The following is a 70767-nucleotide window of genomic DNA, read 5'->3' as shown; positions in this document are numbered from 1 at the left end:
AGAAGTGTTTGACAAAAACTAGATCAAAGAATCAATATGTTGTTTCATTGATTGCTGCTTGATGCATGGGTAACAGAGAAGACTCAAAGTTGTGCCAACTTGCACCCATGGGTTCCTTCTACCAATTTATAGTTCCAAGAGCTGTTTATTTTATAGTAGCATCGTAGTATTTCTCTTTACCTTAACAGGACAAACACATTTTACTTGCATCCTGCTTCACATTGTGTACTTCATTTCTTACGTTTACCAAATTCTTTCTTTTATTTTGGTATACAAGTGCTCATCCCTATGCTTTGTAATGGCAGGTTCTAATATTTTTGTCAACTTGGGAAAAAAGGCTTTTGAGTTATGACAATAAAGCTTTATGGAGTGGTCAAATTTCAAAAGGGATGGTGCTTCTTTTGTCCATTATGTAAACGGGTTTTCTCATTGAAAATGAAGAATGTACGATTTCACAATATTGTACAGTTTTGTTCCTTAGTGGGCGTAAACATTATGAAGTGTTAAAGCCTGAACCACGTTGAAGTATTTTCTCGGTGTTATGATCCTTTTAGTATTCCTGTAATAATTGCACAAATAATACAAACAATGATGTTGGGCATACGCCCGTTGCAGAGCACGGGCTCAGGCCATCTAGTACTATCTAATAAATTACTGCAGCACACAGTTGGCCGTCAACATGCCTGTTTCTGCTGTGTGCTTATTCAAAATGGTTTGATGTCATGCTGTGATGTTTCTGCTCAAGCACATGAGTCCGTCTCCGTTTGCGTGCTTATGTAACATGCCTGATTAGGCTAATGAAGATATTTCGGACCCACCTTTTGTGTATCCATTTGACATGTGTGAGTAACCAGTGGGCCCCACTTGACATTTTTATGTTACAAGCCCGTGTGCAACTTTCTGTGGCTATCAAGTGTCTTACTTGACCCCACCTGACTTGTTTTCTCTTCATTTGAAGCATTTAATTTCTCAAATCAAATTGAACTCAAACTACCATTTATCTAGCATACATATTGCAGCTTGTCGTTTAATGTGATGAAAAAGTTAATAATTCCTCATTTGCAACATCATATGCTTATTATTTCTTAAGTAAGAAATAATATCAACTTCTTAGTCAAGCTGTAATTTATTCTCTAAACATCAACGTTAACGAATATGCATTAATAACTATTAAGAGTGTAGAACTCAGAGTTAAAAACGGTATCAGATAATACTGAAATATCTGTGTCAATATGGAAAATCTAAATTTCTGAAGAAGTTTTAATTATGAATATATATACAAAATACAAATTTCAAAAGCTTGGTATAACGTTCTCTTGGACTTGGGCCCTTGCCTGGCACGGGATCTTCTTACTATATGTAAAGAAGTGTGAAGATCCATTTCCAAAGAGAAAAACAAAGCCCAGAAATTTTTACTGCCAAGGCCGAAAACAAATGAAATCATAAGAGGAAACTTTCACTTTTGTTCCAGGTGATTTCGTTTTTCTTCACAGCCTCCTCCCCAGCTTTGCCCAAATTTCATTTTGGCCCCGCTGTATTTTCTTTCTCTAGCTGATGTGATACTTTTTATCTATCAAAAGATAATTAACAATATCCACAGATGTAAACTAGTCATTAAAGAAAATCTGAAGTCATATTTTTCCACCCCAACCTGAAGCCATTTCATGGTAGTTTAATATCTTTAAAGTTTGGAGTTCCGGTAACTATTATATATATAAAACCTATTGATAAATATCAAATAACAGGGGATGTAGCTCAGATGGTAGAGCGCTCGCTTAGCATGCGAGAGGTACGGGGATCGATACCCCGCATCTCCACGTTATATTACGTACATACATACAACTCGGTATGTTTCCTTTTTTTGCCATTCTTTAATTGTTTCATTTTGTTTTTAGAAATGAAAACGGTTATATGTTTTTTTGAATTTATGTTATTGTGTAAGTTTTTATGACATAGAGGTATAGAACTTGTCCTTTTTACATTTGAATGAATTTCAAATCAACATTGCGAATAAGATATTGCAAAATTTGAAGTAAAGCGCATAAGTTAAGAAATTAAAATATTATAAACAAAAAAAGACGTAATGGGAAAATTGATAATTAAAGGGCAAAATAAGCGGCGTGTGATATATTAGGGGAAAATAATTATAATTTAAAGTTGAAATTCGATGTTTCTGGTGAACTTGGTGGAGAAGAATATTTTTCATCTCTCCTTACACTACATTATTTTGTATTTGTAAGTATGTTTTATAAAATATTTTGGATCATATTAAATTTAAATATATTAGTCCGAATAAATAAATGAGTTAATATAATTAAATTGATTATTTAAGTTCAAAATTCACTTTTAATTTAGTTTATCTCAATATGTTATTCATTTTTTTGCGCGGATTGCCCTTCTTTTGGAGTGGTCTTTAAATTTTCTTTCTCATTTGTGGTTTTAAATTATCTATATGCGAGTCTTTAATTTTTGCCCTTTGCGTTGCAACCACGAGCGTTCACGCAATCATGAGGTTTTGGGTTCGAACCCCCGCTTAAATTAAAAAAAAAAATGCAAGGTAAAATTTAAGGCGTGTATAGGCCGTATCTGATATTAAGGAATTACCAAAGTTATGCCGTACCCGCATACTCTCATAAGTACAGACGAGTCCGACCTTTGGTAATTCTTAGTTTATCTCAATATGTTATTTAACCATATTTATGGACAAACTTTTAATGGGACCCGGACAGTAAATCATAACAAACCAATAAAAGAGTGGATATCACTAAATGTATCTTAATGCATATTCGAAAATGTTGCAAATGTACGTATCGCACTTACCAAGTTGCAAATCAATAAATATAAAAACAATATCACCTTTTACGAATCAATAGAATCATGCTTCATGTCAAAATGACATCTAGACAATTTGAATTAGTTATGTTATTTTGAGATGCTTAAAGAAAAAAGTTTATAATTCTCTATCCAAATTAAAACAAATAGAATAAATTAAAATCGGAAAAAGAAAATAATCAAACCATCAATAAACGAATCAATTTGATTAGATATGGAATTAGATGTAACATTTTCTCTATCCAAATTAAAACAAATAGAATAAATTAAAATCGGAAAAAGAAAATAATCAAACCATACCCAATTTGATTAGATATGGTTGATGTAACATTTTCAGAAACCGAATATCGAAAATACCAAACCGAAATGTCAAAATTGTGGTAAACCGACTAATAAACACCCCTACCTAGCTCGTGAGAATGGTTGAGCCCCACAATCAGTAGCTTCATGGTCCATAGCTATTTAAACTCTTAATTAGGGATATATTTAACATTATACAATACCACCCTTGGCAAAATATAGAGTTTAAATTCTACATAGTGTTAGTATAAAAGGAAGAATCCAAATATACTGCTGAACTTCTTGCATAGTTGAGCTTTGTCATCTGTTAATATATGAAGTTATGTATGTTCCTGCTGTTTCAATATTGGTCAAAATATGTTATTATTATTAATTACAGAAGCTTTTCAACATATGGGCTTTTTTCATAAGGAAAAGAGGATCACATATCTGTATAATTTCGCAAAGTTCAGAAGCAAATCTGGACCATTTAGCTTTTAAGCCTTCTAAAACAAGATCACGTTGAAGAACTTTTCCAAACCTTTTGGGTCTCAATCCCGCTAAGTCCAGAAACATGATACCAAGTTGTACGAAGCATTAAAACACGAAATAGAGTACAAATACTCAAAACCGCGGTTTGGGTTACATTTTTTAGTCATTAACTCTTTCTTTATGTCTTAAAGTTTTGACATTGAAAGCAACATGGTAATTGCCAAATTACCCTCCACAGTTACCAGTCCGTTATTTGGTTTTGTTTCCGTTAGTAAATAGATTAAAAACACACAAATTAATCAATTGAAGATTACTGTGTCTAATCGTATATCATAAAGACGGAAATATGAATAACACAATAACACAAGGACTTAAAATGATATTTATCATATTTAAAAGTTATAACCGACCGACCAATGCACCCCTCTTACCAGGGGCGGAGTCAAGAAGGGCTGAGAGGGTTCGAACTCCCTTCGGCGAAAAATTAAATTGTTTATACATGGTTAAAATAATTTTCTATGTATATATAGTAGATGTTGAACCCTTTTAGCTTCTTCGTGTGTTTACTTTTTCATATTTTGAACCATCTTAATGGAGATCGTACCTCCGCCACTACCCCTTACCCGGCCCTTGAAAATACTTAGGGCCCACTATTAGTAACTTCATGGTCCATAGCTATTTAAACTCTTAATAAGGTAGTAGTATTATACTACCGTGGGCAAAATATTGACTTGTATAAATATAGAGTTTAATATCTATACAAAGATAGAGCAAAGAGATGCATTATGTGGTTACTTGAAAAGTAACTACATATATTGCCCATAATTAGTAACTTAAAAATAACAGGAACCTTGTTACAACATATTATTATACTCAAAAAATGTACTAAAATTTATCAGCGCTGTATATCTTCATCCGTTATAGTATGCCAACAGTGGTGAAAATAAATTAATAGGAACTTTTTGCTTCTGAAAAGGCAAAGTACTTAAACTAATAAGCAAAGTACTTAAACTAATAAGCAAATCCAGATTGCATAATTGCAGCAATTGCTGGCAAAGGGTCAGAGCTCAAACAGGTTGACCTTATATATTGTGGCGGAGCCACAATTTTAGCTATGAGTTCGGCAGAATTCAGTAACCAAAAAGAATTGTGGTTCAGAACCCATAAATTAGAAATCCTGGCTCTGCCTATAAGGCTCACATATTAGTGTTTCATGATACAGATAATGGTATGTGTTACACTGAAGAAAAGCATGTCAACTTTATGTAATAACGGAACTACACATTAAAAAAAGAAATCTTGAACAAGTCAATTTGAGTTTTTTCTTTGATTAACTCACAAGTTTCTTCACATGTGATTGCTAATACACAATTAAGTCTATTGCACATGTGCATAGCTTTCTCATTATAATTTGCTTTCCGGAAGTACACTCTAATTCTAGTAACTTCATAGTCAATCTCCCAAACTGCTTTCCTTAATCAACTTCACAAGCAAAAGAGTAGATCTATACTTAGAAAGCAAAACAGTATTGGCCTATTGGGGGATTTTCTCCTTAACCAACAAAATCTTCTGTACTAAAAAATACCTCATTCCATCACCAATTTGCCATCAACAAAAGTCACTGGAAAAAAAATTTGCCTTCCTTGCAGTAAATATCGATGGTGAATGTCACAGGAACGTATATCACTAAGGGTGTATATAAATTAGTTCGTCTTCTTTGCATTCTCTTATCTCTATATCCATCACATTTCTGGATGTAGAAGGCAATACATCACAGCACTGTCTTCTTGGTGTTAGCAACTGCAGAATATGTCATTAGACCAAATGTTTCAGAAGATTAAAAGATAGAATGGTATTTAAAGCGGGAAAATTAAGAATTTCAACATATACAGTCAGACCTCTTTATAACAGTCATCCTCTATAACAACATTTCACTATAACAATCATGTTTTATGTGGAACCGATCTTTCATGTTATGTTATATTATATGTTCTTTATAACAAGATTCCCTATAGCAGGCAAAAAATATCGGAACAAACGACGCTGTTATAGAGAGGTTTGATTGTATATAGGATTGATTAATTTAATTAATAAGCTCGAGAGAAACAATACCTGTTTTCTGTCAAGGTCTAACTTGTGTGAGGTTACTATTATCTCTTCTAGTTTTCTAGGTGACACCATGGTGATAGTGCAATTCTCAGGTGTTTTCTTCTTGTAAATAGTCTTGATTTTCCCATCAATTCCAGAGGACACATTATGTAAGAAATAAACAAGCTGTCTTTTGCACGGATCACGTTCATATGGCCTTGTATCAAAGTCATAATGTCTAGCCAAATCACTCGTCTGCCACGGAATATAACTCTCTTGTACGCGCAGAGCATCCGGTAAAAACAAGTTGTAGCTGAAAACTTGAACAGCATATCCCCAAGAAACCGACACTGTCCAAGTAAACCAACGATCGTAACATACTGTTTGTTGCAAAATTCGATGGGGATCGAATTTTGCAGCATTGTATAAATGCTCCAAAGCTTTCATTTTTGTCATATGGGGGAATATGGCATCATTCATCTCCATGTGATGCAGAGATACCAAAGGTCTAATTGTATGTGCAGCCAATACTCCAAACATATTTCCTCTTACATCCAGCTGGTATTTCAAATTCCAGAAAAAAGAAAATCAAAAGTTTATGTCACTTACATTTTAGCATCTCAAAAATTCAATTTCCTAAAGGTATCTTCAGAGGGACAGAGCGTGCTCTAAGCTTAATGGAACGAGTTTAACTTCTATACACTGACATAGTATAATTTCTTTACTCAATCAGGTAAAGTAGAGCTACAATAGCAAGTACTCCCACCGTTTAATCCAAGGAGGAACTCGACTCGAGGTTTAGGAATTTTTTATTTTATTTTTTTTGAAATTTGCAGTCTTAATACCTACCATGATATTTCTATGACTATTAAAACATGTCATTAAAATCAAAACTTATGGAGTACTTAACTTATTTCAGATATATCATTTTTTGACTCAACTATTAAGTGCCCATAAAATGGAACAGAGGAAGTAACTATTTATATCGTCTAATATGGTAACACAAACATAGTGTAAGTAACATGTTAAAACAGGTTAAATTAGACTCAAAATAAATAGCTACGATAGCCTGTTTGATCAAACTTTCAAAATTCAATCATTCCGAAAAATACTTTTTGACAAAAATGCTTTCTGAAAAAGTACATTTGGAGAGTAACAGTTCGTCTATGGTTAATCAATTTAAAAAATACTTATGCCAATATTGTAACAGTAACTTTTACTTGACCAATGCTTCAAAAGTGCTTTCGGAGAAAAGTCACTTTTTAGCTTATGCTATTCTATTAAAAAGCACTTTTATTTTTCCTAAAAGCTTAGCCAAAACACATCAATTTTTAAGAATAAGCATTTTTTGGTAAAAACAAACACTTTTAACTTCCAAGAAGCTTAGCCAAACATGCTATAAGTCTGAAACATTAAATAACTTAAATATGAAGACTATAAGTCTGAAACATTAAATAACTTAAATATGAAGAAAAAGGGTACCTGATGGAAACCGGGTTCATGGGTTAAGCCAACACCAAGTTCAGCCAAACATGAATGAATCCTAGCATCACTACCAAAAAGGTGAGGATACCTTTCAATACATGCATCAAACACTTTGCCAAGAACTTTAGCCAATGGATAACTTATAGCAATACCAGCACCACCAAAAGCCATCTCATAAGAAAAAGCCTTATTCATCAAAAAATGTTCAGAATTCGACCCTATATAATACCATAAACCATGATCATATTTAGACAACGTCTTAATCAAATTCTCCGTGAAAAAAACCGTGTCATCGTCACCAAAAACATACCACCTCACATTCGAATGATTTAAAGCGACGGTCTCAGTAACGACACGTGCCACACGAATCGCTGAGGGGGTCCCACCGCGAAACGTGTACTTAAATCGTGACGTGTCACCTGAAATGCAAATAGGAGGCAATGTATCGTTTGCATCATTTGTGTAATTTGGTGGCATTTTTTCAAGAAAAACACAACCTCTCATTTTTCGTCCCGGTTTCCACCACATCTTGACTAATTCTTTACGAGCGGACCATGCCCGCTCGTTAGATGCAATTCCAAACACAATATGTTCAAGATTTGTGTCTGATAATAATGATGACGATGATGATGAATCATTTTGGAGTGAAACTGATGTATGGAGTAATTTGTCGTCATTAGGACCAGAAAAGTTGAAACTAAGGAGGTAAATTATAAGAAGGAAAGAAATGATCATAATAAGATTTTTAACGCCATTTGAACATTGGGTTTTGTTGTTAGGATATACTTTAGGAGAGTGCATTTTTTTTTTGTTTTTTTTGTTTGTGTGTGTGTGTGTGTGTTTTTGTTATGGAAAATGGAAGGAAGAAAGAAGATGCTTGGGTTGGATTTACTATTTTTGGTGTTATGAATGTAAGTGGAGATGTGACAGATTTTGGAGGCAGAGCCATTCTTATTAGCGGAAAATTCGCCCAAAGCAAAGTTGGACATTTGACTTTTCTATGTTTGTCCACGTGTTATAGACTACGATACAAGGAATTATGTATGCACTAAAAACAAAAAGAAAGTATGATGACAACTGAGGAATATGTGAAAAGATTAAAAATTGTGTGCTACTATTAAGTAGAGGCTTCAAATTTGAGTTAAAATTGAAGAAAACTCTTCAATAGAAAGCATTAATGTCCTGATTCAAATTACCCCTGGTCATAATGACACCCGACTATGCCTAAATCAGGTGAATCAAGTATGAATGAATCAAAAATGAAATACGCAGAAGCAATAATTAAGTTTAACATACTGTACAAGGAATTGTGTATGCATTAAAAACAAAATAGAATATAATGCTACGCAACCGATCAATAGGTGAAAAGATCGAAATTTCTCTGCTTTTAATTAAAGGTTTTGAATTCCAATGTATCTTGAATTTTTTTTTTCAATAGAGTGCACTAAACTCCATATTAATTTACTCGATGTGAATTGAAATTAATAAGTCAATGAACTTTCGATGCTAGATGGTAAAGAAAAAAATAGTCTTTTTTTTTTTTTTTAACTTTATGTGACATAATTTGAAGTGGAAGGGTCAAATTAGTTAATTTCATTGTGAATTCGGACATTAATTTTTTGTATTTTTAAATAAAATTACACACTTCAACAATTCCAAATAACAACTCCCTCCGTCCCAATTTATGTGGTACCATTTAATTTGGCATGGAATTTAAGAAAGAAAGAAAGATTTTTAAAATGTGTAATCCAAAATAAACCTTATATAAATATGTGGCTGTAAATTATCCCATAAAGTTAAATTATTTCTAAATGAAAAAGTAACTTTTTTTGAGACAGATAAAAAAAATAGTGTCACATAAATTGAAACAGATGGAGTAATATACAGAAGAGGCTAGAAGCACACAGGAGTGAGGAGTCCATCGACATGTTTGCTTGCACACAGAAGGTGACATTTCTGTGGATATTATTGAACGCTTGTGGACCCATCTTTTTACTTTGCCTGACAATTCCATTTGTCGTTACTAATAATTGTGTGTCTAATTGCTTTTCCTTTTTTGTTTTATTCATACTTAAGTATTACTTGTCCTTTTTTGTGGCCAAAAACATTTTGTACCTAGACCATTCCATTCACCGTGTCTTAAATAATTAGAGTGAGAATAATAAAACTTTTTTTCATTCATGAAGACCATACACAGAATACTCCATTGCTCAAGTTGTATGATTTTCATCTTTACAATTAGCACTACATAATTGAAATTAGTAGGTCTCAAAATGGCTAAATTTACTACTCTTTGAATAGCAAAAATAAAACCTTAAAACATAGATCATATATAAAAAAAAAAAAGAAATCACATTATATAAAGTTTTTTAATTTATCTTTCTCCGGATGAAATGACATTTCAAATTTTCGTTTTTCATCTTAATTGATTGAAATTGTGTATCGTTAAGATTATTCTTAGTTCAGCTGAACAAAATATAAAATTATTAAGTAAAACAAAAATCACACAAGACTACTAAAATATCATAAATGAAGTTCTATGTTGTAGTTGGGGCCGTGCTGGCACCGGCACGAACCTGTAGTACTTAAAATATGCTTGCAAAAGCATTGCGAAAGACTCCGATGATTTATTAAATAAAATAATTGTCATGAAGTGAACATTTGGAATAGATTATGACATAATGTTTAGTTTTCGTCTTTTCGTACTCCCTCTGTTTCATAATAAGTGGTATTTTAGATTTTTTATTTTGTTTCAAAATAAGTGGTATTTTAAGATTTGTTGATCTTGTTCTTCCAAACTGACCCTTATTTATAATCAAGAATCATTAAGAGCTTATTTGGCTTAGCTGATTTAAAATAGTTGATAAGCATTAAGTGTTGATAAGCCTTTTTAAGTGTTGAAGCTGATTTGATAAATAAGCAGTTACGCGTTTGGATAAAAGTGTTGAAACTGACAATAAGCTGCTGAAGTGTTTGGCAAAAAAAGTGTTGATAAGCATTTTTCTGTTAAAATGACTTAAATACCCTTAAAGCTTTTACACTAAAAAGAACATTATTTTTACAAATTTTTAAATTCCAAATTAATTCAAATACTCAATAATTTATGCCTCATTTTTTTTATACAAAGTTGATTGGATAAAATTATTTCTTATGAATATAAATTATTTTATGATAAGCTAAATTACAATCATAAGCTATAATAAAACAGTTAATAATTATGCTAACGTTCGTTAGTATAACATACACAAATAGTACACAAAATATTTGAATAGAAGAAACACAGATGCAATTAATGAAGTTCTATTTGTTGCTACTTAAATTAAAACATTCAATTATTATAAATATCCTGACCAATTCGGTTGCTTTTAATGGAGAAGAACTTCAGATTCTCATATGTTTTTAACGTTGGTAGAAGAGAGCTATTGGGTTTTAAAGACGTAGTGTGAGGAAATGACGTGATGGAGAGGGTTAGGAATTTATTAGAGTAAGGGTATTTCAGGGATTACGAAATAATATTAAGAATAGAATAGTAAAAGTCTTGGTCAAACTAAAAGTGCTTATAAGCTCAAAAATAATAAGTTGGGGGAGACCAACTTATGGCTTATGGCTTATTTTTGGCTTATAAGCACTTTTATCTTTACCAAATGCGGAGATAAGCCGAAAAGTGCTTATAAGGTTGTTTGACCAGCTTATAAGCTTAGCCAAACACCCTCTAAGTAGTTTTTTTTTTTTTTTTCTAGACATTAATTAAGGGTGTGTTAGTAAAAACAATCATAATTTTGTAGGAATGAGTAATTTTTTAAGGGGTGTGCATAAGCTAAAAACATCACTTATTATGGAACGGAGGGAGTATTAATTTTTCGGATAGAAAACGAGCTGTCTAGGCGGTGGATCTGAGTGAAAGAAGCTGAAACTAACTGCAATTTCAAGGAAAGAAAAGCAACAAATATTTCCATTAATAAATAAATAAATGACTAATTAAGAAAGTCTGTGCACGATTGAAGATTAAGAAAAGCTGCGTGGTGTGTGCTAATTACGTAAACTTAGCAGTCAGGTTTACTTTTCACAATTAAGCTTATAAACAAAAGGAAAAGATCTCGAGATTGGCACTTTGGTTTTTTTTTTTTTTTCCCCAACATAAACTTATGTTCTCTCATATAAAAAATAAGTGTCCACTTAGCTTTTTTCGCACTCCTTTAGAAAATACTAACTCTTAAAATAAAATAAGCATTTTGATTAAACTACCCCGACCACAATTAAATACCCTCTCCATCCCAAAATAAGTGCCACCTTAATAAAATAAATTTATCCCATAATAAGTGTCACTTTAAGAGTTCAAGATAAAAATTGGCAAGTGTTTTTAAATATGTTTTTAGCATTAAAGAAGTAGTCATCTTGAGTATTGTTCAATTCTAAAAAAAAATCTAATAAATAGAGGTAATATAGTAAACTCCACATTGCACTTATTGATTTCTTAATGAGTGTAATTTTGCTAAGGTGACACTTATTTTGGGACGGAGGAGTACTACATAGTAATTAATATAGTTTCTTGATTGCACAAAAACTCATTTATCTAAATAGGGGTAAATTTGAAAGAAAAAAATTAATTCCTTCTTAATTATGTAAGTGGAGTAGAGGACACTTATTTTGAACTAAAATAAAAAGGCTAAGTGGACACTTATTATAAACCGGAGTCAGTATCATGATTTACCATATTACACTCACCTTTTTATTGTAATTTAATTATAACAATTATATTGATCTACTTCCTATTAATAAAAATTATAACCTTGCTGTTTACTCTTCCTAATGTTGCTCTTTTGATTAATTTATTGTAATGAACTTCTTATACAAATAATTCGTTTAAAATTAAAAGAGTATAACCACAGGCGTGTTAAAGTGCTCCTGTTTTTTCTCTTCAGATGGACGTAATTGTTCTTTTCCTACTTTTGTTCAGCCTTCTCTTTAATCTTCAAGTTTGAAAAGTAATACCCTTGGTGTAAATGTTTGAAAAGTTCAATTTTGGAGATGAAGCCTCATCCGTTTATCTTTATGTTTGGTAATTGAAATTTCTACTCTGTGGTGATTTTTTGGAGATAGTAACTCAAAAGGTCACCCAACTGTGAGTAATTACTTACGAAAGTCATGTTTTTTTATTTTTATTGTAACAACAAGATTATCAAATTTTGCCTATATCACTTCAAAAGTCACCGTATTAATATTTGGTCAATAAAATATGATATTTAGTCCACATAAACTTTTTTTTTCTCAGTTCACATGGCAATAAATCACGACTCGATCAAGCCCATAACCCAAATTAACCCTATAATTTCTCAGTTGAGATTTCAAAGCGAGTGTATAAGAAACTAAAATAGGAAAAGATACCTTTTTAAAACAAATAAGTCAGCATCTTGACTATCGAACATTAGATGAAAAAACTAAAAACATATACGAAATGATACCTTCTTTAGCCAAACAAGCCAAAATCTTGACTATTAGAACAAATGGGATGAAAAGTCACTCATATAATTTGCTCCTATTCCCTACTCAATATATTTTTAGTAAATTGTAATTGGCTTTTAATAAAAATTAATAGAAGATTCACATAAAGAGGGAATGGAATATAGAAATAAAAAGTTACTCACATTTAATATTTAAATCAGAATGACAAATGTATGATGTGTTTCATTCTTCTTACATAGTTTAAATCTAAATATCAAATATGAGAATATGAATACTCCGAAATCCATAATAAGAATTCATTATCGACACAAGAAACTTACAAAAACAATGATAACTATATCTCAATTTCAAATAAATCAATTATATTAATCCTCACTTATAAGTGAAAAAATGAACTAATGTTATCGTAAAAAAAGATATGAATTAATGGTGTTTCATAAGGGTTAAAAAATCAGCTATATTAATCCTCATGATTTTGTCCAAGTGAATAGGCTTAATTTGGATAATGGGTTTGGGCCGGATCGGGTTGTGGTTTATTGCCATGTGGATTGAAGAAAAAAAAAAGTTCATGTGGGACTAAATAAAACGTCATGTCATATTTTGTTGGTCAACTATTAAATGGGTAACTTTTGAAGTGATATAGGCAAAGTTAAATGACCTTGCTGACGAAAAAAAAAACATGACTTTGATAGGTAATTATTCATAGTTTGGTGATCTTCTGAGTTACTATCTCGATTTTCTTGGTAATTCGAATTATTATTTGGTAATGATTAGACTATGATGAGAGACCACACGGAAGTAAAGTTAGAGATGGCGTGAGGGATTACTTCTTTTCGTTTATCTCTTTTTCTTTTACACAAATAGAAATTCTCTCATAGATTACGTGAAAGATTTGAAGAACATATTTATCAAAATATATTAATCGAAAGAGTGAAATGTTAGGAAGGGCAAATCAATTTGGTTAAATAACGAAAATTGTTATAAGTGAACCAAAGTAAAAAAATGGTAAGCATTTACAAACTACAATGGAAATTAATATGACTCAGAGGGGCTCTAAAATTTTATTCCTACCTAAACAAAAATAAAAGAATAAAAGTACTAGTTGTTAATTAACTTGTAAACCTTAGAGCTTGAGTTACACAAAAGGAAGCTGTAGCAAAATATACGACCTCCTATATTTGTTAAGTTAGTCAAATAAACTTAATTATAACAATTTTTTCTTCTCCAACATAATCTTAGGGTTTGGTAATGAAATGCCCAAAATTTAAAGGTTGTAAATAGCATGATATATATGCATGATAAGCATTATGCATATATATATATATGTACGATGCTTTTAACCAAACCTATACGCATCCATGTGGGGCCCAAGGCGAAACTACTAAATCAAAATATCTTTAGGTCCCAAAAATTGCAATACTCCAACTCTTCATTTTTACTTATCCACAATTGATCTTTTACTTCACATAAAAAATAAAAAGTGCATAATTTACCGTAATATCCATGTGAATTGATGTATAGTCTCTATGGACGTGGAAAATGATTTGGTGAGTGAATAGTTAATACTAAGTGTAAACCATGAAAAAGATTATTTTTCTCTTGATAAGCTAACTTGGATAAATAGAAGTGAAAATTTATTTTTAATATAACGGACAAGTAAAAGTGAACGGAAAGATAGTAATTAAATGTGGGGCTTAATATATATTAGACTACATTGGAGTTTGTAGAGGAAAAAAAAAATCTTAAAAAGAAAAGAAGACTGTCGACTTTCATATTGATTGTGATTGAAAATGATTTCGACTTTCATATTGATTGTGATTGAAAATGATTTCTTATAAAATAATTAGTATTAACAACTTTGCATCGTAAAAATCAGAAAAATATATGAATTTTTCCTAAAAAATATTTAAGGCATCTTATTAAAGTTTAGCTTTAAACCAGCAATTTTATTGAGTCGCCCGTGCTTATATGTCTTAGACGGATCTTCCGTCACAAATATATCAAACTCAGGGACGCAGTCATTATTGCGTCAATTTTTATTTTTTTACAACGAGCAAATATGTGATGGCCAAGAATTTGTCACAAATCCGCCACTAAGTCAAATATGTGACGGTACAATTTTTTTTTCTTGTAGTGATTGTGCGACTCTGTTATGCAAGTACTAAAGTGTCTATTGTGTTTAGGGATGTACATGGATCGAGTTAGTTCGGATTTTTTAAACACCCAATCAGACCAATTGTGTCGGGTTTTTAAATTTATACACCAAACCAAACTAATAAAATTTGGGTTTTTAATCCTGGGGTTTTCTCAGGTTATTCGGTTTTCTGGGATTTTTTGGGTTTTTTTTCTTTCGGAATAGTCTTGATACAAAACATGTAACTTTTACTTCAAATATTTCTTTAGTCCTAGTAAGATACAACTATATAATTAAGGTGTTTCTTAAGAAAATAACACTAAATGTGAGAAGAGTGATGACATTGTATTAAAATATTCAACAAAAGCTAATAAAATCGGTTAAAATAAATAGCTAATTAACAAGTCATAAAGAAAATGACCATAATCTAAAAATACTAATAGCCTGTTTGGCCAAGCTTCTAAAAACAGCTTATTTTAAAAAGTATTTTTTGAAAAGTACTTTTGGCTAAAAGCAGTTTGTGTTTGGCCAATTAATTTAAAAAGTACTTTTGAGCGAGCAATTAGTGTTTGGTCGAAACTTTTAAAAAGTCTTCTATGTGTATTTTTCTCAAAAGTAATTTTCAAAAAAGTGATTTTGGGCAAAAAATATTTTTTTAGCACGAAAAATTGTTTCTATTCCAAAAGCTTATTTTCTCCAAAAGCTTGGCTAAACACCTCACTTTTTTTAAAATAAGCACTTATTGAAAAAATAAGTACTTTTGCGGGAAAAATAAGCTTGGCCAAACAGGCTATAAGTCATGCTAAAATAAGTACGGCTAATAAGTATTAATTACCTGACAAAGAAAAAAATTTAAGTTATGCATTTTCACTCTCTAAATTAATTATGCAAAACTAAAGAATAGATATCCAACATATCCAACATTATTGTCATTCCTAGTGGTAAATTGAATTTCTTTTGTTAGCATTAGTGTTGAGTTGGTTTTGGTTTGGACTTTATTTGAGTTACTTATTGACATTCAAAATTCTAAGTTCAAGCTTGAATAATATGATAATAGATAAAAAAATTAAGAAATATTTATAAATTACATTACAAATAAATATGTTTATGTATAAAATATTTTAAAAATTGAATACATGTAATATCGGGTTGGTTTGGTTCGGTTCGGTTTGACTTTTTTTAGTTAAAACCAAACCAAACCAATTATGATCAGTTTTTTTTTTTCAACACCAAACCAAGTCAAACCAAACCATTAGTAGGGTTTTTTTTTCTCATTTTGACTCGGTTTATCAGTTTGGTGCGATTTGTCGGTTTACTTTGTACACCTCTAATTGTGTTTTACTTCGTAGCTTATCTAATATAACCAAAGTGTTTCAGATCAAACTGCAAAAAGCAGATTGATAAGCTTCCAGATAACAGTTATACAATATGAGGACCAGATTTACAACTATTGATTTCGGAACACCTTATCATGTGTTCAAGTGCTTAATTGAAATAAGTCTTAATTTGAGTGTCTAAATAAAATTTATTAGCAAGTTTAAGGGGATGCTGATGTATTAACAATTAATAAGCCAAGTTTTTTACTTGCTTGTTCATTACAGAGTCCACAGTGAAAAATGTGCTTGTCCAATGCAAGGCGCCCAGATATAAGATATACCATTGATATATACTCCAATTATCTGATCCTCAATAATTTGATCTGATTATATGACCAATTAGTCTAATATGGATGGTGCAATTAGCACATAAAGAAGATAAATGAGATAATGTTACTCAAGCTTCACAGAAGTCATAAATTCAAACCAGGGAATTTAAAATTACTGGAATTTCACCATTTCGAATTTGAATTTAGGACCTAAAGCAATTTATGAACCTCCTTTTGTCACAACATAAATAATTTTCTTATATCAAATGGATTCAATAATCTATATTTCGTCAAAAAAATTATTTGTCTTGCTTGCAGAGTACTTGAGCCTAGCTATTCCCTGCTTGGGAGGGTTAGTTCATATCCTGGGCAGACCAAAATGCACTAGTATTAATTAGGTATTTAGGTGTAACACTATGGTGAACCAAATGTGGTAAATATAGATAAAGGGAGCTTGTCTGAAAATTCTACAATCTCAAGGATATTCAATGCGGATTAGCTGTAAACTGAAAATAGTGGGATAGAAAAGGATATATATTGGCAGTACAAACTAGCTAGTTGATATATATTAAAGTTTAGTTGTTATTGTTGGACTTATATATAAAAAGTTTGGCTGGGGATAAATGTGAATTTTAGAGAATCTCCAACTTTTAAAAATCCTTATTATTTACCAGTTTTAGGAATGAAATGTTTCTGAAAACAAAATGAATATAAATGATCATATAGCTAAGCCATTATTGGACCATATGTTTTGGTTTAAAAAATTGAAGAAATATTTAGAGATTATTATAAATTAGTTGTTTGTTTATCATTGACCCATTATTTCAATTTCAAACTGTAAAAGTTTCACGGGTTACTCTATTTGGTCGCTCCCATTTAATCAGTACCCACTTTTTCGAAAAGTTTAGTTGGTTTCCGAATTATAAGTAATTTCAGACAAAATTGCTTCTTCTCATCCTCGTCCTCGTTATTGTACAATACTCCTTACAACAATAAGAACATACCCAGTGTAATTAACCGCCGGAGGTCCCGGGAAGGATAGGATGTCTGTGAATTTTAGGAGGTACCTGTTATAAATATCCTTGATCAATTTATATGTGACTCTTTCACTTTTTAGTCGATCCTCTTTCTATATTTAGCAATAATTTAACTCTAAAGTTGTCATTTGGCTTATTTTAAACCACAAGGTTCAAAAGTCTTCCTTTCTTTCTTAAATTTCGTGTCCAGTCAAACATCCATTATAAATTAGGACAGAGGGAGTAATATTGCTCGAACTTATAGCATTGAAGTATGATATTTGTTGTTGGAAAAGTTTGAAATCAATGACATATCACCTTGTTGCAAAATGAATTTGTTGGATTTGTTGTTGTTTTGCCCGATTGATGATTTGGTTTGTTCTTTATGATATATGAACCTTATGTTTCAAATTGAGCTCATTTGAAGTAGATTTGGTGTTGAATTTCAAGAAAAAAATTGTTGAAATTCTAAGAACAATTTGGTTCTAAGCAAAAATTTGTTCACTTGAACTTCATGCAAAAATGCTTGAAGTGCAGCCAAATATATGCCCTAGCTCATGCCGAAATATCTGAAGTGCAGATTTGTATGAAGGTTGTCCTTGCCAAGGTCAAAATTTCAGTAAAAAAATGACTGAAGTTAGGTCTTGCCTAGGCCACCACTTCAATAAAACAGTACCTAAGTTTGGCCTTGTCAAGGCCACAACTTCAGTCAAAATTGTCCGAAGTTGGCTTGACAAGACCATACTTAAGGCAAAAAATATCCGAAGTTTTCCAAACTCCATAAATGAAATTTTGCAACTTCAGTCCCGTATATCTGAGTGGTTTGAAAGTGGTATATTTGCCCCAAAAAAAAAGTGTTCAACTTCGAGTACAGCTTAAACAACTACCCCAAAATCGAGTATTTGTGCACTTCACCCATTCAACCTTGAAATATAGAATTTGAAGTTTGAAATTGGACATGGTCAAAATATATTAGAAGTAATTTTCCCTTTCATTAGATACTTGTGGCGGACGCAGCACTTTTATTTATTAGAGGCAACAGCCACATACACCATCCAATTTGACTCCTTGATCAAGCTCCTCCGCAGTGACTCGAAAATAAACCCCTATAACCCCAATTCTTATGTTGCATACTCATATTATTGGTACTTTAACGGAATGCCAATCCCTAAACCTAACCTTCAGGAAAAGATGGCTCATAGCTTCCTGGATACTTCGAGCCCTTCTCAGTGTTTGATCTTTCATACGTTGCTACATATGCAAAAATCCTGTGATTTAGTCGAGGTGCACGCCAGTTGAGCTAGACACCAACTTTACTAATAACGAAAAGTTGCTAAAGTATTTGCTCTACGTTCCATTTTTTTTTTCCTTGTAAACATATCATGCAATGCACAAGTAAAAACTAACTTATCCAGTTGATTATGAAAATTATTTTATGCATTTCTGCCAACTAGACATAAGTCAGTTATCAGTTAGCTCAAATGCATAATCTAGCATAATTTTTTTGAAAAGGCCAAGCAGGATATTCGTCCTCCTTCATTGTCCAAAACTCCAAATACCTGTAAGTGTTCATTACAGTACTCCAACTTTGGAGGGAAGTAAAAACATTTAATGAAGGTTGATCTTGCATTTTGAATAGTTTATAAGAACAAGGTAATCTTTTTAATCAAGATTTTTATTTAGTGAACTATATATGGGATTAAACTGCATAGGCATAAGCTTCTACTATGAAATTTATTATGGGTAGATTAATCCTATTGTTAATTGGCTGAGCTACTTATACTCTTTATCATAGAATTGGACTCAATTAGTAGAATTGCTTTTACTATTTCCTCTTTCCTTAGTTCAATTTAGTATCTGCCTGTTAGTAAAACTTCTGATGCATACAGATTGTTAGTATCATTATAAGTCACAATGAAAAGGGATGCATTTTAAGAAAAAAATAGAATCACATTTTTCAAGCATCCAAGCATATGGGAAGCCAAGAAAGCACACTAAGTGCCACAAGTATCAAACTGTATGTATGATCCATTCACATAATAAGAGTAAGAAAACTTCAGGTGACGATTTTTGTCACAAACCTCTGCGTAGTTCTTTATACCTTATTTAAATAATTGCTAAAGCAATTCAAATGAGATGAATATAGCTCTAGACCATAATCTAGCTATAAAAATCGAGTTCAATAGAAAGCATCAATTAAGTGAAAGCAAAAAATCGAAGTGCTAATAATTTTGAAGCTTATTAGATGGCATGGATATGGAAGACGTTGGAGGCACCTCTGCAACGGATATAATTTGTACGCACCACCAGATTATAGGGTGACTTGTATGAGGTTTTTGAGTTCTAATGCAAAGGAAAGGCAAAGTCTTTTTGCAATTCTATCCTCTGACTGTTGGATCCTTCAAAGTGTAGAGAGCGAAATCAGAATAACAAAATACAACAACACGAACGTGAATTATAATGAGATTAACATCAGCTATAATTACCTATGAGAAAGCAAGAGTCTAGTTGAAACTACCGGTTAAGGCCATTGGAAATCATGACAACTCTCTTTGTTGTGCAGAGTGTTCATTAAAGGCCTGCATACACAAATAGTAATTAAGTTATCGTCATTCTACAAAAAGAACCCTAAGTATTTCATAGATCATCATTCTGCATTAGTCCCCGTCAGTGTGGTTTACAGTAACTATTAATACTACTTTGCAGTTCAAATTAGTATCATGCCATAGCATAAGTTAAGACATGATTATAGGGAACAAAAGAGTTTGTGTTTTGAAACTGCCCTATAAGGTCCCTTGGGGGTGATAAAAAGAGTCAAGCAAAGAAAATTGTTCGGAGAAATATACCAATACTCGATCATCAAGATTATAATGGCAAAAAAGTGTATCAAGTCTTGAGAATTTTTTGATTTAGACGTCCACGTTTTCCATTATGGCGAATATACTTATTTAGATAAGCCAAATAGAGATGTAGAAACAACATCACAAATTATTTGATCATTTTGACTATTGTTGTTGTAAGATACCTTAATACTTTGGGAAGTGTTGACAAAGTAGAAGGGAGACCAAAATCAGCCGTCTTATTCTCAGAAATCTCTTGAATCTGATGGATCATAATCATAAGCTTCCCCAGCCTTAACAAATCTACCTTTAACTCGTCTTCTGGTATCTGCCCTAGCCTTACGCGAAGCATATCTTATTTGCTTACCAAACCTTCATGTCAGGAAGCATAATATTATCAATAATGGGAAAGAGTTGCTAATTAATCACTTATCTAATCTATGCTAATTAATCACTTATCTAATCTATGTACCGAAAATGTTAGATTAGATAAATGGTGTAGCAATTTAGTATTGAAATTGTTGGAAAATTGTACCTAGGGAATAAAGAGAACCTATGAGAAGTATACTCGAGGTGAAAAGTGAAGAAAAGTAAAGAATATTAAGAAGACTCTAGATGCAAGTATGCTGTCCAAATTACGGGAAAGACTTATATTGACGGGATCATCAAAGCTCCACCTATTTGAATATAGATACAGTCAGACCTCTCTATAACAACCATCTTCTATAACAACATTTCATTATAACAGCCATGGTTCTATGAAACAGATCTTTCATGTTATGTTATACGTATTATATATTCTCTATAATAGCATTTTGCTATAGCAGCCAAAATATATCGGAACAAAAGATGCTGTTGTAGAGAGGTTTGACTGTACTTTTGGAAACAAAGGTGCAATTTTAGTGAGACAATGAAATGAAGATAACAACAGCGATAAACAAGCTATGACTGATCAAATCTAGGAGGAGTATGGATCAACTTACGTTCTAGTTTTCTTTTTCTCGTTATATCTCATCTTGGCTTCATGCCTTTTCTGTGGACAATTTTCAATATTGATATCCCATAACCCCGGTGACAACCCACAATCTTGATAGTCAGTTGTTGCACTACTTTCTCCGGTGATGTTGGAGAGTGATAATGACATGCTTGGATGAATCGGTGCAGGTAGAAACGGTAAGCCAATGCTTCCGTTGCAAGTGGGATTCATAAGCATGCAATTAGCAGTGGCACTTATTGTCTGCAACAGATTCGTTGAACTCGCAGCTGCAGCCATTTGTGAGGACTGAAATCCCAAATACTCTTGCTGCATTGAAGATGTTGCCTAACAAAAAGTACAAATGGAATAACATGAGCTACACCAAAAAAAAAAGGAAGGCACATCTATAGTAAGTAGTAACAGTTATTTTGAAAAATAAAATAAGTCACCAAAACTGAGTCATACTTGGAACAAAAAGTTGCTTAATTGTGTCAACAATAGAATCTGGTTTGTAACACATTTGGTATACTGTCAAACCTCTCCTCAATAACATCGTTTTTCCTGATATTTTTTGACTACTATAGCGGAATGCTGTTATGGAGAACATACATTATAACATAACATGAAAGATCGGTTACATAAAAAACATGGTTGTTATAGTGAAATGTTGTTATAGAGTAGGACTGTAATATAGAGGTTTGACTGTACTTTCTTTAAAAGAGAGTACATCAAGATAGCAGTGTTACGAACCTCGTGAGAAGTTTCCACATGATTAGATCCCGTGACGGATGAATTTTTCTCCATCACTAGGCAATCTAATTCCTTGTCTTCATTAGAGTATCTTGGATGACTCTGTTGTGAATTTCCCAAAATCTCATAACCACAGTCGAAATTCAATGTCACGTCGTCAAAATCAACACCTTTTGAGAGATCATCACCTTCCTGTAATCCGAGATCCTTAATTGCACAATCTTGCTGCATTTGAAGAAAAACAAACTAAAGTACCATTAGTGCATACAACATATTCAACACCAAGAGTTATCTGATGTTTGTATATATGAAGCAGAGGAGGATCTAGCCATCTAGGGCGGGTTGTGGTTCAAATGAACTCATTGCTTTTAGCTCGAACTATGTATAATAGTTAGACCTCTCTATAACAGTCATCCTCTATAACAACATTTCACTAACAACCATTTTTTCTTTTGGAACCGGCTTTCATATTATATTATATGATATGTTCTCTATAACATCTCTCTTTAGCAACCAAAAAATATCCAGACAAATTACGGTGTTATAGAAGTTTGACTGTAGTAAGATCACGCTCATTCTTAACTCGCTGGCTCTAAATTGTGAATTCGACTCTGGAGTCATTTCCTAGAACAGCTCACACACATGACATACCTGATCTAGTCCAATAGCATTTCCAGTTATATCAAAAAAATTCAAACAAGTAAAAAAAAAAAAAAAATGAAATATGAGAAAATCAAGAACAGTATATAACCTTAGAAAGGGCAGATCCCTCGGAGAAGGGTGCCGGATCTCTGTTGTAGGAAGTGATGTAATTGGGATCAGAAGGAATATTGGCCCATGGTTCAAGCTTAAAATTAGAAGCTAATTCATTGAGCTTACTAGCAACCAATGAACCTTCATTCCCTTTATTACTCTCCAAACTGCTATTATTCTCATTGATACTCACTGAGCTACAAGGAGTAGTACCAAAGCTGCCAAAATTAGTCATGTCATTACTAATAGGCATTTCAAGAACTAGTGATAACATCCTTGTAAACTCATCGGGAGACGGGCATCCACTGTAAGGATTCAACTTCTGGAGTCGATGCCCTGCCACGATGCATCCATTTTCGTTCCAATCGCAGCCTTCACACAAGCACATTGCCTCATCCATGCATCTCACAACTGCTGGCTGTGAAGTGCATTTGTCACAAATAAGAGAACGTAAATGCCTTCGCGATAACGAATTTGCTGAGTGAACATATCCATCACATTGCAAGCAAAGCCTTGCTGAATCTGATTTACAATACACCACTGCCCTCACCACTCCACATAATTCACATAAGGGATCCATTGAACCTTAAGTAGTAGAGCGGGACTCTTATCTTTATTCTCGTTCGATTAATCAGTTCTGCAAAATATTTATCAGACTATAGAGTGAATGATTTATTTTCCTTCACAACTCGCTTACTAGCTAGTAATAATATGCTTTGTCTTATTTTATTTGTTTATTCTTGAAATTTATTTAATTCTTTTCGATTGACGATGAAGAACGAGAATTCTTGATTTGTTCTCCACCTTAACGAAAGAAAATAGGTTGATCAAATTCTCTTAGTTGGTATTGGAATTTGATCCAATCAAGCATTTCACCAGTCACAAAAATACAAGATTTGACACAATATATGTTATGAGGAACTAACTATGAAAGAGCTTTTCTATTAGAACTAGTGATGGGAAAAGAGGAAAGGTCAAAAAGAATATACAAGTATGTAAATGTTTTGTTTTTTCTTTGATTAATAATTAGACTTGTGCCACATTTAGAGAAGTTTTGAGTGTCCAAGATATATTGGTATTTATGGAAGTGTGCCACGTGGAGAGATCTGAGATGTGAAAGTTGATATGCTTCTTTGCTTAACAGATTTTGATTGCAGCCCTTTGGACTCGCTCTCTACAAATTCTATTCATGTTTAAGAGCTAAATAATAAAATAAAAATATAATCTCGATTTTCTATTTCTTTCCTTAAAGGAGATTTAAGAAAAGATGGAATAGGAAGACGTTGTTTTAGAACAAATAAGATATAGGTTGAGAATGTTATTCTCGCCGTCCCATTTGAAGTGTCGTTTTACCCCATAACAAATATCCCAAAATAATTGTAGATTTTAGAAATTGAGACAGATATTAATTACTTTTTTCGATCTTACCCCTGCTATTAAAGAAGATCAAAAGTGATTAGTAACTCACTTTACATATTACGCGTGTCGCCCCATTTTAACTGTCGTTTTAGCCCTTTTCAAGCTTATTAAGAAAAATAATAAATAAAAAGTACAATTCACTATTTAGTATCCCTATATATTAGATTTTTTATTTTTTTTAATATTGAGCATTATTAAAAAGAACTACTTTAATACTAAGGGTATAATTGAAAATAATTGTCTAACATTAGTCCTAATTCCTAGAGTGATAATGATTTGAAACAATTCTTTTAAGCTAAAGAGACAGTTAAAATGGGATGGGAAGAGCAGCATCTAATAGAGTTAAAAGCTTATATGATCACTCAACTTTATTTTGTCATTCAAAAGTCACTCAACTTTGTTTTGTCTTCGAAAAGTCACTCAACTCTGGGTAATTACTCAAAGTTGAGTGACTTTTGGAAGACAAAACAAAGTTGAGTGATTATAGATGTCACTTACTCAAAGTTGAGTGATTTTGGAATACAAAACAAAGTTGAGTGATTATGATGGCCAATTACCCAAAATTGAATGATCATATAGGCTTTTAACTCCATCTTATAATAGTCAAGAAGTAAATAAGAATAAATTAGTAAACTACATGCTTATGTTGTACTTATTCTTTTCTTGATGGACATGCTAAAATTCTAAAAGACACTTAAAATGAGATGGAGGAAATATTTTTCTCTTACACAAACTTTGATCACTTAGTCAAGTAAAAATCTAAAGGAAGTTCAAATATTATAACAAAAATTAAAAATCGAGTTTAAACCACAACGTGAAAAAATGAACGTTAAAATAAGTTCTCAAAAGGATTACTTTTTTCTTAGTTTTTGTATCTTTCATTTTTTTAATTGCTTAATATTGGCTACTATACATACTGAATTCATTGCTCAGGAAGCTCACAAACAACTCATGCATTAGAATAGCTCTGCTTATACGAGTTCAATATAAAGCTCAAAATTAATCGTTCCATCAGTTTACTTATTCACTCATTTTGTTAAATTAGTCTGTACGCACTTTACGCGTGTATCCTATATTAATGAGTATAAATATAAAAGAATTACATAAACATTATAAATTTATATGATTGAGTTATAAAATAAAAATGAACCAGAAACTGTAACTTTTTGAAAATGATGAATGTTACACCTAGTCTCTCTTGGGCAACTATTTCCTTTGTCATGAAATCAAAAACTCATATTTATTGGTTATCTCCGTTGCTTAATTGCTAAAAATGTGCATCCAAGGGTATGGCCTAGTGATCAATGAAGTGAGTTAAGAACTATAAGGTCTCCGGTTCAAATTTCACCAAAGACAAACACACTAGGTGATTTCTTCGTTTTGTCTTAGCCTTGGTGGACAAAGTTACCTGGTACCTGTTGTTGATGGAAGTGACGGGTATCACGTGAAATTAGTCAGGTGCACGCAAGCTGGCCCAAACACCACGGTTATCAAGAAAAAAAATTGTACGCTTCAATTGTGTGTTTGAAGGCAATTAGGAGTTAACAACAACAACATACCCAGTGTAATCCCACAAGTGGGGTCTGAAGAGGGTAAGATGTACGCAGACCTTACCTCTACCTTTATGGGGTAGAGAGACTGTTTCCGATAGACCCTCGGCTCAAAAGAAACGTAGTCACTACAGGATTGCAAGAGAAATAAGACAGCAAAATATCAAGATATCAAACAAAGGCAATTAGGAGTTGAAGGCATAAGATTCTAATGATTTATCCATAAGAGATTTATTTGTTTTGGCTTACCGAGGAAATTTATTTGTTCATTTAATGAGTGATTTATATAAGATAAAATCTTAATCCATTATCAAATTCTACTCTCCAGCTGTCTGCTCTCCTTGCTTTAACTAAAGAACTAGAAGGGCGGAATCTTTTCTACCTCTTTGCACAAAAAGAGACTGAGATGACGAAGTGGATGCGCCTTGATTTCCTCCAACTCCTTACTTAATGCCGCAATGGAGTCCTCACCCCTGCCTTTCCAAATTTATGTGTTTCTCACCCCTGCCTTTCCAAATTTATGTGTTTACTCTTTTCTTTTCTAGTCTATCCAAGAAAAGAATGTCATATTTTTTTATTTAGAAATAATTTAACTTTAGACTTCTCAATTTACTCTTAATTAGATAATTTATAGCCAGACTAGCAAATATTTTTCTCACCAAAATCCTACTTCAGCTGGGATCCACAGTTTCTGCAGGCGACATTGAACGACATGAGAAATGGTATTCAGAGTTTGGATCAATGTAGAAGATCGATCAAGTAAATGCAGTGCCTTTTTCCAAATTGACCTTTGTGGACAAACGATGTTATAGGGTCCTCCAATTTTTGCAAATGATAATCTTCGGCTGGCAATATTGGCGATACTGTATATGTTACCACTGCTACTGCTATATGGGGTCTCAAAGAAATCTTTAATGAGGGAACGATGTGAAAGGTCGAGTCGAGCACTATCTTTTACTTGGTTTATGTTTTGGTTTATGGATAATGTAAACAATCTTTATACAAACTAGACGATCATTTTGTAAGTTGAAGTGTTCAAAGTTGAGACAAGTTGAGTCTTTTACTTGTCTTGTGCATTGCGAAAAGTTAGTGGGCATCTTTTGAGAACAAAGTAGATTTGAGGGTTTGTTTATGTATTATGACTTTATGTTTTGGTTTACAGATAGTGTACACAATCTTTATGTTATCACATTAAATTATTTTACGAAAATGAGAAATCTTTTATTAATTAAGTATGATATCGCAGCCTGATATATTGCAGTGATAACTCATTATAACTAGTTACTACTAATGTGAAAAACGTTTACATTTTATTAGTTTCTTTTTTTTTTTTTTTTTTTTTTTTTTTTTTTTGGGGGGGGGGGGGGGGGGGGTTAAAAAATGATATATGTTGCTTAGAAAACTTAAACATAGTTAGGTGAGTTTATACTCTCAGGCATTACAACATAGTTTGATTTTGGCGTAAGATTACAATTATCACACTATAAGAAATCTGGCCTACTGTGGCAACCAAAGATCGCTACAAAAATCCCTAAAAGTCGCTACAAATGTTTTAGTGGCGACCGTTGCCTTGCTGCAAGTAATTTCATTGTTGAATGTTAGTTGTGGCGACTTTTGGAGTGCAACTAAAGGCTAACATTTGTGGCAACTACACGTACCAGTTACTCCTAATTCCTAAAGGTAAATAAACACGCCACAAAAGAAGTTGTACAAAGCAATTAACTATCATTTAACTAATAACTACTATTTCTTTGCAGGTATGCATCACGAAATTGACAATGATCTATTATTGTTCTAAGGAAGACATGTTGATCTAATTTATGTACAATTTTTATAAAATACTACTTTCATTCAACATCTTCTTAATATATAGGCGACGGTTGCTCATATTCACATTTAAATCTCATGTTGTTGAAATATCAAACAACAAAAAAGTAGGCAAGCTGAATATTTGATGTTATAGGAGCTGAATATTTGATAATTGAAGTCATTCAAATTCATTTTGCATTGCATTTTTATTCATCAACATAATATTAACAATATAAACAAAACAACACATTATGGTAAACGAAAATAAATTTTAATCTATTGAGAAAATTTGTGATACCAATTCAATTGACTGTCTGAATAGAAAGTAAATACTTACAAAAAAAAAAAAAAAAAAAAAATATTCTTCCCAAAATTCAACTTTCACCCCTTGAAAATAAAGATATAATCTTTAAAAATCATTTTTAGTACGAATGTGCTTTGTAATGATAAGAAACATAAGTTGAATAAACTCACCATTTAGCAGTTCGAACTTGCATTTTTTTTTCAAATTTAAAATAACTCACATATATTCCAATATTATTTCTACCATCTCAAACGTTTGTGAAGATAATGGGATACACGTGCAACGCACGTAACCAGAAACTAGTATGTTTGCAAGTTCAGTAACGCATCACATGAGGCAGATGTGGAAACGAGGATCGATACACAAGTGATCGAGAGGAAGCTCCAAGTATCTGGGATCAATAATTCCAATGAAATAAGAAGACTAACGATGATGTCACATATCACATTGGAGTGGGGTGCATGAAATGAAGGCTCTCAGCCAGTGTTCTATGTGATAAGAATGTGCCAGCGAGACGTAAAGATAAGTTTAAGTGGTTGTAGACCAACTATGTTGGGGCAGAGTGTTGGCAAGTCAAGAATTTACACATTCATAAGATGAATGTAGCGGGATGAGGATTCTTAGACGGATGTGTTAGCACACTAGGAGAGATAAGATTAGGGACAAAGATATGTGGGGCAAGGCCGGAGTGGCCTCAGCGGTGAACAACATGCAGGACACGAGGCTGAGATAATTCGGACATGTAAAGAAGCTGCGAGAGGTTGGCAATGATAGGTCTAAGGAGTGTTAGAGGTAGACCAAGAAAGAATTAGAGAGAGGTGATTAGACATAACATGTCACATCTTCAGCTCACCGAGAACATGGCCCTAAATAAGAAAGCATGGAGATTGAGGATTAGGATTGAAGGTTAATACGTAGTCGAGCGATTCATGTCTTTTCTATGGGAGAGCATGGTTCTAACCTAGAGCACCTTGTCTACTCCGTCTTCTACTTATTCTCTTATTCTACAATTGTACTAATACTGTGGTTCTTATACTTGGTTTGTTATTACTATTTTTGTTGTTAGTAATTTCCTTTTCTATAATATTTTCACCATAGCTTTTACCCTTGTATTTTTTTGACAAGGATGTTTTTACCCTTGTATTTTTCAAACCTGTTTCTGAAAATATTTTTCCAGAGTTGCAGATCTATCCGAAACAACCCCTCTAGTAGGGTAAGATCTACATACATCCCATCCTCCGCAAACACAACTTTTGGGATCACACTGGGTCTTATTTTTTACTGACTTCCCAATTTAAGAATTTAAATTCATTTAATTATTCAAGTATAACCTTTTATATGTATTAAATGTTATTTAACACACAAGTCTAATTAACATTGTAAATATTAACTACAAAATGATAAAATAGAACAGATGAGTTTGAAACAATGGTCAAAGTTTGTGACTGATACAGCCTTTCGATAACTCATTACATGTGATTCGCCAAGAATATTTCCTTGGTCTCTAATGCAACTTCGTTAGTTGTTAGCGAAAAGTTGTATGCGGTTGTAGTTTCATTCAGATATTGATGTAATTTGAACAAGAGAAAGAAGAAGAAAAAATGATTGTTTTATCTTGATCAACAAAGAAGCGTCATTGCCATATCTTGATCCACTGGTCATGACTCACTGAAGCTATGGTTCCATTCGGAGGTGAATCTGCTAATGAAGAAATTATACCATCATGTTCGCTGCATGGCAAAGTTATGTTGCTCTGGGAGATTGGATTCCACAACTCCAGAAACTGCAACAATATGCAATAATTACTACATGAAGAGGGAAAAGGACAGAAAAATCAAGAACCATAAATGTGAATAAGCTTCAAACATGAACAATTTCATTTGACATGGAAACTACTCAGTAGTTTAGAGATCTAATAATCCTGAATTCCCATCAACAGAGAAGTAGTCATTAAGCCCCGCGGAATGATCAGACACCAGTAGGAAAGCAAAAATGTTTAGATGAAATCAACATTTTCTTTATTGAGATTAAAAAAAAAAAAAAAAAAATAGCAAGAATAACAATGGTACTATCGGAAGCAAACCTCATATCAAATGTGCACCCTCAGACATATCATTGTGACACCAGAACCCAAAGTTGCAGATATCGCGTATTCTTACCCTCCTATTATTCCTTTTCCATTTCTTAGCTTTGGCAGACAAAGAAGTTCTGTTTCTTTTCTTTCTTTTTCAGGATGGTTCAATATATTAGCATCCTAAGTTAAATTTGTTGTTTTGCAAATATATAGAGACATTACCCGAGCCAAGTCTACAAAGAACTTATCTACGAGCATCCTAAGTTAAATTTGTTGGTTTGCAAATATATATAAACATTAATCGAGCCAAGTCTACAAAGAACTTATCGAGCTCAAAGCTTCAGCAGAAAATGTCCACATTGAGTCAAGCATACCTTATCCGAACCAATCACCAACACTTGACCGTACCGAGGGTGGAAAGTGCACGACTGGAACTTATTGCCACTGGAGCGCAGTTCATGTATACACTTACCTTCACTAACAGACCATATCCGTGCACTATCCTCGCAAACGGATGCCATGAAATTTCCACTCATATCCCAGCAGATTGAATGGACGTCTTTGACGTGTCCCTATAAATCAAAGTAAATGAAACCACATTGATACGATATAGTAACAGATCAGAAATTTAAAACACGCTTGATCAATAATCAAGAATAAGCATCTTACTTGTAACTTTTTTTGGATATTGTTAGTTTCGACATTGAAGATATTTATAATATTTCTGGTCGAAACTGCCAAAGTGTCCCCAAGTTGAGGTTGAAATCTAACTTGTTTACCACCCCCCTGCATCTGTACCAAGAGCTAATCAATAAAAAAAAATCGTGAATGAATGATAGCTAATTCTCAATAAACCACTGTTTAGAACACTGTACAACGCGTTGCTGAATGTGATATGGATGTTGGTTCAAATAACAGCACGAAACCTGTTTATTTCTTAAACTATTTTTTTGCATGTGTATTCACATGACAACCAACTACTGATCTTGAAAACCTTGAAATTGCTTGGAATGAAAAACGAAAGAATAATAAGAAAAACATTTCCTACAAACAAATGCAGGAAGTCATGGCAAAACAGATTCAACAATGATTCATAATCAGGTAACTAATTAATCTCCAAATTAAAATGGAAGCAGAAAAAACAGCTAACTATCAAATTATGGAGCCTTTGTATGTCAAATAGAGATACCCCTTTACAAACATCTAAAAAAAGGAAGGAAATAGAGACACCAACCTTTAAAATGAGTTTGAAATCGCCCGTATTGACATCCCACAGTCTAATATCATCATTGCTATCACAAGAACTGAGAAGACCCACATTTGTTGGATGAAAATCTATTGACATCACATGCCCAGCATGCTCGACAAGGTTTTGGAAAGGGTTGCTTGGCTGGATTATGACAAAATGGTGAGATATGTACAGTATCATGGTTGTAGTAGACACGGATCAAAAGGAAGCAATTCAAGAGATTAGACAATTATCATTATGAGAAATCCGGATAACCAGAACAAAAGAAAAAATAAAGATTCTGAAGATCTAAAGATTGCATAAGACGTTTTGGTAACAACAAATTCCTCAAATATTGACTCAAATGAAATGTATTATAGACAGCAAAACATGATGATGCTGATATTTGATATGATTGCGATTAAATCTTTTGAGCATCCTCACTACAGAGATAAAGAATGTGGCAATAAATGTCACATCGACAATTCTCCGAGCAGCTAAAAAATATATATGTTCTCGTCTAAGTACAAGCAAAGGAATCAGGATAAAATTAACACAGAAATCAGAAGAAAAATCCAAGAACAACGAAACCATAGAACTAGTGAATATATATCCTGGTGATTTGACTCTGTGCTGACTGCTACTTCTGAGCCATTACAACTTAAAAGAAAAGTAACTGAAAGACTCATTCGACCAAGAATCTGCAATGGCAAATAGAGGTAGTACCGTAGTACCTTGGCTGCATCCCATATCATCACAGTTCTGTCAAAGGAAGATGTTGCAAACACCGTTGAGTTTGGTCTAAAACGGATATCTGTAACGAAGTGAGCATGACCTTCTCCAGAATTAACATTGCCATTTCCCAAGTCCCAAATCAGAACCTAAACATAGATTGCAGTACAATTTGTTAACAGGAGAAGTTGAGATAACAGGAGGCGCCCTCTCTAATTTGACCAACTAGAATGCTATTGACGATAAATAAGGCCAACCTTCCCATCTTCTCCAGCAGTAGCCAACAAATCTCCTTGTGAGTTGAAGTGGCAACATAGGAGCTTACTCTTTGTTTGAAGGTTATTAATCTCTTTGAAAGAGATGACTGCAAAGCAATATGAAGTAAATTATCCTTTGTGCCGATGACTAGCAATTTATCCATCAGGGAAAGAGACTGACAAAGTCAGAAGCTACAGTGCTTAATCTTAAAACCTAGATGTGACACCACATCCTTCCCATTTTTTTTTTTTCATTTTAAAAACAGTTATACTGAACAGATGTAAGATCTTGCAATTTTTCACGAGAGAAGCTTACAGATGATAACACCTACTTACCACCATGAGAAGCTGCCACATCACTACTTGCTTTAAAGCAAAGAGGTTCGTGACAATTTACAATATCATATATCAATGGTCAACCATACACCTCCAGATATGTGTAATGAAGCTTTCAGTATAGTTCCTAAAACACTAGTGGCATCTGGAAGAATGAAGCAGGGATAATGCTAATAAAACCTGCATGATTGGGTTCTCTTGGGGTAAAGTTATTTCCTCAATATAACAGCATTAGATGCACAACCTAGCTGGGTGAGTGTAGAACCAAACAAAACGTGATACCACTTATGGAGGATTAACTATTTCTGTCAACAGTCAATGATCTAAATTGCCACCTTTTTAATATTAATTTTCTTAGGAAACATTAAGCTTGCTGTCACCTACCTTCCCGTTCAGCTTGAGTGTGTGCAGGCGCAGCAAAACGTTCCGTCAATGCATCAACCAGACCAACGGCAGTAGCTTTCTCTCTCCCAACCTACAGCTCAGGAAGACATGAAATGAGCAAGAATAGCATTGATGAAGACCATATATAACTCATTTGTTCAATTCCTAAAAACGATGCCGATGTCTGTCAGAGACAGTGAAATGCAAACACCAGCACACAAAGGGCTTTAAGAAGTAGATGCAGAAAAATGATCTTACAGGTGCCAGAGAACTCGATAGAGTTTTCCTCTTTCTGCCACTCTGCACTGCAGGTTGCTTTCCAGAATTTCTCATAACTCCTCCCATAGGAGCAATTATTTGCTGGTCAGCTGGTAGATTCTCCGGAGTTCTTCTTGTATCACTAAGCATCTGTCCAATGCCAAAAACAAGAAAACAAGAAGAAAAGTAAGGCAGGAAAAAGATCTCGATCACATCAGCATTGCAGGATAGCCTCTATTTTGTCCCTCAATCTGTTGATTGCTGGCCTATGCAAGTACTTTAAAAAAAATTGCCTCTTTTTTCTTTCTGCTACATAGGTTCCTCCTTTTAAAGTTGAGTTTTAAGTTATGGTTCTTATTTTTACTAATGATAACTTGATTTCCAAGGTATTACAAAGAGATTTCAAAGATCAGAAAATTCTGACAACCAATTACAATCCCTATGAGCGAAATGGTTACTTGACTATTCAACTTACGCCTGCATCTTTTCCACTCAAGTTAGCTTGAGTGAGCACACAAAAAAAATCACCAGAGCTTGCAGGGGCAGGATCCAATGTTTGAACTGCAACATTTGGCAAAACATCCTGTTGATGAAAGGATGTAGTTCTCAGAAACTGTACCTTTTTAGTCGGCACTATTACACTGGGATGTACAACTTTGATGGCTAATGGCTGGGGGAATTCAGCCAACTCCTTGTGTTGAATATGAAAGGAATGAACAAACTAAAAGTTGACCTGAACCTGAACACCATAATGGACTATACATTTCTATCGATGCAAAAGTTTAAGGTACTCACAACGGATGGCCATCCTTGATGAGATGCTTGTTGGAGAGATCTGCTGTTCCCTGCAGGTACAATTCGAAAAGGAGATCAAAAGGAAATTTAAAATTTAAAAAAGAAAGATAAGGAGATCTACAGGTACAATTCAAAAAGAAGATCAAAAGAAATTTAAAATTCTAAAAAGAATGATAAGGAGATCTAAAAGTGAATAAAAATGCCAATAGATCTACTACCCTGATGGAACATTATATAATATATCAACAAAAACTAAGCCTCAATTCTGAGCTACTGGGGCACATTGTACAATCTAACTTCTTGTGGTGATTATAATGAAGAGCACTCATCACACTGATTATTTTGCTGAATCTGAGTCTCAAAGATTGTCTGTTTATTTCATGTTTCCTTCCATGTTAGTTTGCCTAGTGTCTTTTGCTGTGATAAGTGCCAATTGATAAGGAATCGAACTTCAAAATGGAACTGGAACTAGAACCAAGAAACCATAGTAAGTACATGTTGGTCAGCAAGTCAATGGAATTAATTGCACATACAGAGTCATCTTCAAAAACCAAAAGATGAAAAGAAGCGAAGGGAAAGTGCATTGTATCAAAGTTCCATTTTAAGAACTTTACTGAATGTCTCTGCCGCATACTTGCTTTGGTGGATCTTATTCCTAACCGCTGCCATATGTTCATCCTTTTCTTACTTCAACTTGCAACATGCATCTTTACCCAAATGGGAAAGTGTGTCATATACAATCTTAGTTGACTAATTTGATTCAGAAAATAGCAACAAGCATTTAATAATTTGGGAGAAAGCAATCACTATCATCGAATACTCCTTTAATAATTTTTGAAATGTTTGTATTAGAAGTTATTCAACACAATACACTCAGGGGGTACTCATGGATAAAGCTTGTTTTACAGGAGCATAAAAGTAACAGATTACTCATGCCTCTTCATCATTTCAAGGATAATAGGTGACCTCTCTCTTTTCCCACGACTTTCTTTCCTAAATATAGAATCTAAGTAGCAGTTTTCTCAAAATATCAACTTCTCCATCCTATAATTAAAGGAAGATAATAATCAAACAATCTTTATTTGGATGGAGAGTTTGATGCAGCCGGGAGTAGTTGGTTGAAAAGCCCGATAGCAAGAGCTGCAGAGCATCTGTTATTAGTTTCCTAATAAAACAGAGGAGTGTTTAATTTGTCCTCGAGGGACTGATAGGTAACAAGTAGATCAGCAAAACCTAGTTAACGTTTTCATATATTAGCAAAAACTGAACATTCTTAATCTGATTACATGTGCGTCTTTCAACAATGCAGTTCCTCTTTTCAATTCGAAAATGACGAAGTGATAGAGGTATACACATTAAAAGTGAGCCAATCCTCTTCAGTATATGCGCATTTATCCTTCTGATGAATTGTTTATGCTAAAAATAATTACAGATTATCTTAATATTCAAATATCAGTCATTATCATGGCAAAAGACAAAAACATATATAAACTAAATGCAAAATGTTTAAAGCTAAATTACAAACAAACCCGCATCAGAAAATTCTGGTGAAGCAGGCAAAACATTAGCAGGGACATGATTATTTGGTTCCATTCGAGTAGGTTCTTCCCAGTTCATGCTGTCATCCTGGCAGGAATAAAAACTTGTCAATAATTTTCAACTACTTTTTTATTAAAAAGCTTGCAAATGTGTGGGGAATGTAAACATACTCTTGCATTCCACTCTGGAGGAATAGTTGGCATTTGCTGCATTTGATCGCTGAAGGACATGAACATACAACATAAAGAATTAGAAGATTCTGATATGCAAACCCAACAACCAAAGTAATGGTTTCATATACAAAACATGCTTGGACTATCAAGATAATATGAAAAATCTCTCATATTACACGCCAAGCAGTTGGTTCTAGTTACTAGACTAAAGAGCATTCCTTAATAGCCAAGTTTTGCAAGAAACTCTTGACATTTCATATATCAGAAGGTCATAATTAATAGCAATACACAGACAAAATAAGAACGTGATTTTGGTCAATCTTCTTTCGTTGCCATAGCAGTTTTAAGATAATGATATCAGACGAATTAAGGAGAACAAAATCCACATCGCGTCAAGCACTCAACCATAATCCTTGTTCAAGTAACTAGGTAAAAATGATCAATTTAGCAATAATCATAACATGCTAGTACCCAGGAAGCTGCAAGTCTGATAAATCCGGTAAAGCATAAAAGGCATCAAAAGATGACAACAAGTCTAAAAATCTAGCGTCCATATGATCAGGACCGCTAGATTCCATCACAGCAGAGGATGCCGTCAAATGAGGTGACGGCATCACATTAGAGATGTTTGCTCCCGCATGATCAGAAGCATAGAATTGATTTGTGGGACCGCTATCAGCCACAACATTTTCCAGAGTCTGTGCGACCTGAGAATTCAGAGATCAAGCATTGAGTTCGAAATTATTTCATATCAGTTAAACATGAACATGGCATATAAAGGGTCCACGGGTAACACCTTATCAAAGGATTCGGCAGCAAATAATGGAACATCAGGGAAGATAGAGTTGTATGCTTCATAAAATTTACCCCAACACGCTTGCAGAAATGCTTCATGAGGAGAATCGATGGCTGAAACGAACCACAAAATCAAAAATCATCACTCCAAAGCTCGATATCACATTATCACATTACTTCAACTCCATCAAAAATCTTTTCAAGATAGTAAATGGCAATTAATACAGTTAAAACATCCAACATTAGGTAACTACAATGTACCACATCAATCAAGGAGAATGCCCTCAACTTATTAACAAATTTCAAGAACAACATGATCAGCAATGCACCATATGGTCATAAGTAAGAATTACCAAACTAATTAAGCATAAGAACTTTATGAACCTTTCAGGTATAATAAAAAACCCATTACTAAGGCTTCATTTGTTTGCACTTAATGGAGGTCTGAATATGAATGGTTCAGACCTTAGGTCATTAGTGCATTTGTTTACAATAAGATCTAGCCACTTATTTGGTCTGAATATGTCTTAATCATTAAGATCTTGAGAAAAATCTTAATATCATTGAGATACTTTTTCACGGATAATTTTTACCACTACTCTGTCCACAACCACCAGCTTCACTCCCAACCCATCCTCCCAACCACCACCACCCCACCACCACCGCAACCCACTCTCCACCCCTACCCCACCCACCACCACTAACCACCTTTGCCATCACAACCACCATTACCACCCCACCCCTACCCTCCAAACCTCCGGCGCCCCACCACCTATCCACCCTCACCCCAACCCACTCTCCACCCCCACCACCACTAACTACCACTATCAACCACCACCCACCTCCATCCTGCTACCACTCTCAGCCACTACCATCACTGCTACTAGTCTTTACTATCACCCACCTCTACCATCATAACTAGCACCGCCGCCAACTTCCACCAACACCATCATCAACCACTACACATTCTTCAACCGCCACCACCAACACCACCAATTACTAACATCAACCAACTCCTCCATCACAGCCACCACCACCACCACCAACCGCCACCAGCGCGCCAGTTACTACAACACCAACCACCTCCACCATCATAAATATCACCACCACCATTACTAGCCACTAGCACCAACCATCACCAACACCACCACTACAAAGATCACTAGCGAACATAAATGTTTAATAATTATTTTATTTTATTAAATTTATATTTATTTTCTAATAGTTAGTTACTTTTTTATTTAACTTGTATATCTATTTTGTTTAAATAAATAAATTATGTACGAATAGATGTTGAAAAACAAACAGTCTTAATCATTCAATGTTCAGATCTAGAGAAAACATCTTAATCATTCAAATGTTCATTCAGATTCAGACGTCTTAATCTTAATGAAAAAAATAAGGCCTAAAACACATATCTTTATTCATTAGAGGATCAGTTTTAAGCATCTGATTAACGAATAGAATTCATTAAAAGGAGTTACTTACCATCAGGATTTTGATTGGTAAACAGTTCGCGGAAGAATACCTCACCAGCCTGATGGAAACCTCTTTTAAACATGTAATCGAGAATGATTTGTTCAAGTCTAAAAAACGCAAACAAATTAACAGAGAAGCATGATTAAAAACAGTCAAACAAAGGGAAAAATTCTCATAAAGTAGAAATCAAAGGAAAAGTAGACAAGCGCAGATTATCAAGTGTATCAATCATTAAAAAGGTAAGTACTAAATAACATTGAGGCCTAGTTGCTTTTGCTATAAAATAACTGGCGATCTAACACATAAAAGCTTACAAATGTTGAGCCTCCAAACTGGCCATGATCACCAAAAGCAAAGCCTTAATTAACCACAGACAAGAGAAGGGAAAGAAGATTTGAGCAAGAACAAGTAGGAAAAATGAAGAAAGGGTCTCAAGAATAAAAATCCCACTTAGATTACACAAAGAAGAATACACACACAGAGAGAGATAAAAAGGAGAGTTGAATTGAGAGAATAAGGTGGTGGAAATGAAAGATGGAAGCTTTATAAGGGGTGATTGAAAGTATAGTAAGTGACAGTACATGCAAAAGTGAAAGAAATAAAAAAGAAGATAGTGTATATATAGTGTAATCGCACAAGTGGGGTCTGGGGAGGGTAGAGTGGACACAGACCTTACCGCTACCTTGCGAGATAGAGAGGATGTTTCCGATAGACCCTCTATTGGTTAAAAGATTAGGAGAAAACTATGTTGCTCGCACTCTCCAAAAATGGTGATGCACCCGTGTCGGATTCTCCAAAAATGCACTACGTTTGGAAAATCTCACACGCACCCGTCGACATTTTCGAAGAGACCGAGCAACACAGGGAGAAAAGGACCTAGAGATTTTTTATCCTTTGACATTTTACCCATAGTAATAAATAACTAAATAAAGCAAAATAAATAAAGAGGTGTTAATTCATATTAGAGGCGAAGTCAAAATAGAAGCCAATCCTAAAAAGTAAGCAGAAGAAAAAAAAAAGAAATCAATTGGTTGTCCAAGTCAAAGTTTTTTAGGTGAAAAACAAACAACAGTTTTTACTGTAACACTTGACCTCTAAAGCTTCGAACAAAAGAGGTGACGGTAAAAGTTAGTGAACCTTCTTAAATTTGAGTTAATCTATTAGTGAACCTTCTTAAATTTGAGCTAATCTAATAGGCTTTTTCATAATTGGACAATCACTCATTAACTTTCTGCAAATTCCATTTCGGTCTCTAAGCAAATTTTGCACTGAATTCCATGTAAGATACTTAAAACTCATAAATCTCTAAATAAGAAACAACCCCCATCCTTTTATTTTATTTAGGATACACAAATTAACAGTAGAAAAAATATTTACATTATCTGTGTATTTAACTTTATATAAGGTACCCCTCCGTTTCAATTTGTTTGTCTTACTTTCCTTTTTAGTTCGTTTAAACCTCTTTCCTTTTTTGGCAACTCTTTAGTTTCAACTTTCCACATGGCATGTTTAAGACCAAAAGATAAAGGGCATTTTGGTACATTCAGCATATCTTTAGTTTAAGACCACAAGATTAAAAGTCTATTTTACTTTCTTAAACTCCGTGTCAAGTCAAAACCAAAAAAACAAATTGAAATTGAAGGAGTAGCTACCATCTTTTTGCGTCTACCAGCCTATTTATTATTAAAACAATTAAATTGAAAAAAAAAAAAAAAAAAGTTACCAATCAGTTAAAAAAGTGCAAAGGTATTGAATAAATTTGAAATACGTTATACTATGTGATCTAATTTAGATTTGCATTTGATTGTTGCTAACTGCTTACCATATATGTATTTAGGGTCTGTTTGAATTGGTGTGATTACTAGGGTAGTAATTACGCAATATAATAGTTACGAAGACTTGTTTGTTTGTCATATCGTAATTACAGTGTAATTAAAAGCGTACTGTTTGGTTGCACAAGTGTAATTACAATTTGATTAAATTTTAAAAATAAAAACTAATTATCAAAATTTAAAAGCTAATATTTGACAAATATGTGCATTTATAAATGATATTAAATTAGGTAATAAGATATATATTGTTTCTTGAAATTATATCAATTGTTAATCATATATTTGTAACTAATATTGTAAAAAATAATTGATATATATTTCTTAAATTAATAATATTTTAATTAATTATCAAACTAAAAACATACATTTTGTAAGAATATCATGGACTACATATTTGAGAAAATATTAATATTTATAAATATAATGCCACAACATTATTCAAATGGTTGACAAACAATTAACCTATCAATTTCAATTGAAAAATGAACGGCATGCAATGTAAAATAACAAGTCAATACTACTAACCGAAAATATAACATAAATTCATAATCCAATTTTTTTTTACATAATACTCTTATGTCAATTTCTATATAACATGAAATAAGTTCCAATATAACTTCAATAAATATAATTCAAAAGAAAAGTAAAACATAAGTCTATAAACTCATTACAACAACGAAATTCTACTTTAATGACATCACTCGTTATATGTCAAGTTTGTTAATGACTACTTTTTTCTATTATTAGGAGTGTAGTTTCAAACACTAGAATAATAACGCAATTACACCAAATGAAGAAAATAAAGAAAAATAAATAAGAAATAAAAAGAACGAGCAATTACACTGAATCACAAGAAGTAAAGGTTTGAAAATGAGAAGAAAGAAAATGAAAGATAAAATATGTAAAAAGAAAAATATATTTTAAACAAAAAAACAATTTAAAAAGTAAAAATAAAAATGAAATTAAAATAATAGAAATTAAAAAATTAAAAAGAAAAGAAATTAAAATAAAAAAGGAAAGAAATTAAAAAGTAACCTTATAGTTATACCATGTAATTACACCCAATTCTCGACCCCCCTTGAGAATTGGAGTGTGTAATACCCTCTTTCAATTACACCTAATTCCCTACTAATCAAGTAATTACACCAATTACGCTCAAATTCAATTCTCATGTGTCCTTCCAAACAGGCCCTTAGTTGTTGCTATCAACCATTTTCTAAAGTCAAACAGCTTTTCTTTTATTAAATCCCACTACTTAATCTGAGGAAAAAGATTTTTAGCAGAAAATGAGAAGTATTTCAATGAAACTTGGGGCATTGAGATTGTGCAACTCTTATTACCAAATAGAAAATGAAACAGCAAAGACTTGATAAGATGATATCACCTAGGTAAGAAATTAATTTACTGTTAATTAGATACCGTTTTAATTAAGTTATTCGATTGCCTACTAAACTTTATGGGATTTTGTTACGGTCCCCGGTTATAGATCGAGTTACGGGACGATGTAAGAGCGAATCAGAGTTAATATAGAGAGAATTAGGAGAAGATGATTTCTTTTTCCGACCTATGACACTGGTTCGTTAAGAGAGAACCTGCGATTTCTTGAGTTTAAGTACTCAAAAACTGGAATAATTTTCTACTTACATTTCCTGGGATAAACATAGAGTTTAAATACAAATACTAATAAGATAACTACCCCTAGAAACAGGGGCATGTTTTGCTAACATTACTGGAATGAGAAACTGCAAACAACTACTACTAAGAAACTGCAATTAACTTCTACACAGAAGTAACTACTGCAAATAACTACTGTAAACAAATTGGAGACCAAAGACCGCTAACATTAACCCCCCCCCCCCCCCCTCCTTTAAATCGCGCTTGTCCTCAAGCGCTAAGTGTGGAAAGTACTAGTATTTCCCCCTTTTCCATCAAATCCTTCCTCATCGTCAATGAAATAAATCCAGAATAATTTCTTGCACTGATGTCCCCAAGTGAATAGTCCGTCATAGTTGTAACAGAGTCCCTTAAGTCGTCTTTCATCCATCTCAGATTTGGTCAATTTCTGCACAAATCTGGCGGGTTGTTGAGGTGAGAAATCTGTTGTCTTTGATCTACTTTGATCTACTGACATCTAACATTTGCGAACAAAGGGGTTGTTCCTTGCGTTCACAAAGCCGGGAAATACTCATCGCTGTAGCCAAACCAGGAGGATTATGCAACTCTATCTCAACTGCTATGTAATCAGCAAGACCACTAATGTATAGTTCAATTTTCTGCGCCTGTGTAAGGGTACCAGCCCGCGAAACCAATTGCTCAAACTTTTCTTGGTAATCTGCCACAAATCCATTTTGGCGTAACTTAGCCAATTCTCCCAACTTTGGACTTCTAATTGGTGGTCCAAAACGAAGGTTACACTGATGTTTGAACTCATCCCAAGAGCATTGAGGCATATCTTTCTCTAGTTGAAGAAACCAGAGTTGTGCAATTCCTTCCAAATGAAACGAAGCAAGTCCAATTTTTTCTTCTTCTGGTGTTTGCTGATGTCGGAAGAAATGCTCAGACCTATTCAGCCATCCTAAAGGGTCTTCTTGGCCATTAAATCGTGGGAAATCCAACTTTGTATATCTAGGAATTGTGGAACTTCCTCCTGTTTCTGATCCTGACCCTCCTGCCGCTGTAGCTTTACCCTTCCAACCTCGGTTCTGACTCGTATTTTCAGTTGATTCAGAATCGGCCTTCGAATTTGCTAAGTCCTTTGTGAGTGCATCCAAACGAGCATTATGGCTCCCTGTCTGGCTAAATTGGCTGCACGTTCTTCCTGGAACAAGTTCACCAATTGTGCCAGTTGATGTTGAATTTGATCTGCATAACTCCCGACTCTGATACCAAGTTGTTACGCTCCCCGATTACAGATCAAGTTACGGGACGATGTAAGACAGAATCAGAGTTAATGTAGAGAGAACTAGGAGAAGATGATTTCTTTTTCCGACCTATGATGCTGGTTCGTTAAGAGAGAACCTGCGATCTCTTGAGTTTAAGTACTCAAAAACTGGAATAATTTTTTTCTTACATTTCCTGGGATAAACATATAGTAGAGTTTAAATACAAATACTAACAAGATAACTACCCCTAGAAACTAGGACATGTTTTCCTAACATTACTGGAATGAGAAACTGCAAACAACTACTACTAAGAAACTGCAATTAACTCATATAAGTAACTACTGCAAATAACTACTGTAAACAAATTGGAGACCAAGGACTGCTAACAGATTTATTGATTCCTAATAGTCTGAGTTGCTCGGATTTGGGCGTCTTCATGATGTACGGATACGGATGTGGAGAGTTGTATGTCTAAATTGAGAGATATTAAGTTACAAGGTATTCCGAGGAGAAAATAATAACTACGATCTTCATGATCTAAATAGAAACTTCAAGGTATTCCATTTTCTTCAAGTTCATCTTAGATTTTGTTTTGATTATGGAAATTATTGTATCTGCCCTGAATTTCTCCGTCGATTTTGACAAAATACCCAAAATCGGAAGATCAAATCCGGATCCCACACCACGACACGGTGCAACTGAAATTCGGCTAAAATTACAATAACTCAAGACTTCATCTGCTCCAATCATGCATGTATGAACTTAGACAGATGTGGTAAGTTAGTAAGATTATCTAAATTCTATGCAACTTTTAACAGAATATTTCTGGTGAAGGACCATCTAAGACTCTAATAGTAGAGTTGTATGTCTAAATTGAGAGATATTAAGTTACAAGGTATTCCGAGGAGAAAATAATAACTACGACATACCCAGTGTAATCACAGTTTGTTCGACTTCAGTTACATACGGTGAAAATTATAACTTTGACAATCGTGGGAGCTCTTTCGTGCTTGAAATGAATCAAAATTATCTAGTGTTGGTTGAAAACAACAAACATGCTTGAGTAATCTATCTTGTATATGACTATATAAAATTAAGTATTTAATTGTGGTACTCAGAATTCTCGAGAAGTAGGAATGGAGTGGGTATTTTAATAGATAGAGAACTTCGGGAGCAAGTGGTTGAGGTTAGGAGGGTGAATGACAGGATGATGGTTATTAAGCTAGTTGTTGGAGGGCTTACTTTTAGCATCATTAGTGCTTACGCACCACAAGCAAGCTTGACGAGGTCAAAAAGCACTTCTGGGAGAATCTGGATGAGGTAATACGAGGTATTCCTCACACCGAGAAGTTATTCTTAGGAGGAGATATCAATGGTCACATCAGGACAGCTTCGAGTGGCTATGATGATGGGCATGGCGTTTTTGGTTTTGGGGATAGAAATAAAGGAGGAGTTGCACTTTTGAATTTTTCTAAAACTTTTGAATTTGTGATAGCGAACTCGAGTTTTCAGAAAAAAGAGGAACGTTTGGTCACACATCATAGTACGATGATAGAGACTCAAATTCATCACCTACTCCTTAGGAAGAGTGACTGAGGTTTATGCAAGGACCGTAAGGCTATCCTGAGTGAGAACCTCACAACCTAGCATAAGTTGTTGGCAATGGATCCATAGATTAAAAATAAGAGGAAAAGAGAGCTTTGTATGACCAACCAAGGATAGAGTGTGCGTGTGTTTTTTGTGGGGGGGGGGGGGGGGGTGTTGTTGACTAAGGAAATATGGGGACACAGATAGTATGTGGCCTAGGCAAGCTAATTGTCTTATGGAAGCAGCTACAGAGGTGTTAGAGGTCTCCAAGGCAAACTTTTACGGGACTGGTGGTGGAATGGAGAGGTACAAGGGAAAGTGGAAGACAAGAAGGTTGCTTACATGAAGTTAGTGGAGAGCAAAAACGACGAGCAAAAGAGGACAAACAGATAAAGGTACAAGGCTGTGAAGAAAGGAAGCGAGTATGACGGCCACGACCGCTAAAACGACAGCATTTGAACACTTGTATGAAAAGCTAAAGGACGAAGGTGGGGAAAATAAGTTATATAGGCTCGCCATGGCGAGCGAGAGGAAGGCTCGCGACCAGACCAATTGAGATGTATTAAAGACGAGGATGACAAAGTATAGTGAAAAAGGCACAAATTAAACGGAGATTGAAGGCGTACTTCCATAAACTCTAAAATGAAGGGGGAGACAGGAGTATTGTGTTACGTGATATAGAGCAATGCGAGAGCCGTCGAGATTATGGGTATTGCAGGTGTATAAAGTTTGAGGAGGTTAAGGGAAGAGGACAATTCATAAGATGAGAGGGGAAGAACGATCGGGCCAGACGAGATATATGCGGAATCTAAAAGCGCAGGCAAGGTAGGTTTAGAGTGGCTAACTGGTTGTTTAATATTATTTTCAGAAGGACTAGAGTACCTGAAGAATAGAGTACAATGATTTGTACAACAACAAGGACGATATTCAAAATTGCAACAACTATATGGGTATCAAACCAATAAGCCGCACTATGAAAATTTGGAAAGGGCGATCGAGATGAGGATGAGGAGTGTCTATTTTCGAGAACCAATTCAGATTCATGCCTAGACGATCGACTATGGAAGCTGTTCATCTTTACGGAGATTGTTGTAGTAGTACAAGAGAGGAAAAACACTTACATATGGTGTTCATTGACCTAGAAAAGGTATATGACAAAGTCCCGAAGGAGGTTTATGGAGATGCTTGGAGTCTAGAGGTGTGCCTATGACATACATTAGAGTGATTAAGGACATGTAGACCCGAGTGAGGATAGTGAGAAGAGACTCTGAACACTTCCCAGCCGAGATAGGGTTGCACCAAAGATCAGCTCTCAACCCGTTTTTATTTGCTTTGGTGATGGATGAATTGACACGGAATATTCAAGAGGAGGTGTCATGGTGTATATTACCTACATACGACATAGTATTGATCAACGAGACATGCAGCGGAGTTAACGGCAACCTAGAGGTCTCGACAAACCCTAGAGTCTAAAGGTTTCAGGTTGAGCAGGACTAAAATAGAATACATGGAGTGCAAGTTCAGTGGCACATCACATGAGGCGGATGGGGAAGTGAGGACTGATACGCATGTCATCCCTAAAAGAGAAAGCTTTAAGAACCTTGGGTCTATAATCCAAGAAAATAGAGAGATCGACGAGGATGTCGCACATGGTATTAGAGCGGGTAGATAGAATGGAAGCTCGTATCTGATGTCCTATGTGAAAAGTATATGTAACCGAGACTTAATAAAGGTAAGTTTATAGGGTGGTTGTTAGACCGACTATTATTGAAGATATCAGTTTAAATTAATTAGTTAATTACATTAGAGTCGGTTAGTTAGCTAATGATTAGAGTATGATAGTTATTTTAGGAGTTAGTTAGTCATGCTTAGCTGTTGACAGTTGTAATGTGAGCTATACATGTGTATATAACTTTCAGTTAGTGGAAATAAACATTTGAGTTCTCATTTTCACAAATTCAGATTTTTGCTCCACACTTTCTCTCTCTACTCGTGAACTCGATCAGCGGTCAATCACCATTCGTTTCGCCGAGTTTTAACTTCAAATCAATTCATCAAAGTTTAATATGGTATCAGTGCCTATTGGTTGTTTCGATTGATTCTGTGATTCCGAAAGACCCTCGACTCAAGAGAAAGCATGACAAAAAGTTAGAAAGGATTGAAAAAAGTAAAGAAGTCATGGCAAAATAGTAAAGATAAGCATTATGAAGAAAAGTAACAGTAAATGCAGCAAACTATACGACAATCGAAGTACAAGAGATAGCAGATAGTAACAAGTAATCGAAGGACAAGAAACTACCAAGGTAACTACACCTACTAGTATGGAAGGATACCCGAGACCCGTTCTACCACTTACTAACCTTCTAACCTAATCTGCATCCTCCACAACCTTCTATCTAAGGTCATGTCCTCGGTAGAATCGCCATGTCCCGTGCCCTAATTACTTCTCCCGAATACTTTCTCGCCTACCTCTACTTCTTCGAAAACCGTCCCGTGACCCTCTCCCTGTCCTCACATCTTTCGTACCGAGGCCTCCCAGGTGTATCTCCTTTGCACATGCCCAAATGTCATCTCGCTTCCGCTCAAACATCCGCCTTGTCCTCTCGGCCAAGAGAAATTTGCCCCATGCTTGTCCCGAATAATTCATTTCTAATCTATCCTTCCTAGTATCACCCGCGTATTCATCTCAACATCCTCATTTCGCCGACCTTATACCTTGTACGGACGTGGAAATTTCTTGAGCCAACGCCCCGTCCCCCATACAAAGTAGGTCTAACAACCAGCTTTGTAGAACTTGCTTTAAACTTTGGGGATACCTGTCTTATCACGCGGGGACTCAGGGCGAGCCTCGTTTCACCCACCCTCCCAACTGATGTGTGACATCGTGATCTCCCATTCCTTGGATAATGGACCCAAGGTACTTGAAACTTCCTCTCTTTTAGATGGCCTGTGTCTCAAGTCTCACTTCCACACCCTCGTCATGCGCTACATCACTGAACTTGCACTCCAAGTTTACACTCAAGAAGATGTATTCTTTTTTCAATTGATTTTGGAACTTCCAAGAAAAAGACACCATCAATTGTGATGGATGGTTAAGTAAGATGAGGAGGAGAAGAACCCGTGTGGCAAAGAAGTGATTAAAATTTATATACATTGCAAATGCTGACTATGTTTTAAGAAGCCGCCCTAAAAGTGACTTTCTCCCCAATTTTGTGAAAAAAAAGAATTACTGATATACCATGTACGGCACTACTGCAGAGGCCCAAACATTTCAGGCAACATAAAAACCAAAGGATTTGGTTAATGCGACCTACCTTTTGTTTTCCTCTTTTTCTCATTCATTAGATGGGAAATGAAGCTTTTGCTGGCAACACAAAGAGCAAAAGTTTTAAGGCAGGAAAGTAGCTAACAAGGGAAGTGGCGTTTGCATTGTTTAACAACAATTTTTGGTTAGCATTAAATCTTACCTTCAAAGAAAGGAAAGCAAAAGGAACTACCTTTCCTCGGGCATCATCAACTTGGATAGCTTATGGCTCCTAAGAAAGGCATCTTCTTATCTGTAGGGAATAGGGAATAGAATCACAGGACAAATAAATAAAAGAGAAAATACATATCAAAGACAGGAATGCCCCATATATAAACAGATCAGACGACTACTAAAAGAAGAGAAAAATGGAGTTTTGTTGCAGCTTCCCTGCTGTTCATGTTTCTGCTTCATTAAGCAGAAAAAAGGGAAGTCGAAGGAGAAGCAACATAAGGAACATTGAAAGAGCTGTTGAGTTCAGGACCATTTTACCGGACCTTGGAGGATGGAAAAGATTGAGCAAAGGATCTACATCGCCCCTTCTGTTGCTTTTCCGACAAGATAGATCAAGGTTGAGCTTTCAATCATCACCTGTAATGATAAACCTGATTTCAAAAGCTTCAACTGGTCTTCTTGCTTGTATCTTCAAGCCTATTTCCTCCATTTGATTTTCAACGAAAACAAATCCGGCTTGAACTTAAAGAAACCTAAAGGAGAAACAAAAGCTATGCATTAAATTCAACTGTTGTCATGTGATTGAAGAACATAACTGTCCATAAGATTAAGTTGAACTTAAGTAACAAAGCAAAAAGCTGAATGCTATGTTGAATGAGTAGCAGGTTTACAGATACAGAAGACAAAAGCAGGCCTGCCACAAAAGTGGTCTCTCTAACTTCAACTAATAGGAAAAAGTTGGCAGTTGATTCATAGGCAAAATCATCACACAATGATAAACAGCTTTCAGTAATGACCCAATTGAATTACTTATCAACAAAAAAAACTCCAGAACTAGATGCAGCAAAACACTGTTTGTACATGATTTCAGACCGCTCACACTGCACACAAAAAAGATTGTAAGCCTAGGCACCAGCGTCACATCTATTTTCTTTGACAGCATGAAATGATTTTGAGTCAAAAAACTTCAATATGGCATTAGCTACTTGATCACTACTGCTTAGATTTGTACAGACATAATGGTCAAAAACACACACACGTATCACTTTTTTGCGAGTTTCGTACTATTAGGTGTTTGTGTTTCCAACCTCAACCATCACCAACTATTTATCAAAACACACCTCAAAGCCGACTAGACCAAGTGTTTGAATACAATCATCAAAAGGCACATGACAGCTTATTTTGCCCATAAAATTTCACCAATACATTCATATGTAGGCAAATATAAACTATACACCAATACAAGTGAAATCTTCAATAATCAAATACAAAAATTTGAAACATACCTGCTAATATTGAAAATTTGAAGTGCTTTTGCTGATGATAATTCTTCTTCTCCATTTTTGTGATTTGTGAGTGACGGGTTCTGATTGTGTTTTTGACCTCCAATAAACACTGGAGAAAACGATCAAAATAGTCCTTAATGTATGCAAAATGTCATCATTTTGGTCCTAAAACCTAACTCTGTTAAAAACGTAAACTGCCATGTGATAGAGCTAAAAGAATACATATATCATTCAGGAAAATTCTCCGGTAAATGAAAACAACAACAACATACCTGGTGAAATCACACAAATGGGGTCTGGGGAGAGTAGAGTGTACGCAGACCTTACCCTACCTTGGGAGGTAGAGAGGTTGTTTCCGATAGACGCTCGCTATAAGGACAAGCAATTCCAAACAACATGAGAAAAGAAATAACGGAAACGAATAAACCATGGCAACATATTATAAAAGCATCATAGAGCAGTAATAACCACAAAGTAATACGATAGTCAAAGACCATGAGAGTTAGGAGAAAATGAATTTTAATCCGCCCTATTATTTTTTGAATTTGTGGATCATAAAACCTTCATTTTCTATTTTCTTCCCCAAAGTTTAGTTAATTTCACTTGTTGAAGCCACTAATTCTTTGTTAATCTCATCTTCATTCAAGAATCAAAAGAAAATGGAGGTTTTAACAGATGACAATAAACCCAAATAGCATCAAATGGACATGGCTGTTAAGAAAACAATGAATCTAAGAAGAAAAAAATAATCAGTGTTACCTGTACTCGTAAGTGCTTTTATGTAGTAAGTAGGAAATTTCATTTTGATAACAGAAAAATCTGAAATGTATTTGGGGTTAATTTTGTGGTACAGTATTCTTAATTTGATCTGTAAATTAATGGAGGTGCGTGTTTGTGACGATTAATTGAGAGAGGAGAGGAACCGTTATTTTTTTATTTTTTAACAAAGTTACGTTTTAGGACCAAAATGATCAATTTTTGCATACATTAAGGATTATTTCAATTAAGTGTTATGTATCAAGGATCAAAATAATCCAATCCTCAAAAATTAAAGACCATTTTGATAGTTCGGGTCGTTCGCACAAATGGCCTCTTTCCGGGGGTGGTCTTTAATTTTTGTCCTTCGGCACTTTAAGTGATCAAAAATACGCTGAGATTAGATTGAACCTAGCAGAAAGATAAAAAAAAAATTACAAGATAAGATTTCATAAAGAACATGTCTACTCGACAAAAGTTATGCCTTAAGGCATAGTTTCTATGTAAAGCATGTCTTGTCTTGCATAATTTTGTAGAAATTAAGTTATTCTACAAAACTATACAACAAGGCTTTGTTATGAAATCTTGTCTTGCGAATTTTTTTTTTTTTCCCTCTGCGGAGGTTCGAACCCAAATCTCTAGTTTTATAGACCAACGAATAAGGATACTTTGGCCCATAAATTTTCATTAAATGAGAAGCAGGGACAAAAATTAAAGACCGCTGATTTGAGGGGCAAAAATTAAAGACCGGTACATATGAAGGCCAATCCGCTTTTTGTGATAGTTCTGGTGGAAAAGATTTATTTTTTATGAGGATTTCCCTTCAAAGTAGGGCTGCATATCGGTCGGTTCAGTTGGGGTTTGAAAGTTATTGATTCAACTTATCGGTTATCAGTTTGTAGACATGTTAAACCGTTAAAGAACCGTTAAGATATCGGTTAATAGGTTATCGGTTAATTGGTTGTTGTTTGTTATCGGGTTAGTTATCGGTTTAACCGTTAAGACTTCACAGGAAAAAAAATTCAAGAACAAAGAACTCATCTTCAAAACTGAAAGTAGCTTCACCTACTAAGACTGTGCCAAACAAAATAATATAATTGAAATATGAAGGACGTAAACAAAATTGGACCAACTAAAGGTGTGATTTTATTAAACCTGTCACTACAAACACCAATGCATAAGGGAAATAAGAAACATTCTTCAAGCATTTACATAACATCAGTTAGCAATAACTTGTCTAGCACCACCAGAGAAATACAAAAACACAAAAACAAGAGTGAAAATTGAAAGCAATGTAGATTGTAGAAGAAGTAAATGATAGTTTACGTTAGGCGAGTTGGAGGAGAAGGGTTTCTGAAGTTGAAATCGTCAGTTGAGAGACTGAGTTTATGAAGTGGAAATCAGTGAACCCTAAATCTAATCAAGTGATTTTGTATATGAAAGGGTAGAATTGTAATTAAATAAATGGTTATCGGGTTATCGATTCACTCGTTAACAAAATTGGCCAAACCATGACCCGACCCAATAAGCCAATAACCACAAGGCACCACCCGATACCCGAACCAGTAATCCATTAACTCGAACCATTAACCCACCAACCCAATAATTGGTTTGGGTTATTGGTTTAACCGTTACAGCCCTACCGCAAAGGCACTGGTCTTTAATTTTTGGCCTTCGCTTGGAAAAGTGACCGAAAATACCCTGAGGTTTATGTTTCAAACCCCTACTCAGTCAAAAAATTTTAAAAAAATCACAAGACAGAGTTTATCCTATGCCTTAAGGCATTTGCCTTAAGGGAGAGTTTGTGTAGAGTTTCATGCAAACTTTGCCTTAAGGGTAGACTTGCTAACTTAAGGCAAACTTTACCTTGTAAGGTAGAACTACGCTTATTGCGAATCCAAACTTTGGCTTGCGAATTTATTTTAAATTTTTGACTGAGTGGGGGGTTCGAACAAGGAACCCAGGATTTTTAGGCGAAAGGCTAAAATTAAAAACCAGCAATTTGAGGGGCAAAAATTAAATATCACCCTCGAATAAGGGCAATCGTGCAAATTGCCCAGAAGATTTGGGAATCCAGATGGGAATACATTTTTTTGTGCGGCTTGCCCTTCGAATGTACTGTTCTTTAATTCTTGCCCTTCGCCTAATACCATGAGATTTGGGGTTCGAACCCCCCGGCTCAATTAAAAGAAAAGACAATTTCACAAGGCAGAGTTTTGTAGCAAAGTTAGGCCTTAAGACAAACTTTTATCCAAAACTTTCTTTTGATTTCAAACAGGGGCGCCGAGGGTGTTCGACCCACGACAAAAAATTACATTGTATTTATAGGGTAGATTTTCAGTGTTTATATACATATATTAACTTTTGAATACCCTGAATAAATGCAAAAGGTTAGCTCAAGCGGTCTAGGTGCTCAAAATTGTCTCTAGGTTATTTTTTTTTTAACCCCTGAATGAAAATTCTGAATCCGCCACTGATTTCAATGCTTCAGGTTCTGTGGAAACAACACCCAAAGATCTGATGGACAACATGTTCTTTGCCCTCTCGACCCTTCTCAGTAATTCCCCTTCTTCTGCCTCCTTGAGTAATTCCCCTTCTTCTACCTCTTTGTATACGTCTACTCGCTTTTTTTTTTATGAAAGAAAAATTGTTATTTGCCATTTATAATAGCTCCATGTTGGAAGAGACTATCCAAAGCAGGGGTGGAGCCAGCTCATCGAATGTGGGTTCGGTCAAACCCAATAACTTTTATCCGAACCACGTATTTGTATTAAATTTTTTATCAAATATGTACAAATTATTAATTAAAAACTCAGTAACTTTAAAAAATTAGAACACCGAACCCACAAGCTTCGAATCCTGATTCCGCCTCTGATGCAAAATCACCTTAAATGGTGCCTGTTTTTCAATTGAAAATTGAAGAACCAATTTGAAAAAACTCCAATATTAGTAATTAAAGGAGCTCGAAACTCCAGTTTGACAAAATTAATTTGCTGCAAACGAAAACGTCAAGGGGAGTTCGAATCTAAAATTTGAGCTATTTGGGTGAAACATGAGCTAGTTTTGTTATCTTCAGTCCATTAATTTTTTTTTTCTTCAAAATTTACCTTGTATTCCTTATCATAATTGTTATGCAAAACCATAAAAGTATATTCATTAGGTATTTTTTTTATGACCTGAGTCAGATAAAGTATTCAATACAAAATGTGAAAAATGTAGAGGCATCTAAATGCACAAGAACACTTGCAAATAGTGTTTGTGCCAGAATCTCCACCCCATTTCATGCTTGGCTAATACCTATATATTAACAAAGCACAACAGAGACTAATATATTGCCTTTTGTAGAACTGCGCAACTTCTTCAGCCTTTTTGAAAAAATGTTTGTTCAATGAGGTTGTTTAGTTTTCGTAATTGCAAGAATTTTTTTCTCACGATTAGGTTGGTGTTAAGTGTGCCACATCAATGAAAAAGGAACAAACTGTGTGGAGTTGGATCAAACTGATAACAGACTCAAAAGTTTCTATAACCTTAAACCATTACATCTTTTTAGCACTCAAAAAAATGGAGAAAAGGAACAATGCTCAATGGAAGGAGAAGTTGTTAACTAAATTTGTGTAGCGTTTTTAGAGGCCGAGCCATGATTCCATAGGGTGAGCATTGGTTCAGGCATTGACGTACAGCCACACATGGTGCCTGACGCTGTACTAGAGATTAGTGATGGTTATCTGAAGTGCGAAGTGTCCTAGGTTATGGCACAACCTCAAGGACGTGGGGTTTCGATCAACACTTCTATGGTTCAGGAGTACTATGTAAACTAGCTTTCCCCTACCAACATTGAGGAGTATGTGATATTATTCCAAGGTGCAGAGGTGAGGCTCTTCTGCCATAGTGCAGCTTTCTGAGCACGAGCATGATGAGTTTGACCACTTCCACATGAGGCCCGATTACAAGGCTATTCGTGAGACACTATGTGGCGCAAATGTTAGAGTTGCCTGGACTACAAAGGCCAAGATCGCCTCAAAGGTAATCAACTGCCAGCTATGGACTACCTTTGATCTCCAGTAAATTACTACTACTTATTACTCCATTAGTTTTTTACAAATTTTGTTTTCATGTGTTCCTTGTTGTAGATAAGTTATAAAACCATAAAAACAACATAAAATCTGATGAAATATTCAATAAAAATGTAGAGGCATCTGAATGCACAAGGACACTTGGAAACAGCGTTTGTGCCAGAATCTCAGCCCCATTTCATTCTTGGCAACGTACAGCACTGAATACACTATTGAACAAAGTGTACCAGAGACTCTTAATTTATTGCCTTTTCTAGACTATCATCAAAAGAATCATCAAAACTTGTGTTAATTAATCTTTTCTTAAGAAGCGTATAAAAGAGAAATAATGCTCAGTGGAAGGAGAAGTCGTTATTAAAATAGGCTCACGGAGAAAGCTATTAAACTCTCTTCCACTGCCGTTAAACACCATATGGTGCTTCACCTCATCACAGCATTATTTATAAGAAGAATATTTATTAGAAAACTTTTAATACTTGACAAAGAAAAATAATTAAAGAAGAACGGCCTCAGTGTGTGTAACAACCAGATCATTGACAATTAAATCTCACTGAAATCCGCTAAGATAATTTGTTCTTATCATCATAAGCCCCTCTCTAACTTGAAACAGAACAACAATATCAGAAGACAAATCATAATTCACTAATTCAACTCTAGAAAAATATAAATTAATATAGAAAAAATATGAAAAAATAAAATCTTTTAGAAAATACAAATTATAAGAAATTGTGTGCTCCTTCATATCAACCTGTCCCATGTTAGGCTGAAGCTTAGGGCTACCCATCATAGAGAGAGCATACACTCCTCCCAGCAAGTCATCATTTGCTCAAGTAAAGAGTAGGACCCTCGTACACATACATCGGATCATAGGACCTTGTGGTCGTAGAAGTTGTCCTCCTTAATGTTGCACCACAACAAAGTACTTAGTCGACATACTCGAAAAGTAAAGTCTCTTCGACCCCACCTCCTTGATCTTGCTCATCATTAACATGGAATAGATCAAGCAGACTCTCAAACAGCCCACCTCTGTGTCATAAGAGGTAGGCTATATTCAACAACTGATCCCCTTCCAGGCGATCGTGGCCCCTATCATAAAATCAGGTTGGCTTAGCAAATAAGGTTACCTCAGCCTATAATGGTGGTTCTCCTTGTTCCTAGTCCAGGGAACTATAATATTCAGGCTAACATAGTATCTCACTTGTAATCAAGCCTCATGAAACTGTCCCATGTAAAACTGAAACTCGAGGCTACCCATCTTAGTGGGTTAAATGCAAGTAGTTTACCCATAAGGTTGTTTATTCATTTAGTCCTCAAGGGCTATGCCTATGCCTAATTCTTAGAGCAATATGTCCTATAAACTAAATATAAACTTGCTGAGCATACACTCCTCCCAGCAAATCACCGTCTGCTCTAGTAAAGCAAAAGACCTTCGTTCACAAATGTAGGATCATAGGACATAAGCGTAGCCTCCACCGTGTGGTCAAAAAAGTTGTCCTCCTCAATGTTGCACAACAAGTACTCGGTCAACATACTCGAAATGTAAAGTCTCTTTGACCCCACATCCTTAGACCTTGTTAATCTGCTCTAACATGATCCTGGGCAAATTGAATGTCATCTTCGTAAGGATGGAATAGACCAAGCAGACTCTCAGACAGTCACCTCTGAATCACCTTCCAGGTGATCCTGGCCTCTGTCACAAAATAAGGTTGCCTCAGCATATAATGGTGGTTCTCCTTGTCCGTCCAGCCAACCATAGTATTCAGGCCAACATAATATCACGCCTTATGAGAAATTATGGTCAAACTCATCATGCTCAAGCTCAGGAAACTATATCATCATGTTGATCACTATCTTAACTCGTCAACTTCAAAGCACAGCTGCGCCAAGTATTATTGTTTCTATTCCTTTCGACAGCTTTCTCTCTAGTAGGGGTAGCGTCTGCATACACTCTGCATCATCATGGGTATGATGTTGTTGTTATTGCCTTTCTGACTGTCTTTCTCTTATATCTGCTTCATTACCATTTTATCCCCAGTAAATTTCTATTAGCCCATTAATTTTTTCAAATTTTGGTTTTCGTGTATTCCTTTTTATACATAAGTTATAAAACCATAAAAAGTTATTTTTTTATACCAGAATCTGATGAAATATTCAATCATATATGTAGAGGCATCTGAATGCACAAGGACACTTAGAAATAGCGTTTGTGTCAGAATCTCAGCCCCATTTCATTCTTGGCAACGTACAGCGCTGAATACACTATTGAACAAAGTGTACCAGAGACTCTAATTTATTGCCTTTTCTAGACTCATCATCAAAAGAATCACTATATAAAAAAATGAAGATAAAATAGTCAAAACTAGTGTTAATTAATCTTTTCTTAAGAAGCGTATAAAAGAGAAATAATGCTCAGTGGAAGGAGAAGTCGTTAATAAAATAGGCTCACGGAGAAAGCTATTAAACTCTCTTCCACTGCCCTTAAACACCATATGGTGCTTCACCTCATTACAGCATTATTATAAATCAATGGTTGTAGATTAATTAGAAAACTTTCACTACTTTACAAAGAAAAATAATACTATAAGAAAAAAAGGGCCTCAGTGTGTGTAACAATCAGATCATTGATAATTAAATCTCACTGAAATCCGCTAAGATAATTTGTGTTATCATCATAAGCCCCTCTCTAACAAATTAATCTTCACTAGATATAGAATTAATTTTTTTTCCAACAAAATTATACTAGTAAGTATACACAAATAAACATTGATACACATATAGGTTTTTTCTGAAAAGCTCATTATGCATAGCAATACCATGGAATCAAATTTTAACAAAAATCTTGATAGCAGAAAAAAAAATGTGGAAAAATAAAATCTTTTAAAAAATCCAAAATGAAAAAAAAAAAGAAAAAGGAAATTTATAAAGAAAAGTGTGCTCAGACAGCCAAGGGTTTGTCTTCAACCAATGGGGGTCTAAATCCCCAGATCAGAAACTCTAGTCCACAACTTGTATCATCACTGCACACAAATTTTATCACACACGCTATTAAAAAATCACTATTTTCCCACTGAAAAATGTTCAGTGGTTATTCCCACAGATATTTTGATTGAATCAGTGAAAAAAGAAAAAACAGTAGTGTTTACGTAGTGACAATCAAGAAAAGAAAGTTAACATGTAACATTAAAGAGGGACTGAATATTAAGAAAGAAAGAAAAGAATCTGAGTAAAGGATTAAGAAGAGAATATGAGTAGATGACAATCAGCATATCAAGAATAAGATGATGAAAGAAGATGTACAGAAGTAGAAATATATAGGAAGGATTAGAATTTGATGGGTGTTAGGGTTATTGTGTGGCGTTACAACTAGGGTTGAGGGAGCATTATTGATGGGCCTGCACAAATTTGAGTTTCCTCTTGGTTTGAATCAGAAGAACAGTTTTTGGACTCAATCAGGCCCATCAACTATTATTACTTCTGCACATTCTTTTTTTGCAACACACACACACAATATACAAAATTATACTTTAGATAATGTATCAATCTTGTATAAAAGTATATAATAATATATAAAAAGGTCATTTTAGATAATATTAAAAATATGGACCACTTCGGATAAATATTTTCTCTAAATAGACAGAGTGTTATTTTCCCACTTTTTAAATACGGAAAAGGACTAAAAATGCCCCTATCCTATCAGATTTGGTTCATCAATGGCCCTAGTTAACATATTGGTTCACCAATGCCGTTATCCTTTTTTGGGCTCATATTTGCCCCTAAACTAACAAACCCAACATCTGTTAAAAATCACGTGACGTGTCACTTTCCTATTGGTTTTTATATGTTTATGGCGTATAACGTAGATTTTGCAATTTTTCTCGAATATGTTCACTGTATGGAACATATTTTTATTTTGATTAGCTTTTATCTTGTGGTTATTCCTCTCTGCCTTCACAAGACAGAGATAAGGTCTACGTACACTCTATCCTCTCTAAATCTCACTTTGTGTGTGAGTTCAATTGAGTTATATATTAAAACTAATAGAAGAGTGACACGTCACATGATTTTTGATAGATGTTGGGTCGGTTAGTTTAGGGGCAAATATGAGCTCCAAGAAAAGGATAAAGGACTAGCGCATTCATGAACCAAATAGGATAGGATAGGGGCATTTTTAGCCTTTTCCCATTTTAAATATATTTCAAAAAGAACAATAAATGATATTTAATTTTAGTACCTTCCGCTGAACTTCAGACTCGAATGGAGAAAGAGGGCTAGGACCCCGGAGGGCTTTCAGGGACTGCCAAGAAAAGTATCCGGTTGTAGAGCGAGGTGGTAGAGGGGAGTTGGCACAATTGATGGGTAGGGGTGTTCATGGTTCGGTTTGGGTCGGCTATTGATTAAAATCATAACCAAACCAATTTAGTCAGTTTTTAAATGTCTAAAACCATAACCAAACCAAATAAAATAATAACCATCGGTTTGGTTATTGTCGGTTTGGTTCAGTTTGGTTCGATTTTTCCGTTTATGACTAGTGAACCATCGATAAAACATTAAAAGTTGAAAAAGACATGTCTTTTTTTTTTGTTCAAATGATAACTTTTATTTATAGTTTAAGGTGGATACATAAATCATACAAACATTTTCACTATTAGTGATAGTGTAGTACTTTCGAAGTTACCCAGTTGCTAAACTATTATATATAGAGCTAAAAAGTAACTTAGTAGTGGCTACACCATTTTTGTCATCTTAATACACATACCTGGAAATAAAGTAGAGCATAGGAGCTTTTAGTTGTTGTTACAAACATACATATTAATTAAACATAAAGACCACCTAAAATTAAAATGAGAATATATGAAATAAAAAAACTTTGTGTAATGATCCCAAACTTTGGGGCGGTGATTTGCATTTGCCCTCGATTCTCCCATTTTATTAAAAAAACTTTGTGTAATGATGCCAAACTTCAGATGTTTTTCTATCATTATCCCCAAGGCTAGGGTCTCGGCTACAAGGAGTTGTTCTTTTATGCTTTTTAGGAGGATTACTCACGGAAGAAGTATTAGGGCATTACCATGTGCTTGAGTTACAGCAAATGCTGATGTTACTAAAGGTTCTTCTATAGGAACATCCAAATCTACAACCTCTGTCCTTTTCATATGAAAAATATTAGAAGTTTAGGACCCATTCAGACAAGAAAAAAGAAAGGTATAAATTTGAAAGAAAAGAAGAAACAACCTAAAATCAAATGGATGACAAAGAAAGGCTAAAAATTTAAGTTAAAGACGTTAGATTCTAACGTGAGCTTCTGTTAGTAGGTTTTACATTTAACTCTTAAAGAGTTAAAAGACTTAAAGACATGGGCTTGGACACATTCTAAAAAACATGGGCCTTAAACAATCATGTGAAATAAGTAGATCAAAAATCAAATTAATGATTAAAAGGTATAAAATATTTATAATTATTTATGAAAAACTAATATTATACATATGAATAATTATAAAATTTATGTATATAATTTATCGATTTGGTTCGGTTATTTTTTTAATAGAACCATAACCAAACCAAATATTATCGGTTTTTAAAATTTAAAACCAAATCAAACCAAACCAAACCAAATGTCGGTTTTTTTATTCGGTTTGGATAAATTTTTGATTTGGTTTTGGTTTTAACCAAAACCATGAACAACCCTATTAATGATGGGCATGACTTGTTGTGTTGGGGCCTTCAATCGCTACCCAATTAAAATGTGAAACTCTCTGCACCACTGTTTAAGAAAATGCTTTTGCATATATTTAGCTTATATATAGATAGTTAAAATATTTCGCCAATTTAGCTTTAAAGTTAGTCAAAACGACTCGAAGGGAGTAAGTTTTTCCCTTTTTTTTTTTTTGTGGTTCAAAAGATTTTTTCTTTTTTCTTTTTAATTATTTGGGATCAAGAGCCACGCGACATTAGTTTATTGGCTTCTTTGCCACATTATTGGCATGTGTACAACACATATTTTTTTTTTCTTAACTATTTCATCACATCGTATTTAATCGACACAATTTGATTCAAATTCAAGTGTTCATTGGGTATAACAAGTTCAAGTGTCTAAATGAAAATTGAAAATTTAAGGTGCTTCATATATATATTCAGCCTTTATTTAAACAACCATCAAGGTACGAAAGTATGAAGAAAAAAATAAAAAGGGAACATAATACATATTGCCCCAAACCATCTTCACGCAGGGCTTGTACAAATATCAACTCAAAATCATGAATCAAAAAAACCAAAGATTCATCTTAACTATTTACAACCGCACAATGCTTCCTAATTTCACCAGCATAACCTGTTTTAACTTCAATCCTTCCCATTTTCTCCATGGCCTTAGCAAATTCAGCATAGAATTTTTTAAGTGATCCATCAACAAGTTTTTCGATGTATGACTTTGTTGCTGTACTTGTTGTTAAGGCTGCATCAGATTGGAAGAGTCCTCTCCTTTTGAGTAAAAGCTTGTAGTAACTAAGATCAAATGTCCTGAAACTCCCTGGATCCATTTCGACTATTGTTGTGTTATCGTTAAGTGATTTGCATTTCTTGGCCTTAAGGTTAGCTGCGTATTCGCTGTCTAAAGATGGATCTTGAGTACCAAAAGTCCCAGTAAAATTGTATAGGCGCGTAGAGAATGACGAGCAATGAGAGACTCCAAATTGTGAGCACCTGAAGGAATTAAAACACAAAAGAATTTTGTAAGATCATTTTTTTTCTATTCAAATTGTAAGTAAGCACGTTATACCATTTCCTTATCATATACAAGAGATTCTATTATTATACGTGGCAAGTTAAGAAAAGGACCAAAACTAACTGTACTGCCTCTATTCTTTTTTTTTTTGGCGCTAGTATTATTTGAAGGACAAAATAGGTTTTTCATTTACTACAATTATTCAAATATCTTTTGTAATTATTTTGAATTATATTTGGTGCTATTACCATTTGGAGAGTCAAATTAATAGGTTCTTCATTGATTATGGGTTTTTTCAAATACATTTTTATTATTTTGAATTTGAAAATTCTATGTCTGATTAGATCCCATCGAAATTTTGTTTAGTTTGACTCTCATACTCTAATAGTTACCGCATAAAATTTGAACGTAGGAATTGCTCTCTCCGTTTTCATTTATGTGACCTAGTTTTTCTCGGCACGTAATTCAAACGAAGAATAGAGACTTTTGAAACTTGTGGCTTAAACATATCATATCATTTGTGTGGTTGCAAAAACTTCTCAGCAAGAGAAAATGAAAAGCTTATGTAGTTAGTTGTTTCCAAATACAAAAATGTGTTATTCTTTCTTAAGTAGACTAACAAGAAAATTGTGTCACATAAAATGGAACTGATGAAGTAATAATTTTTGCTTACCAGATAATAGGATCAAGTCTTTGAGGTCAAGACCCTTTCTAGCAAAATCAGTTTGTAGAGTGGAAAAGTTACTGGTTGGAGCTGGAATGTCTGATAATGTCTCTGAAGCATTAGAAATTCTTCCATCTCTTCTTCCAGTTGGTACATTCCAAAAAGGACCTCCCTATCATTCCCCAAAAAAGAAAAAAGAAAAAAAGATGGTGATAATTGATAAATAGAAAATGACATTCCAAAAAGGACCTCCCTATCATTCCCCAAAAAAGAAAAAAGATGGTGATAATTGACAAATAGAAAATGGTGGAATAAGTTGAAAATTAGATAATACAAGTTCTTGACTTACTGTGACCACAATAGAGTCTCTAGCAACTAAGGTAATAATATCAGCACAAGAGACAACTCCAGGGCATTCAGCTTCAATCACTTTCTTCACATCATCAATGAATGAGAAACCTCTCAGTGTCAGATTTGGGATTCCCACTTTTTCAGTTTGGTTTCCTGCACTTGAAGTGAAATTCAAGAGCACAGATGCATCACATCCCTACAATGCCAACCCCAAAAGGTAAGAAAAAAAACCAAGAAAATAGCACTTTAACTATATATGCAATTGTCAAATGAATATCTTCATGTGTATCCTACTCCCTCCATCTCAAACAATTTATGTCATAGTTAGGGTCTATCGGAAACACCCTCTCTATCTCACAAAGAGGTCTGTATACATCCACCCTCCTCAGATCCCATTCGTAGGATTATACTGGGTATATGGTTGTTGTAATTGTTGTTTGAAGGGCAAGATTTAAGAAAGTTAAAAAAAAAACACTTGGGATGTGTGGTTTTAAATGTCATGTCAGAGAGTCTATTAAGATAAAGCTATGTTTCTCGCACTCTTCAAAATTACTGGCGGGTGCATGTTGGATCTTTCAAAAGTAGTACATTTTTGAAGGATCTGAGCAATACTTTTGGAGAGTCCGAGTAACAATACGGAAGTAAAGTAAGAATGTTATTACAAACTTATTAAACATAAAATGGGGACATTCTTTTCTAAGCAAACTAAAAATGAAAAGTAACAAACATAAATTGAAACGGAGGGAGTAATAATTAATTACCCTGACAAAGCAATCATGGAAATGCATTCTTATTAAGGCTGCAGCAAGAGATGGAGCATTTGGAATGTGTTTCCGGACATGGTCTAAAATAATCTTCTCTGCTTTTGGACAACTCTTGGCATAGAAGTTTTGTTGTAATTGAGCATGGCTAGACACTATGATACACATAAATATGAGAGGACACAAATAGCTAAATGTAGCCATTTTGTTTCTTATCTTCAAAAGAGGTGTAGTACTACTAGCCTATTTATTTTTCTTTGTTGTGTATGTTTGTGTTATACACGCATCAATTCCAAATGGAAATTTATAGGCACTGGATTTTGACAAGCTAACTAACATGTGCATTTTTTAGTGCTATACTTATAATTTTCTATAATTCTACTTGTTTGATTGATTAATTAGTCACACTCTGTCTCTTGTTGTACTCGTTCAGTGAGATTCATACATTTCTTAATCAGACCGACATTTCCTCTTTTATGCATAAAAACTCTTTATCTGATTTAGTTAAAAAATGTCATCATTATTCATCTTTAATACTCAAAAAATTTATCGAATTAAGATATTATCCGATTTTCTGATATTATTATTTCCAAGTATATTTTTCAGAAAACAAGTCGCTTTTTTAAATAATTATTTTCTAGAAATTTACTTCCAGCATACCGGACACACCCTATTACTCCCTCCGTTTCACTGTTTGGCATTATATATCCCCTATTAGTCTGTTAAGAAAAGAATGATGCATTATATATTTCCTTAATAAGAAACTTTTACAGCCACATAAAATTCAGAGGCGGAGTCAGTATTTTTAGCTGTGGGTTCTGGATCACAATTTTTTTTTCTTGTGGAGTTCTGAATACATTATTTGTACAACTTAAATAAAATGTTTAATACACAAAAATACAGTATGTGAGCTGAAGTTAAGCCGAATTTACTGGGTTCTGTCGCATTAATTGGCCTTGACACCAAGGGCGGATCTACTTGGGGCCGGGGTGTTCGCTTATGACAAAAAATTACGGATATATATAGGGTAAATTTTCTGTGTTTATGTGCATATATTAACTTTTGAACACCTTCAGCAAAAAATTATAGTGTATATTTAGCTTCTTTTTTTTTCCCGAACACCCTGAATGAAAATCCTGGATCCACCACTGCTTGACACAAATGTTATGGTATATATGTTTGAGGCCACAATTTTATTTTATTTTTAATTTTTTTTTGAGTAACAATTTTAAAACTAAATGTAATATTTTCTTTTACGACATTTTTAACAATGCAACACTACTAGTCAACTACAGACAAGACAACAATACTGTGAACGTTCAAACAATTTCTAGTCTGAAATTAAACCATATACATGTCAACCGTCAAGCAAAAAATCTACATCATTGTATTATTTAGGATGTATGCAGGAAATTTTACCGTTTGAGGCCACAAGTGTCAAAAGTCTGAAAATAACACAAATGTTATGACATGTTTAAGATCAGAAATTTAAAGTTTTTTTTTTAAAAAAACTCCCATATCGAATCAAACTATGCCAAATAAATTGAACTGGGAGTTTTTTACACATACAAACATATACATACACATGAAAACCAAATCTTGTGTTTATTCTTTACTTTGTCCCTCTAATTATTTCTTACTTTGATGGCTGCTTTTGGAATTGAAAAGTTTATTCTTTACTTTGTCCCTCTAATTATTTCTTACTTTGATGGCTGCTTTTGGAATTGAAAATAGAAAAAATCACCTGCTCCCGGAAACGTATACATGCAAGTTGCATCACTAAATCGGAGCTAGTACCTGCTACGGCCTTAACAGCCGAGACAGCTCATATATTCTAATAATACGCTTTTGGCATGTCATTTCAAATCGTTAACTATTGAAACTGCTTTTCTACTTGTTTTATTTCAAATTTATTCAGCCAGATAAGGTACTCAATATAATTAAACGCAACTAACTAGATGTAGAGAATAATACAATAATAACAACTATTTGCAAGTCAAAAGATAGTTCTGTTTTCAGAAATTGGAACATGGCAGTACGTGATTAAAACTTCATCAGAAACTAACAACTTCAATTTATAAATTTGGAACAAATTAATTTAATTTTCAGAAGATCCTAACACTGTCTGTATTCCCAAGAAATAAAATTTCTAAACTGTGGCTTAAAAAATAAAAAATAAAAAAGCGACGTGGCAAACATTTACTGTATTTACGAAATGTAGCTATAGTTTCAAAAATTTATGAGACGTAGCTACTGTATTTACTAAACGTAGGTATCAGCGCTAATATAATATCCAGTGCTATAACTCTTTCGCGCGATTTAGCTGACAATATGCGATGATATATGTGATACCCGCCTGATACAACTTATACCTTCTTGATACAACTCTTTCGCCTAGCTGGTACTCGCCTGATACAACAACTCTAGCTACGTTTTGTGAAGACGCAAATTATATATATATATGTTTCGTAATTACACTCTAAGCTATAGCTATTTATGAAATTTTCTCTTATTTATTGCCCAATTTTATTAAGCACGACCCAAATTATGGAATCATGCAATTTATTTTTAACCCTCACTAAGTAGTGCGAACCCTACCAACTACCTTAATTTGATACAACATGCGGAATAAATGCTATATAAATATAAGAAATTCCCAAAATGTGGTCTAGACTCATACATAGAGCTTAGAAGTTTACAATTTGAATAGATAACGAGACTCAAGCTGGATACGACCCACGTTAAAGGATAGAGAACAACGAAATCTAAGAGAGACTGTCGGGTTGCAATATCTCAAATAGCTCACCCAAACGCCTTTGACGAATGCCTCGAAACGGTCGTGAGACTCGAACATCGCACGAAGAAAAACTCTACACTCCGGAAGGAGTGTAGCAAAGTAGTATGAGCACAACACTAGGCTCGTAGGTATCATAGGCCGACAAAGACTAGATAACGTATATAAAGACAACAAGCAAGAAAAACATATAAACCAACAAGTACAAGTCAATATGAATCCATATCCACGAACAAGTCATCTTTTATGTTATAGCATCTAAACCCAATTGTGCCAAGTCTTAGTATAATCAATCCGAATCGATTTAAAATCACGGTAGTATCACAACAATCAATCTCAAGATATAATGCAATGCAATAATGTATGTAGGATGAATGCAATGCATGTCGTGCTATTTTTTACAACATGTCCGGACGGAGCTTAACTCCACGTCACACATCGGCGATCATGACCCATGGGGGACCCGCGAAGTCCATGTACCACTCGCTCGGAATATAACCTCGGATCACGAGCACACTCTCACGATCCCGGCAAAAGACCTCGGGCATCGGACACTCCATCGTTCCGGCAAGAAACCTCGCAACAAACACTCGGGTCTCTCTTTTACCCTCTCCCGGCAAAGACTCTCGGAGGCTACCTCTCTCACATATCATCATTAGTGCCATAACCATGATATATCAATGTATCATGGAAATGCATTATCAGTATGATGAAATGTAATGTTAAAAACCAATTCAATCCGAAACGGTACCGCACATGGAATACAAGTAATATCAGTGATAAGGCTACACAAAAAGCCACGATGGGATCACCATTCTCATCTCCATATCAATCAAGTAAAGCATAGGTTCCAATATCATAGTCATGATATATCATTAGTCACAGATACTCAATGTCTCAACCGTGGCAACGAGCACACAAAAAAAAAAATAGATCAAGATAAGTCAACAACACAACGGATGTGTATCCCCCAAATCATACAACAAGGTCCAACCTAAGAAAATATCTAACCTAACTTGATACCCATGCCCGAGGTTTATATGCATTCTCCGACAATATCATCTAAACATACGTTTCGCTAATCAAAGTCTCACCATAAAATAAACCGTAACCTACCTCAATGCCGACCAGGTGTCACGAACTCCCATGCCAAAGCTTTTTCCTTCTAAAGTGCTTCCGATCGGACAAGGTCTTTAGTGCTTATTCGTCACACAATATGTGTACGCTACCCAATAATACTTCAACCTATATTAAGACGCCAACAACTATGGTTAAGCTACAGGGAGATTCAAACGTATTCTAACGTTAGTAACTCCTTTCTAGATGTTTAGGCGATGTTTTCTCTTGTATCTAAACCAACCACATACTACCAATACAACATCAATAATTATGTGTTCAATACCAATCCGGACAGCCCACACAATATTCTAAACAGCCCACATTCATAACATGCAATAACGATTCACATACGGCTTCGACATTCTCAAGTTACTTTATTAGTTTGTAGCCTTAACGTTTGCATGTAACAACTTATAACAGCCCATCCAACATACAATATGATGTATACTCTTAACTTATAATTATTCTTTCCAACTTAATGAAAACACAAGTCCAAAACAGTCCACTACCACAACATGTCCAAAACTCTCTAACCGACAACATAACGATGTTCGAATTCTTGCAAACGTTTACGAACATACTAAGCCAACCACATGCGATTTTTATACATCATTTCATGTCTTCTTTTCATATAATTTCAGCAAGTTATGACCAGCTATCCACACGACAAGTACAACATCAATTCATACGCAACTACGCTATATCGTCATTTCTATAATCCTTACAACAATTCTCAAACGACTTTAGTTTCAACTCCAACCATTAAACACCTTCATTTCCATCATAAAATTCATGATAATAACAATCAAAATATCAAGTAAAAACAGTTCACTAACTTCTTCACAAAACAGTCCACACACGGCTACACCATGCTTCAACATCACTCACATAAAATCATAGATTCAACCATTTTCATACTAACATAACTTCACCTTTAACCTTCCAATTCTTTTCACCATGAGATCTATGATAGTAACAACCATATTTATTAAAGAAAATCAGTCCATTAATTCCACCAAAACAGTCCCTACGGCCAACCAACATTCCAACACCAACTTTCATGATTTTATGCATGCGATTCATGTTCGTCAAGTTACAACCATACTTCAACATCAACACATATAACCCCATAACTACTATCATGTTCCAACATCAACACACCTTATTTCATGCATACAACTTATATTCACACATCTACATCACCCTTAATACTTGAAAAGAAAGTTAGATCTTACCTTGACAACTTGACTTCTCTACTTGGCTAGAGTTGGTGACTTGAGATGGAAAATGGTTCTTGTTGCTCCAAAGACTATCTTCACGTTTTAGGGACCTTCTAAAGGGTTGAAACACCTTGGAAAATAATTTTTGGATCAAGACTCAAAGGGCTCAAAAATCAGCCCCTTGGCCGAATGCTCTCTCTCTCTCTTAAGTTTTCTTTCTTTGTGTTGTGTAGTTGAAATGAATTGTGATGGCTGATTTCTTGGTCATTATTTGGTTCAACTTTGATGCCTACAAGTTGGTCACATGCTCCACTTATGGCATGAGTCACTCCATTAACTTTACACTTAAAATTCCATTTTTTTCTACAACTTTAGGCCAAGTGTGGCCAAGCCTCACCTTCTTGTTTCTCCTTTCTTCTTTCTTTTCAATTGTTTACAAGACAATTGTATGTGTGGTGAATGATTCATACATCATCCTTTGTCCATTGTAATTATGCCAAGATGAATGAGCAATATTTAATGTGAAATGATCCCTCCACCATGTTAGGTCTTCCTAAAATAATGTATACTTTCATAAAGTAGTAGATGCTTAAATATTCAAATGCATGCTTCACATGGATGCCTTATTTTCAGTCACTTGGCTGAATTCCACACTCCTTTCTTTCAATTTGGTTGTCCACAATATAATGTAAGTGTAGTGGATGAATCACATTTAAATGTATATTTGTATGTCTCCCATAGTAGTCTTATTTAAGATGACTTTGAGTCATCTTTTGGACATGGCATGTTAATGTTCATATTGGCTCATTGTTGCCACTAATTTTAACTTAACACCACAATTAAGTAGTTCCTAATTTCCATTAATGCTTCTATACCAAACAAAATTTGTAGATAAATTGTGACTTCAAACGAAATCGGAAGTTAAAGTCTCTACTTTGTATCTTGAGATAGTCTTAATACTCAGCCCGACTTGAATCATCCATATCTCCTTACCCCGATATCATTTTGACGAGTTGTTTGTTGCGTTGCAAACTAGACTCGATGAACTTAATTTTAGGCTTTTGAAACACCTTAAAACTCCTCATATACTAGGAGATATGCCTCCTACAATATAGGCTAAAATCGGGTCCGAGATTTTACTGAAATTGTTCCGATTCATTTCAAGGTATTATGGAAGATACCTTAATACAAGTAGCACGGATTATTATGGAGTGTGACATTCCACAAATTTCTTTTTTCTCCTTTGTAATTGTAACTATAAAGAATTTAGCACCACAATATCTCACCTATTCCATAATAGTTACAAACTCGTAAACAGTATTCCAATTTCCAGAGACAAAATTGAAAAACCTGGAGAACGTTTATATTCCAAAACTTCTTCATAGACGACATTCTTCATTGAACAGGAACTCAAAATAAAAACAGTGTTCAAGAGACCGCAAGACCACAGACACAAAAGAAAATGGATGTTTTTTTGGTTCCCACAGCGAAGGTTAAATAACGCGGTGTTGGTTCAAGGAACGAAACACTCAAGTAGCTCTTGGAGCAGCCCATTCAACTCTAAGAATGAGATTGTCATAACCATAACCATTGAGCTTGTTTATAGCCTTATCGGCATCTTCTCTGTTGACAAAGTTGACAAAACCAAATCCTCATCGCTCATTCCCGTCTTTTGATCAATGGCAACATACACTCGCCGACATGACCAAAGGGACGGAACAGACTCCAACAAATCGGCCTCCCGAGTGTCCTCGAAAGGTTGGTGACCCTAACGAGTTTTCTTCATTCCTTCTTCTCATCTCGGTCCCGCCACCACCAAAGCTCTCTCTGCAAAGACCACCTCTCATGCTCGGAGGAACATAAGCACTCTTTTGAGAACCGGCCCCCACCGGCGGGCGCTTCGGTGAAGGTGGCTTATCCATGAAGGTTTCACTTGGCCGAGCAAGATCCTTGAAAGGGCATTTTGATGTCCAAAGATCACCCTTCTTGCCACAGTCCTACAAACCATAAGAACATTTTTTAACCAAAAAGAGTAAATCTTTCCCAATTTGAGCCAATGAGTCTCCACTAGCTTTAGCTTCATCTTTGTTGGAACCTATTCAACATTACATGATCACAATAACAGAGCTAGGTAAACTTAAAATAATGCTCAAGTCAACGAATACATATCCTTGGACACTTAAAACACATATACTGCATCTAAAACACAAAAAGATTGGCAAGCACAGAGAGAAAGAACCTGCCTATTAATTAAAACACAGACGAGAACACAATTCACCAAACAGTTTTGTAAATGCATCAATGAGAGTCAATAATGTGCTCAACTCTCATACTCCCACTACAGGAGATATAGTTGCAACAATACCATCTCTTTACTACAGCAGATAATACCATGCTACAGCAGTCAAACAGTAACAAGCAACCCACAACAACCAGATAATAACACAAATATAGCATTAGACAAATCGATTAAAAAAAACACGAATTCACAGCCAAAAGAGCAAAGCAATAACCACCCAATTGACAATTAAGCACAGAATTACAAATCACAACCAAAACACCAAATCGATTTTGAAAAAAAAAAAAAAAAAAACCCGAATTGAGATAAGATGTATACCAGGAGCTGTAGGTCGTTCAAGAATAATTTCCTCAGTAGAAACCATAGTAAGTCTAGCACCAACGTCTTCATGTACAGCATCACCAAACTTAGGCCAATTCCTCCTCTCAATAGCACCTTTACTGAGCCTAGCATTAGCTAGCTTACGTATACGTGTTGTGGTTGTTATTTTCACCTTGTTACCTTCATCATTAAACTTGTATTCCACTACTTTCTTTACCCCATTTGAATCTGGTCCAAATACTTGTTTCGGTGGTAACAGGAAATCTAAGTCCTCTGCATCGTCTTCTAATTCTCCCCATCTCATTTTTCGTTCCACCGCCATTGTTGGTGTTAGGGTTTTCTTTTCTGTTGACACCATATACGTTCAAAGTGGGGTTTTCAGACAAATGATTTTTGGGGCTCTAGGCGTATTGGGCTCTTTTTTGGGCTCTATGTTTTGCTGATAGTTATCGGGTCATTTGCACTTTTGTTCCTAGAATTTTTGTCCTTTAACATGGAACTTATGTCTATAGGTGTATAAGTTACGCATCATAATATCCACAAGTTAGAGAACTTATAAGCATAAGTTCGGACAAAAATTAAAGACCGGTCCATTTGAAGGACGAAGCGTGCAATTACTTGTACGGATAACACAAATATAGCATTAGACAAATCGATTAAAAAAAACACGAATTCACAGCCAAAAGAGCAAAGCAATAACCACCCAATTGACAAGGCGTATTGGGCTCTTTAGTGTAT

General features: G+C 34.5%; 6 protein-coding genes, 6 non-coding genes and 1 pseudogene across 15 annotated transcripts in view; 2 read left to right on the top strand and 11 right to left on the bottom strand.

The window, feature by feature from the left end:
• The window catches only part of LOC132066386 (ACT domain-containing protein ACR4-like), a 4358-nt gene extending 3892 nt beyond the window's left edge, over positions 1 to 466 (top strand). Inside the window, exon 5 of the mRNA XM_059459707.1 lies at positions 306 to 466. The gene's annotated coding sequence lies outside the window, so the exon portion shown is untranslated. The remainder of the gene's footprint in view (positions 1 to 305) is intronic.
• Positions 467 to 1744: 1278 nt separating this feature from the next.
• Positions 1745 to 1817, top strand: TRNAA-AGC (transfer RNA alanine (anticodon AGC)). The gene has a single exon. It is a non-coding gene; the product is annotated as a tRNA-Ala (tRNA).
• A 2954-nt stretch (positions 1818 to 4771) lies between these two features.
• Positions 4772 to 8148, bottom strand: LOC132068531 (uncharacterized). The gene is made up of 3 exons (XM_059462153.1): positions 7174 to 8148; positions 5716 to 6249; positions 4772 to 5403 (listed from the first exon to the last, which is right to left on the bottom strand). Exons 1-3 carry the CDS (start codon positions 7975 to 7977, stop codon positions 5290 to 5292), a joined length of 1452 nt encoding a protein of 483 aa, XP_059318136.1. The 5' UTR covers positions 7978 to 8148; the 3' UTR covers positions 4772 to 5289.
• An 11244-nt stretch (positions 8149 to 19392) lies between these two features.
• LOC132068530 (zinc finger protein CONSTANS-LIKE 12-like) lies at positions 19393 to 25250 on the bottom strand. 3 transcript variants are annotated; one of them, XM_059462150.1, is made up of 6 exons: positions 22752 to 25244; positions 22001 to 22225; positions 21258 to 21595; positions 20460 to 20646; positions 19921 to 20013; positions 19821 to 19833 (listed from the first exon to the last, which is right to left on the bottom strand). In XM_059462150.1, the coding sequence occupies exons 1-4, from the start codon at positions 23331 to 23333 to the stop codon at positions 20520 to 20522; spliced, it is 1272 nt and encodes a 423-aa protein (XP_059318133.1). In that variant the 5' UTR covers positions 23334 to 25244; the 3' UTR covers positions 19821 to 19833; positions 19921 to 20013; positions 20460 to 20519. The 3 variants fall into 3 exon arrangements, with proteins under 3 accessions (XP_059318135.1, XP_059318134.1, XP_059318133.1); XM_059462152.1 differs by lacking the exons at positions 19821 to 19833; positions 20460 to 20646 and adding an exon at positions 19393 to 19819 and having other exon boundaries at positions 19906 to 20013; positions 22752 to 25250; XM_059462151.1 differs by lacking the exon at positions 20460 to 20646 and having other exon boundaries at positions 19394 to 19833; positions 22752 to 25249.
• Positions 25251 to 29203: 3953 nt separating this feature from the next.
• Positions 29204 to 35512, bottom strand: LOC132068529 (transcriptional corepressor LEUNIG_HOMOLOG-like). Of its 2 annotated transcripts, none has more exons than XM_059462148.1 (11): positions 35429 to 35512; positions 33900 to 33949; positions 33580 to 33687; positions 33105 to 33254; positions 32847 to 32937; positions 32127 to 32233; positions 31872 to 32018; positions 31144 to 31299; positions 30579 to 30713; positions 30284 to 30481; positions 29204 to 29618 (listed from the first exon to the last, which is right to left on the bottom strand). In XM_059462148.1, exons 1-11 carry the CDS (start codon positions 35490 to 35492, stop codon positions 29469 to 29471), a joined length of 1356 nt encoding a protein of 451 aa, XP_059318131.1. In that variant the 5' UTR covers positions 35493 to 35512; the 3' UTR covers positions 29204 to 29468. The 2 variants fall into 2 exon arrangements, with proteins under 2 accessions (XP_059318131.1, XP_059318132.1); XM_059462149.1 differs by having other exon boundaries at positions 30579 to 30701.
• Positions 35513 to 35545: 33 nt separating this feature from the next.
• Positions 35546 to 49488, bottom strand: LOC132066385 (uncharacterized). Its single transcript, XM_059459705.1, has 7 exons — positions 48951 to 49488; positions 47988 to 48081; positions 47654 to 47743; positions 37895 to 37992; positions 36408 to 36520; positions 36083 to 36318; positions 35546 to 35657 (listed from the first exon to the last, which is right to left on the bottom strand). Exons 4-7 carry the CDS (start codon positions 37965 to 37967, stop codon positions 35546 to 35548), a joined length of 534 nt encoding a protein of 177 aa, XP_059315688.1. The 5' UTR covers positions 37968 to 37992; positions 47654 to 47743; positions 47988 to 48081; positions 48951 to 49488.
• Positions 49489 to 54106: 4618 nt separating this feature from the next.
• Positions 54107 to 54217, bottom strand: LOC132069091 (small nucleolar RNA Z152/R70/R12). The gene has a single exon (XR_009417659.1). It is a non-coding gene; the product is annotated as a small nucleolar RNA Z152/R70/R12 (small nucleolar RNA).
• A 66-nt stretch (positions 54218 to 54283) lies between these two features.
• Positions 54284 to 54371, bottom strand: LOC132069089 (small nucleolar RNA R11/Z151). The gene has a single exon (XR_009417657.1). It is a non-coding gene; the product is annotated as a small nucleolar RNA R11/Z151 (small nucleolar RNA).
• Positions 54372 to 56183: 1812 nt separating this feature from the next.
• Positions 56184 to 56294, bottom strand: LOC132069090 (small nucleolar RNA Z152/R70/R12). The gene has a single exon (XR_009417658.1). It is a non-coding gene; the product is annotated as a small nucleolar RNA Z152/R70/R12 (small nucleolar RNA).
• A 77-nt stretch (positions 56295 to 56371) lies between these two features.
• LOC132069088 (small nucleolar RNA R11/Z151) lies at positions 56372 to 56458 on the bottom strand. Its single transcript, XR_009417656.1, has one exon. It is a non-coding gene; the product is annotated as a small nucleolar RNA R11/Z151 (small nucleolar RNA).
• Positions 56459 to 56706: 248 nt separating this feature from the next.
• LOC132069085 (small nucleolar RNA Z157/R69/R10) lies at positions 56707 to 56806 on the bottom strand. The gene has a single exon (XR_009417653.1). It is a non-coding gene; the product is annotated as a small nucleolar RNA Z157/R69/R10 (small nucleolar RNA).
• A 3119-nt stretch (positions 56807 to 59925) lies between these two features.
• LOC132068528 (peroxidase 3-like) lies at positions 59926 to 62568 on the bottom strand. The gene is made up of 4 exons (XM_059462146.1): positions 62277 to 62568; positions 61514 to 61711; positions 61149 to 61336; positions 59926 to 60478 (listed from the first exon to the last, which is right to left on the bottom strand). Exons 1-4 carry the CDS (start codon positions 62478 to 62480, stop codon positions 60061 to 60063), a joined length of 1008 nt encoding a protein of 335 aa, XP_059318129.1. The 5' UTR covers positions 62481 to 62568; the 3' UTR covers positions 59926 to 60060.
• A 6216-nt stretch (positions 62569 to 68784) lies between these two features.
• LOC132066977 (eukaryotic translation initiation factor 3 subunit G-like) lies at positions 68785 to 70389 on the bottom strand (annotated as a pseudogene).
• Between the last annotated feature and the right edge of the window lie 378 nt (positions 70390 to 70767).

The sequence above is a fragment of the Lycium ferocissimum genome, chromosome 8, assembly GCF_029784015.1.
Source record: "Lycium ferocissimum isolate CSIRO_LF1 chromosome 8, AGI_CSIRO_Lferr_CH_V1, whole genome shotgun sequence".
NCBI classification, from domain to species: domain Eukaryota; kingdom Viridiplantae; phylum Streptophyta; class Magnoliopsida; order Solanales; family Solanaceae; genus Lycium; species Lycium ferocissimum.
The sequence above is the reverse complement of the archived record's forward strand: the minus strand, read 5'-3'. Positions and strand labels throughout refer to the sequence as shown.

Bases quoted from the DNA above. Each gene is read 5' to 3' on its own strand.
- LOC132068531 (XM_059462153.1), bottom strand. From the start codon at position 7,977: ATGCACTCTCCTAAAGTATATCCTAACAACAAAACCCAATGTTCAAAT. The intron at 6,250-7,173 runs GTACCCTTTTTC...TTGAAATACCAG, and splicing joins ATGAACCCGGTTTCCATCAG to CTGGATGTAAGAGGAAATAT. The intron at 5,404-5,715 runs GTATTGTTTCTC...CATATTCTGCAG, and splicing joins TAGACCTTGACAGAAAACAG to TTGCTAACACCAAGAAGACA.
- LOC132068530 (XM_059462150.1), bottom strand. From the start codon at position 23,333: ATGGATCCCTTATGTGAATTATGTGGAGTGGTGAGGGCAGTGGTGTAT. The intron at 22,226-22,751 runs GTTATATACTGT...CTTCAAATGCAG, and splicing joins AGGGATCTGCCCTTTCTAAG to CAAGATTGTGCAATTAAGGA. The intron at 20,647-21,257 runs GTAAGTTGATCC...CCTGACATGAAG, and splicing joins GAGAAAAAGAAAACTAGAAC to GTTTGGTAAGCAAATAAGAT.
- LOC132068529 (XM_059462148.1), bottom strand. From the start codon at position 35,492: ATGGAACCAAATAATCATGTCCCTGCTAATGTTTTGCCTGCTTCACCA. The intron at 33,255-33,579 runs GTAAGTTGAATA...GGCATTGGACAG, and splicing joins TGAGTGGAAAAGATGCAGGC to ATGCTTAGTGATACAAGAAG. The intron at 32,938-33,104 runs GTAAGATCATTT...CCTGAGCTGTAG, and splicing joins TATCGAGTTCTCTGGCACCT to GTTGGGAGAGAGAAAGCTAC.
- LOC132066385 (XM_059459705.1), bottom strand. From the start codon at position 37,967: ATGTTTAAAAGAGGTTTCCATCAGGCTGGTGAGGTATTCTTCCGCGAA. The intron at 36,319-36,407 runs GTGTTACCCGTG...CTGAATTCTCAG, and splicing joins CTGCCGAATCCTTTGATAAG to GTCGCACAGACTCTGGAAAA. The intron at 35,658-36,082 runs GTACTAGCATGT...CATGTCCTTCAG, and splicing joins TCAGACTTGCAGCTTCCTGG to CGATCAAATGCAGCAAATGC.
- LOC132068528 (XM_059462146.1), bottom strand. From the start codon at position 62,480: ATGGCTACATTTAGCTATTTGTGTCCTCTCATATTTATGTGTATCATA. The intron at 61,712-62,276 runs GTAATTAATTAT...TTGGCATTGTAG, and splicing joins TCCATGATTGCTTTGTCAGG to GGATGTGATGCATCTGTGCT. The intron at 61,337-61,513 runs GTAAGTCAAGAA...GGGGAATGATAG, and splicing joins GAGACTCTATTGTGGTCACA to GGAGGTCCTTTTTGGAATGT.